Raw genomic sequence first — 72,089 nt, 5'->3', positions numbered from 1 at the left:
GCGTTATGGCGTTCCTATATTTTTCAATATTTTCTGATCAAAAATGAAATACCGAGACACGCAAATCTCGGCTACAATTTTAGCTGAGCATTGATGTCTCTTAACACAACATTTTTTCGAGTGGTCTCATCTTACATCCAAATATTCAAATTGATTTCAATGATTTCTTTACCTTGGCTAGAACAAGCTCAATACTTAACTAATAAGACGACAAAGACATGCCTTCAAATTGGCTCTTGAGCATTTGAGTATGCTGTAAACATAAAAATTACGAAACAAAGTACTGCAATGCTCCCCAGAAAGGCTACAGTTGAAATTCCAAAGACCGTGAAATTGTGAGAAAATCGGCGCAGATGAAACATTGGAATTCAATGTAAATTCAAAGCTCCTTAAAGCTAACGAGCTAGTAGATCACATTGATGTTTAGATCTTTTTAAGACGAGTAAGGCTGATGCTGCGAGTAAAATCTTTCACTTTGTTTTTGGGTTGAAGTAGCAGTTATACTTTTGACAATCAGTTTGGTAATTTTACATCCAAACTAAAATTAGACTTCGACTTATTTTTTCATCCTAAACGTTTTAACCTTGTCGTCTGCATGCTAAAACTTCTTTCGATTAGCAAGAGATTGATTTCAAATCTGCTACTTCAATTCTTTTGAAGTCACAGATAGTCGTTTATTTTTCGCCTTCGTTACCGATAACTGATGAACAGATGCGCGTACTGCTTGTAAACTCTTTTCAGCATACTTCAATGCAACAAAAAAATGGTGAAACGATGTGAGACTTAAATTCATGTCGAAATTAGAGACTCAAATCCATAGAAATTTTTAAATTTTAAATTTAGAGACTACATTAGGGCGTATCGTATTACAAATGTTAATTCGAACACTCAAGTACCTCGAAAGTTTTGAACAGTTTCGATATGGTCTACTCCCCTCAAATAGGGCCTGGAGCTTGTCAAAACTGCTTAAAAAATTTTTGAATTAGCATTTGTAAGCTTTGGTAATGAGAGAAATCTACACATGGCTAAATTGTTGCCTACAGTTCGGGGTAAAATTATTATTATATTGATGATAATTTTGGACTTACATTCTCAACATTTCACGAAAATTGTCACCTATTTTGAGTTTTCTCGAAGTTGGGTTACATCACCACAGACATTTAAATTTTTGCTGAAACTAACATGGTCGTACTTTTTCCAAAAAGGATGAGAGTCCCAAGTTATCATCAAAATAATAACAATTTTTCCCCCAAATGTAGGCAACAATTTAGCCATGTGTAGATTCCTCTTAAGTAATTTCAGTAAAAATCATTTTTGAAGAATGTGAAACCGCAATGAAGATCGCAAATGTGTCGGATTTTGGTTAAAAGCTAACACATTTTCGGTGGGTTATGCCGTCTCACATTTAAAAAAAAACTATTTTTGTAAAAAGATATCAGCGAAAATGTTTATTAAACGCCCTAATGTAGGCTTTCAACAAAGCATCCATTCCTCTTAATTTCGTAGTCTAGATTCCGATTGTATTATGAAATCAGCAATTATTGTTCTGAATTGAACTCGACCTGACAGCCGATCTTCGCTACTTCTAAACTGTCCAATACTGAACGGTTTTTGAGTCAGAGCAACCTTACTATTTTCGACTATCTTCAATTTTTATTAGTTGGTAAAGTTAATTGAAATAATTTTTTTTTTGTTTCATTGAAAAAGTCTTATAATCTTATCTTATCGAAACATTTTACCTACCGACCATATACTACGCTCGACTTTTTTTTCCGTTAATTGTTCCAATGTTTACACTTACAATTCTCAATCAATAGTTATCTCTGTTGAAAGTAAAACTTTTTTTTTGTTCCTTCAAAATTTTCGTTTATTTGCATTCGAAATGGGATTTTCAATTTAATTTCCATTACAATTCACCTCGTTATTAATGGGAATTGATATTGACGTAGCCATTGCACTTAGGCGAAACATTGAAATGAAAACAATTAAGCGCATTTTCAGTTTTCGGTTAGTCTGATTAAGTGTTTGGTTTGTTTGTTGTGTGTCGTTACACTTTGTTTTGAATGGATGGGTGTCGATTGTCAAAAATAATCTGTCGCGCATATTTCAAAGCAAACAAAATTGACTTGGTTTTCGATTATTTTTTTTTTAAAGTTCTTTTTTTCTGTTTGTTCTTTTCCACAGCTTAAGCACAAAACGTGTCGTACCGAATGTTGCATTGCGTCGCAAAGAGTTTGAACTGAAAGCCAACGAAAGCATTGAATGGCGAAGACTATCTTCAGGTTTGTTGATGTTTTTTGTTTCTCTTATTAAAATTATTTTCCACCAACACACACATTTCCTTATATTTTACATTTTGAAGTTGACACACAAACATTTTAGAAAAAAATTTCTTTTCAAATTTTTAATTTTAATTTTCTCATTTACAAAATAAAAACATTTTGTTGATTGGTTGGTAAATTTTGGTAAACTTTCTGTATTAGGTTTTCAACGAATACCGCTTCTTAATATTTTTACACGAGCAAAAGCTATAAAAAAAGGTTTGGAAATAGTAAAATTTGTTGTTGTAATAACACCTAGTGTATCATGTATAGTTTTCTAAAAAAAATCAATTATCTCATATTGAAACTGTCTTTGACCATCTAAAACTTAGTGGACAGTATTTTAGAGAAATTTAGTTTGCACATCTTTCATCTAATGTTTTAAGAGCGCTACCGAAGTTGATTGAACATACATCAAGAGATATAAGCAACGAATGTTACCGTTAGTTTTGTAATAAAACCATAATCGAAAACAATCATTGACTTTGTTGCAAAAGAAACATTTAGTTCTCGCTTGATCATTCTATTAAAAATTTCGACATTTTGATGTTACTAATCCATTCATCCAATCACCGATTCGTTAAAACAAAACTTATGTCCAGTAATTGTAAGACTGTAATATACCGGATGATTCTCATTTCATAAAAAAGAAGAAAGAAAATAAACTTAGGGACCAGAATTGATCATTTAGTGCGAAATGGTTGGGCCAAAAGGAAGGTAGAATGACTGATAATGATCATCAAAGGAAATAAAATCTTTCTGACGAAGCTAGTCATCTGCTATCGACAACGGCTACAAACGTAATTGATGAGCTCTGACTAGTGTTTGTTTTTGTAAGAGAACGTATGTTTGAACAATTGAAGTAATAGAGTTGTTGTGTCAAAAATCTATCTTTCCTGTTGATGAAGTAGCAGATTCAGTGATTATATGTCGATACAGTTGCCGTTTTCGAAAGATTTGCATTATGAGTCGAGTCATCATATAAAAATACGTCATAGTTGGAAGCTCCATGACACCGCATCAATTTGCTTATTTTCTGTAGGAAGAAAAGAGCGAATTTACGCTTCGAATATCGTTTTCCATTTCTTCAATTCTTTCAATTCCATTTGAACATAGCTTGCTGGTAACCTGGGAGTGACATCAACTTATTCATTCACGACAAGCCTTGAAGCCTGAATGAACACGGTTTTCCTTAACGAAAATAAAGTTTTTCTGAGGGGTACCCAATTGACTTCTGATTCGAGTAGTAGGACAAAAAACGAGTTCAAAATCGCTTTGCTTAGTCTTCAGCTAGATCCTTCCCCATAGTCGACTTGTAAAAAAGCCGTGCGATTTAGAGAGTTAAGTGACTCAATCTTTTGGGGTTAGTTGTTACAATTTAGATATTACAATTATGAAAAATTATGAATTATCACCTTTTTGTTTTATGTTTTTGTATTATTTTGTATTATTTTTGAGTCGAAATTTTTGTCGCACATGTATAACGACCAGTTTACTGGGATAAAAACCAAAAAACCATTCAATCTGTTGAAAACGAAAATGTGATAATTCGTTAATTTTGTTAAATGTAAAAAAGACGACAAAATATTCCGATGAGAATAATGTTCAACCGTAAACTTTTAAGACAACCGCTTTTGGCAATTAATTTAAGTACGACTTTCCTATTTTTTCACCGTTTTTCACATTATCGTAGTGAATGAGTTAGATTCTAGATTTTTCATTTCCGACCGTACTTTTTGCTTTGCTAATTTTCTATCATGCAATTAGCCGAGACCATCAAATTTTTCATATTTCATTAAATTCTATGTTCATAAAAATAAAATAATTCTTTCGAACGTTCACGATCCAACTTCAGAACTGTGCTTTAATCGCGTCAGCTGTTGTTTTTCCAACTGATTTAGACTTACATTCATTTGTTTCGCTTGCGTGCTTTTCTACAGGTACGGTACACGGTTAACTTGTTTTTAGCAGTAAGCCTAGTATAAGGGCGTATCAATGCATATGACGTTCTGAAAAAATTCCGTCGGTAAAAAGTTCGGCACAGTTTTGATGTCGGATAAGTGAATATTATACAAGTGAAGAGCTCCGATATTGCAAAAAAAAAAAACGTTAAATCACACCATCGACTACAAATGAACGTTTTCTTTTATAGCTTAACAAAGTCAATAACATTTAGTTGTTATGCATCACAATAATTCTGTTAGAATACGCTCCATTTTTGTCTGTACAGCGTACGATAAAATTTGTTGATCTTGTTGCTTTATTAATACGATCTTGGTATATGTATTGCAGATGAAAATGATCGATCCGAGAGTACAGACCGAGGTGAATTGTTTCTACAAGATCGTAGCGATCGTACACGATCACTATCAGCCGATTCGACGCGTAATGAATCCGACAAATTTAATATTTACTATGAGCCGCAGGATTTCCGTCGAAAGATGCGACCACAAACGAACTCAGTACAGCAAATTGGAGGTAAGGTTTTTTGTTGATGAATTTTGTGCTTTTTACACTTTGCTGAAAAAAGTCAAAAGTTTCACAAATTTGTTTTTATTCATTTTCTGGAATTTCGCTTCTTATTTTTGTTTTTCCGTTTTTTTTCTGACAATTTTAATTTTGCTGACACATGCGCCATCAAATTATACGAAAATAAAAAAAATAGCTTTATCATCCAATCAACACGACTATCACTCGATCGACGTAAATTTCAATCACACCCAACCACCGACATCAAACAAGCATTTGTCCGACGATTCCGATATGATGGCAATGAAAATAATTCATCGAAATCAGACTATTCTAACGGGCAGTGCGTCCGATTGCGACGACAATCCATTTGATTTTGGTGAATGTGATGTGGAAAGCGACGATTTGGATAAAAATGAAAACAAATGTGGTGATGATATTGAAATGAAAACGGTTGATTCGAAACAGCAACATCAGCGTTTCTCGATGGCTGTGCGACCGACCACATTGATTATACCAGGTCCGACATCTACTATAATTTAATTATCGGTCTAACTTTTGAAATATGTGGTTCATGACTTCTTCTGTTTGTTTAGTTTATTTTTGTTGTCTATGCTTTTTTGGTTGAAATTAGTTTTTTATAATCGATATTTTGTGTTCTGTGGAATGATGGTCAGGAATGGTATGACTTACTTACACAAAAAGAAAAAAAAATGAAAAAATTTCGGTTTATTGTGGTGGAATGTATTACGAGGTTTTCAATCTTCCTTTTCAATGTATGCCAGGCACGATCTTAATCATTCGTATGTACATCATGTGTATTTAAACTCAATACAGAGAAACATATGCCCTATTCATTTGCTAAAGTTATTACTCTAATTTTTATTGATAAGTCCAGAAAGCTTCCTTTTGGTTAAATACATTTTTTATTGAAGACAGGGTCCTATCTTTTAGATTTAAACTCTTAAAACATTCCTAAAATTTACAAAAATCTGTTTTAAAAAAATCTTAAAATTCACTAAAATCAAAAAGTTCTTAAAATTGCCAAAAATAGGCCTTGATTGAGGAAGTGAAAGTATAATGGATTATAGATGATGTCATAATGCCGCATAATGTCGTTATCGTTTTATTCAGGGCTGTTGTAACCTTGGCTTTAAGTGGGATGTGTGAAATATGGGATGTAAGAACAAAGGGACGACTAAATTCTGGTAGGCAAAATGAAAAGAGGATCCGACATTTTTTGAAAAAGACACAGCGACAGTTTACATCTTTTTCATTATCCTTTCAGAGTTTGAATAGCCACAAGTGCATTGACCTATTCAAAAAAGGCTATAAACTGAACACTTTCGAACGAAATTCGATTGTAAAAATCAGAACTTTATACTGGACACATAGGTTATGAGTTTGAATGAAAAAAAAAATCGAAATTTTGGACTAAATATTTCCCTTGCGTCGTCCATCGTATGTCTGTAAAAGCATGAACTAAAACCACAAAATATATTCTGTACCTGGCTCGCTACGGTTCTCTATACTTGTCTATCCTAAAAATAATGTTTGTACTATCGGTGTGTCCGGTGAATGTAACGATGAAATCAATACTAAACTAAAAGAAAATGACTGAAAAATGAACTGTTTCCACTAACGTAAACCATTTCATAAATAATAATTCACATTTAACCGCTCGATATTAATACTACTGAATGTTTCTTCCTTTTCCTTTGATTCCTCTGAACTAATTTTTGTTTTTGCTTTGACCAACAAGGAACGAAGAACGTAATGTTTGGTGTCCTTAACCCATATCGATACTAACCCCACTACCAAGCACTATAACACAACAAATGTTAAACTGTTTCACAGATCAAAATGTTATAATGCGTCGTCATAAATCGGTTGCAGAAGACGAAGATCGACCAGTGCGACGCGTATCCTATTTGCGTGCAACAGCCAATGAAAATGCGCTGACTATCGACAGTGATGTGGACAATAGTCCGATGTCTGCACCACCTGGTACACCCGACGATCTACAGATTACACAAATATTGCGAAGGTGAGTTTTATGTTGTTCCAGAAATTTTATCTTTTGTCTCTTAGAGTCATTCGGTCAACATGAACGAAAATTATCGCCACATTTTCGTTCGATCTACCAACATTTTCGATTATCTGACTCTCAAGAAATTTAAAAAAGTTTTTCGTGTGCATTATAATGGAAAGGGAATCAAATTTCAGGCTACATGAGTATTTATATGGATTTAACACTCCACGCATGGTATTAGTAGAACCGTACAAACATGTATTGCCAATTTTGTTTGTATGAAAGAATCAGCTGAAAATCAGCTGAAGCAAATTTCGGGTGAAATTAGATTGCCCTTTCATGTACTTACGAATTGAATTGAACACCAGGTCCTGATAAAGTCTAGTCAGATGATCGAAAATGATTTTTTTTTTACATTTGTAAAATGATAAACCTACCTACCTCAAAAGTGCTTATCGTCCATGGCGTCGACCAAAATTAACATCTGACATTCAACCATTGCGAAAAATATTCGAAGAAACACCCAAAGATATTAATTTACCACCGACACCGACCCAACTATTTCCGGATGTACCAGCCGTTTTGTTGCCAATGTTGAATAAGTCTGCAAGGTTGGCGAAAAAATTGTTGTTGTATTGTTTATCTTTGTAAAACTCATAGTTTAGTTGTTGTTATTCAAATGCATTAAACCGAACATTCGCATTTGGTCATTTGGTCACCTCTAAAAAAGCAGAGTGTTTTGCCTGAGTTCTGATAGCAAATATCACACTAATATTTAAACAAAAAGCCGCCTGTAAAAACGTTCGCATGAATCAATATAATATTTTGTACAGTGACGAAACGATTCATATTCCAGACTGGACATATTTGCTAAATTTATGTAAATCACTGGAGTTTTTGTGATCCTAAACTGATCTGAATTATCAGTAAAATTCTTAACACTTTCAAAATAATTGCGGCTTGTTAACTTTCGGCACACTGGGCTTTACTTAAATAGTCGTACAATGCCTCCAAATAAATTTCTAAAAATCTAAAATTCAGTTTTGGATTTTTAGAAATTTTTTTGGAGGCATTCCTCGACTATTTAAGTAAAGTCCAGGGTGCCGAAAGTTGGCAAGTCGCAATTAATTTCAATGTGTTAAGGTACTCGAACAATCACAAACGCTGTTTGATTCTAATAATAAATTGAATTAAGTTGTTTCGATATGATACTTATCAGGACCGGCGGTATTAAAGTCAAGTGATGCCAGTGATGCGTACATTACGTAGAGGCTAAAACTTTTAGCCGAAAAGCGAGAATAAGTGATCAATGCAATGAAAATACAGTACAGATACAATTACCACGACCCATTACGGTCACGATTATATTCAAGCAAAACGTTAGGCCTCTAATCATTTAATCATCTGGTGTCCATACAGCAAAAAAATATGTTTAACGAAATGAAGTAAAAGATTTACAATCAATTTTTTACACATACTTAGATCGAATGAAATAATTCAATAATGAAATTGCTGGTATGGTCCGGATACAAGGTTAAAACAAATGAGTTAGAAGATTTTGTATAAAATGCGAGAAACTACTTTCACTAATCGAAGTAAGAAATTTAATGATTATACCGTAATTCTCTTCCGGTCGTGATCATACTCGTCCTTGCATAATATTTTCCTATTTGATTAGAGTCTAGTCTAGATGAGACAAGGGTATTCAAACGTTTGAGTTGAATAACATTTCGTGAATTTTCGTGTGGAATGTTCGGAATGTGTAATATCTCCAAACATAAACGCTTAAAATGGGTTAAACTGAAAATTCTACGAAATAAATTTGTTTACACTTACAAATGGGGAACCGTTTGTGTTAAGTGCCTAAAGAATCGGCAAACGATTAAGAGAAAACCATATTTCGTATGTAGAGCGTTGCGTATGTTTTCATCAATTGAATATTTCTGATTCGATTCAAGCAAACTGATGTTATTTTTAGGAGATGGCTGTTATAAATAGTTAAAATAGAGGGCCAATAAAATTGAATAACAACTTGCTAGCGCTTAATTCAAACGGAATATTCCAACTCACTCCATTCAAATGTGCTGCATTATGATTCACATTACAAGACAAACATAAAATGAAAGAATTTTCTGCAATAATTTAAAATGTGAACGTTAAACGTTGGAGGCACTGGTACTCCTAAGACAGCTTACTAAATAATTAAATCGTTGAATCGTTACCCATATAAACGTGGACTGAGTGGTAAATTTAGCGTCTCATAAATCCGCCTGCACGAATTCAGCAAGTTTTTCTAAAATTCATTTTCAATTTGTGGAACGAATGTTTTCAATACATTTCAATATTTACAGTCCGCGACTTTGAAATAAGTGGCTCAATTCGTTTCAGTTGTTTCACTCATACAAACAAAAGAGATTTTATGTCCATAAACGGGTTTAGCACTACTACGCGCGCTTAACTATTTCACCCGAATAATAAACAAGAAAAAGCACGTTTGTTTGTATGAGTGGATCAGATGAAAAACAGTAACGCATTTCAAAGTCGCCGACTGTGGGCATTCTTTAGGAAACTATGTACGTTAACCTTTCACATCTGCTGGCGATCGGCTCTGCTACTTCCTTTAAACAAAGTTGATTCTAAAATAAATTAATCAAAGACTTTGCTAAATGAGCACAAGCACAAGCACAGTTTTTCGTAATTTTTGTTTGATTTGGAAGGTAATCCAAGGCCGAATAGAATGTTGTTGAAAAAAAATAATTAAATTTGGGTCCTTGGACTAAGGCCGCTACTATGGCCCTATGTGTATTTTACATATAACTCGAGTAAATTTCCTTCGTTTTTCGTAATTTTTGTTTCATTTGGAAGGTAATCAAGGGCCGAATAGAATGTTGTTGAAAAAAATTTGAATTTGGGTCCTCGGACTGAGGCCGATACTAGGCCCTGTGTGTATTTATAGTCAATAAATTAAAATCTTAGGGCTATTTGAGATTTTTGTTACATTTGAAAGGAACGTCGTAATTGGGCTATGCGCAATTTATATGAAGTACACATTTCGTAATAGTTTTACTTTAACTACATTAACGGGCGCAATAGGCTTACGGCCAAAGTAGGGTGACATATGCACTAGGGTCACGTACGCAATAGATATACGGGTTTGTACGGGGATCAGTCGCAGCAAATGCTCCGACTGTTCTGATGGCTCGTTTTGTCTGATAACGAGAAAATTTGACTTCAAAATTAAAATAGAAGACGATAGAAGAAGGGATCCTTAGCTCAAATGAAAAATGTTCCTGCGACGGCTTCGAACTGTGAGATACTGTGATAAGAACTCCTTAGTTCAATCTCTCTAAACATCGTTATTCGTTATAAAATAAGTGGCCTATAGCCAGAATGAATCATCTGTAAATGTAAAGTCGACCAAATACGGGTTACAAGTCATAAAGCACGGTCACTGTCATAAAATTTATAAATGACCGCTAACCTGCTAGGCAAAGTGATTCATCTGTAGATCAAATGTAGGCGAACAAAAAAAAATGTTGTTGGAGACACATACCCCTAGTTTCAATCGAATGATGATTCGGTTCAACGTTGTGTCATCATAGCTCAAATTGTTTAAGGCCCATTCTATAAAACGAATCTGATCTACGTATTTAACCATTCTGTTTAGCAATTGATTGAATTGATTCGTTTATGTGGCAGTTCGAAACTTGCATGCGTTGTGAGAAACCTATTTGTTTTTCATACAAATTTTGCTCGAAAACAATAATGCGCGCGTGTTTTCCTTTTCGCTTATTCAACACACATCAAAATAATTGAATAACAATTTTCCCGATTTTGTACCATACATACTTCAGTCATTTTAAATTTTTCATTTATCTTTTCATTGTTTACATGCAATCACCATTTACACACAAGCTAACATCAACAACATATTTATTATTACATTTTTCATCTCCTAAGTAAAAAAGCAGCATCATCTCATAACGCACATTTTACTACGTTCGTACGGCATTGTATTGTAATTACAAAACTTTTTTTTCATTTTTTTTTTTTTTTTGGTGTGTACATAAATGCACTCTTCATGTTTAGACAAAACACAGGAAAAGTCCATGAAAAACTGTTTATTTTTACGTTGAGAAAAAAAAGTGAATCTTCTTCTCTTGAAACGAAATCCGAAATTTATCTGAAATTAAACATTCAAAAGAAGAGCAATGGCTTTGAGAGAATAACAAGATTTTTCACTGTTATCGTAACTCTTTCTTTCATTTTCTATGCATTCAGTACTATCAGCAAAGCGAAAGCATTATCATATCTACGTGAAACGCCAGCCGATCCGATAATACATCCCGTGATTTTGGAAGGTGAACTACATCTGAAAATCACCTACATTGACAGCAAACGTTCGCCGGATCGATCGTGGCGCACAGTGACTGCAGAAATCCGGGGTACAAAACTTAAAATGACGATTCATCGGGAAGGAAAGTCGAATCAAGTGAGTAAATTATTTGTTTTTATTGACTGTTAACATTGTTAAGTGATGATGAATCAAAATTGAAATTGAAATTTGAATCAGTATTTGGTGGGCAGCCTTGTGTCAGATACAGTACTTAAAAAAATGAAAAATGTACGCTCGTCGAACACATTTTTATTTATTTGTATAAAATATTGTGAGGTCTTCATTTTATAATCATTTAAATTTAATATATTTGATTGTCTTTCGGTTGTTTGCTCATTAATAACAATTTGGTTGTGTTACTTAATTAATATTCTTGTCAGTGAAAAGTTTAATGAAAATTTATTTATCAATATTCTCTGGTCGGTTTGTGAATTGTTCAAGAAATATGCCTCTAGAAAAAAAACAATTGTATAATGCCACACATTACAAATAATTATAAAATAATAAATTGTTTCGCTTTATGGCGCATTATTTCAACCATTCATAAGACGTGTCGAAATCTTAGAAGAAATTTTTTTTCTGTCCAACTAACTGCGTCTGGAATTTAAACATATCAAAAATACATTTATTTAGTGCTAGATGAACTTGTTAGGTGATTAAATCTCGGCGTAGTTAGTACGTTTATTGATTGCTAGGAGTCTATGAATTATTATGGATAACTCAATCTGACTTTAGAAAGAAAAATTGTTGAACAGGGGACAAGTTGTACTAATAGTTAAATGCAGAACGATCACATTTAACATTAGCGAATTATAAGAAAACTCAAATTTCGCTCAGTTAGCTGTGAAACGTCAATTTCAAAAAGTAAATTTTAATTATTCAGCATCTGCCTAAAGTTGTGCAAACATTTAAGCAGCCAGCAGCAATTACCCTGACTACGAAATCATTTTCAATATTTTGTCCCGTTTTGATCTGACTCGTCCCACTCATTCTATGGGAAATTTAGCAGCGTAATACGGTAGCCCATTGATAAAGTCGATTATGAGGGAGTGGGATGAATGCATACTTCCATTTTCGCGACAGAAATATAAGGAGAAATCTGTAAGAACGAGCAGAAAACCTTAAAATTGTCAGTGACTTTCATTGATCTTTCACTTTTATTTTCATTGCGTTACAAAGTGCTGATATAATGAGGACATTAGGTAGACTCAATCGCTTATTGTTGACACAGCTAGACTAGCGTTGAAAGATGTAACAGCCGTGTGTTAAAAATCACTTAAAAATTCACCCCCACAATTATTTGGTACTGGTGGACCTGAAGTTTTTTTGTTGTTGTTTATATCGCCTGGCCACTGATTCACAAATAATAGGAATCCGATTGCTACTCTTTCCTTCGACTGGAAATTCATCAAGACAAAAATGTGGAAGCCCTGTGCAGTTAATCAAAAATAACATTGAAGTACTTGGAGAGATTGTCATGTTTGTGAACCTGATTAAATTAACGCCATTATGTACACAATGCTTAAGAAATCAGACAAACGGAAGCTTTGTGTGCGTTAAGAAAGTCTAATCTTGTTTGTGAACGCTCAAAATCTCGAATAGAAAACACATCGATTTTTTGACTATTTTTTTTTATCGAATCGAAAATCACCTAAATGGTTATTACGTCATTCGAATGTAAACTCGAAGGTATAAAAAAACGTTTCGTCTTCGTTTATCCATACGCTTTTCCTTCTCTGAACCGTAATCACAACCATTTTTTTTCCTCCATCATTATACATATATACACATCTCCCATACTGCACTCTTTCTCAGGTCATTTGCCCCTCATTTTTTTTTTAAATAAACATCAAATTAATATCTAAAAAAGAGATTATAATCTTTCATCGAATGCAGTAAATTATAGTGTATCTATAAACATTATAAGACGCTCGAAGCATAATCCATAATTTGTTAAAACTGATTAACAAAAACCCCGAGCCGGTTTATATGAGCGTATTTTATGCATGTGTCAGTTAAAAACGTATCATAATTTTGATTTGAGTTAAATCAAAATCATTGATTAGTAAATGAAATATAAAATTGAAAAAGAGCAACTTACGCTTTCTGATTTCTTCCAATTCAATTTTCGATTTTATTTATTCGTGCTGTTGTTACTTACATTTGTTTGTTTCTTTATTTGTTATTGTTAAGATGACAAATTTGTCAACGTAACCACCGTCTTGGATAAGTTTTATGATAAATTGAAGGTCATCAAAACGAATGTTTATTGACAACTAACTATAGTTCCAAGCGAATGATTTTTGCTAGCTTTCGCTATTTTTTTTGCATTTCAATTTTCAATCCATTGTTCAGTACAGTTGTTAGGAGGGAGGTAAAGAAAAACTGTTTTCCTCATTTTGTACTTCAATGCTACGAAGTGCAAAACGATCGAACAGTTTTTGTGAACTTATTACGTTCATCGAATTCAGTCCTATTCATTCTGTTAAATCCATATATGCGTGTTACAGGAACAAAAAAAAAACATGCTATCTGTCCGGAAGCACATCGCGAGCCATTGCTACGTACTCATATCATCTGATCCGATCCTCATGACGAATTATTCTTTTCTTTCCGGACTTAAGCTTTGGGTTTACACCGTCCACAGCGTATAGCTGGAAAATCTCTTTATTGCTTCTTTACTAATGAGTTTCAACTGAAAGAATATTCCGTTTGGAATTCTGTTATGATTCAATCATTTCACTGTTTTCATAAACTATACGGCAGATTTTTCGAAATTAAATTTCGGCAGCAGGGTTGATCGTTGAAAATCATTTATCGCCGACAACGTGCTAAATGTGCTAAAAAAATACGCCGTTTTGATGCGTGGTAGATGTATAATCATTAAATCTGTTACTTCTTCTGCTGAAAGCATCGACTTTTTTAAAAATCGAAAATCTTTTACTTCATTTTTTAAACCAATTATTTCACTTATAAAACCGTCTAAATTGTAGAATATTGCTTACTTTTGTGACTGCTGTCGATAACAGATGATGAACCGTTTTGTAAGACTTAAGTTATTCGAATCTTTCCTCAAGCGTATTCAAGGCGACTGACTTTGAGCGGCTCCATGCTCTGCTTAATAAGGAAAAAACTGAAACGTTGTGAATTCCTTCGACAATGGAAGTTAATTTCAAAGACTGGATTCTTTTATTAGATAAATCATTGACTAAGCGTTTATTGTTCTAACAAATGATATATTTAGACGCTGTCAATTAACGATTCAGTAACGCAACGCATCTTATTTCGACGTTTTGTCTAGCCCGTCAAAAAAAAACCAACCAACATAAACATTTTCTTGTTATTATTTTTGTTTACATTGAAATAATCCCAAATATGTTCGGTTTCAAAAGATATGATAAAACAACAAACGAACAAATATAATATTGTATATGTATATACACCTCGAGCACTCCATGTATAATACTCTGGTACCCAGAACCACACTTTGAATGTTGAATAAAAAACAACAAAACATTTTGAGTTGTAAGTTGATTTTTAATAGTTATAAAAAGTGGATATTTGTTTGTGTTACTCAATTAATAATTACCGCCAAGAATAATAATGATAATAATAAAAACAATATTGGTCGTAATTCGTAATTACAATCAATGTAATATGATTAAAACCATAATTTGTGAGTTAAACAATGAAAATTGTTTTGATTTTTTTTTGTAACATCTTTATATACTATACATGTACATTGATAGTAGTGCCTCTGCGTAAATTCATTTATATTTAAACAAAAAAAAATTGTTGCTAAATATCCGAATCACTAGGCGTAACATGAAAAAAATATTCTACAACAAATTACTCAAATAAAATTTAACTTAAAAATTTATAATAATTTTACGTTCGTTGAATTAATGTTGCAAATTAGAGCTAAAAATATGTGACTGTGCAGACCTGTGCGATTTTTAGCATTAGGTGAAATATCTCGAATATCTTGCTTATCCGGCTTTTAAGAAGGAGTGTTTGTGCACGGTTGCAAGTTCTATATCAACAATTTTTTTGAGAGTTTTAGTGAGTCCTGAGACCTAAGATTTATGATTACTCGGTTGTAGTAACTTCTTTTGAGCAACAAAATCTTTGGACATGTCAAGCTATTATAATGGCTTATTTTGTGGATCAACCAATATACGGTCAATGTTGTGTTGAATATTAAATCATCCAAGACTGTATTGTTAAATATACTTAAACTTTTGGATACAGTGAACGACATCTCAAATGTCTCACTGTCAAATTTTTCTGAGAATTTTATTGTGTCAATGCAAATTCACAATAACATTCTCTGAAAAAAAAATGACAGTGAGAAATTTGAGATGTCGTTCACTGTACAACAAAAAATCTTCTATATAAGAGATACCTTTTTAACACGTAAATCAAATTTTTGATTTTTAGAAATTTATTTGGAGGTGATCCTCGACTCCCTTAGAACTTTCCGGTGTGCCTAAAATTGACATGTCACAGTAACTGAACTGGCAACAGTTGCTGAAGATTTATTTTTAAATTTTCTCAGATCTGTTAAGTGGTCTGAAGTTCTGAACGCTGTCAAATAAACCGCGACTGTTTTGACAGAAATAAACGAACCAAATTTTTCTGACGGTTCCTGTAAATTCTGTGTAAGAGATAAGGACCTTTTTCATAGAAACGTTGTCATTAAAAAATTGTTAGACTCCCCTTCTAAAATTTCTTTTATTTAGATTCATTAAGCCCTGTGCCATTAAGACCAGACTAAAGAATGATTTTGGGAAGGCTACGAAGTGAAAAATACCAGTTTTGAAATATTTTAAATATTTTTTGGTTGTTACTCCTCTTCTTTTCGATACGCTTATATCATTACTGTTTTGCACACCAAAAAAATCCATCTTTCTTGTCTAAACGGTTCTTCTTGCTTTCTGTGATTTCTCCCATTTTAAAATAAAAGAAACGGATAGCAGTAACCAGAAGCAACAGCTTAAAAAAGTGGGATTTTGTACGTGGACAGAGCAGTTTGATCTATGGAACCATACGTAAAGCGCGAATCACCATTTTCAAGACTTGCTATCCCCGTCAAGCTTGCCTAGCTACCCCCGTCAAGCTTGACTTGCTATCCCCATCAAGCTTGCCTTAGACCCACTCCTCATGTGATACGTAATAATTTATAAACGGAACCAACGCACTTCAAGCATGAGTGATACTTCAAATAGAATACTGAAACGAGACAGTGTATCAAACAAATTTTGGTACTGTAAAAAAATCTGGAAACATTTTTCATACATAGTAATACTCTATTTGACATCTGTCACTCGAAGCACCTTTGCTTGAAGTGCGTTGACGGAACCAATTACAATCAAACAAATATAATCGTTGTCATGTCCAACATATGCAGTGAACTAAATTGTCATCAGCTACAAAACTGATTCTATAATTTCTTGTATGCCGACAGCACAGAAGAATTTTCATTGAGATATCAGAGGAAATGAGACCCCAAATTATTGTTCTAGAGCTTCAGGTCTATTTAAAATCTTATGTTTGGCCCAGTTTTCCGGAAAAGGTAAATCATCGCAGTTTGTTGATAACTTTAAAATTTGAAGCCTTCAATCATGAATCATCATTTTAAAAATTGAATACCAACTACAATTTTCGGTTACTATGGACTCCTTAGTCAAGAAGAAAAATTGGCCCACATTTTCTGCTTAGATAAAAAAAAACTTTCCGTCCTTCTGACATGACGTGTCCACCATGCTCTAATGTTTACTTCTTCTTCTTCTTTTTGTTCGAATAATGGGATACTGTTAGTGATAGTGATATAATATCACATTACACAAAAAAGCATGAAAAATGCATAAAAAATCGGTAACACTACACCATAACTCATTAATACAATAAAAAATAATATCGAGTCGACAATCTTCATTCATATAAACTATACGTAATCTTCATAATGTTTATTTATTTATAATAAATATTTTTTTTCGCTGGTTAAACTGAAGAAATTATATTGTTTTCAATGGTGGTGTACTTAGTATTCATCAAACCGTTGAACCATTTGCTTCGAACGTTTGTCCGTCGTGTGTTGTGCGCGCCTTGTTTTCATAGACATTAGACAAGAAGCAAAGCGAGATATAAGTGTAGATATTTGAGATATTTGTGTTGTGTCTTTGGATTGGTTGTGTTATGGATTTGTTGTTAAGTGCGTGTTTGTTGTGCAGGTATTTTTAAGAGAACAAAAAAAAAACGAATTTTATTGTCTGGCTCTGGTTTTATAACTTGGGTAGCGCAGACACCGATTCCTAAAACGTTCATGCCTATGCACATTATTTGACTAAAATTTGGATATTATATATGGATGTCGTAAAATAAAATATCGGAAAAACAAAATTAACGTTCGGTTCCGTGCAATATCGTCTAGATTTATTTCAACAATGAAAGATAAAAATATTTAGAAATTGTGTGCCTCAAAAATTTCATTTTTTTTTTCGTAATGTCCGTACGTCCTAGTTTCTTTTTTTATGGAAGAAAACTTTTACGGAGACCGGATATTTAAACACAGAGTGCGATTTATTGCATTGCATACGAAATATCATCGTCGCCAGTTGTGCTGACCTGAAATTTCGGTTGAGATTTTTGATTTGTTTACATCATTTTAACATAAATTTTAAATCACCCACTCACAATATCTCTTCCGAGTGCAAAGCTCTATGAGCTCTCTTAAGTAACATTCGGTGCATTGAATATTATATAGTTCATAGTTTACACACTGTCTCGAATCTCTACACAGACAATCGATATCCGAAGAATTTTATCAAACATTTCCTTGAAATATCTCAATGTTCTATTAAAAACGGAAATTCTATTTTTGGCACATTAATAAAATTGCAATGAATTAGGATGTGTTCGCATTGCAGTTTTTGTTGGATATTAAATCGGTTGTAAACCAGAAAATGCTATCGACAACCAATCGGCACGTCATAAAAATTTGTTCAATAAACTAAAAATGAAATACGGTCTTACGTTGCCGAGCACATTACCTCAAGAACATGAGGAATAATGGCATGCGTGTGTAGGCATACACATTACACATTTTTCAAAGCAAAACCTTTTAAAAAGCATTTTAAGTGCATAATTTTTCGAAATGCAGTGACTGTTTTTCGCTTTCGCCTGTTGGTTCGTATGCTTTGCGCGACGTGCAGAATTGTTGTCTGCAGTTAATTTTCGCATTTTCCTTTTTTTTTATTCATAATTAATATACAAATTGCCTCGATGTGTATAACTCTCTTCAATTTAATTATTAAATTATGTGAACACAAATTGTAATACGCTAGTGCTCTGCATAATTTTTTAAGTATAACATCTGTTGAACGGATCTCTTGTTTATTTTATAATATTTAAATTAATCAGCAAATTGAAAATCGAAAGTGATGAATGAAAATAAAACAGCACAATTGAAGAAAAGGATGATTCACCGTTCGGAATCAAATCACTGTATTGTTTTAGTGCTGTGAATGAATGAATGATATTATAACATTTATGCAAATAATTCAGTTTGGAGGGTTGGCCGTACATTACTCATTTTGGAAAATGTAACGAGAGTCTGTAGAACCCTACCCGGTTGTTTCTAAAACATAATTCGAGCAAGAGAAGTGTTACAAAACTTTAGCCATGAAAATGTGGTTTGAAGCCACTCATCATCATTTGGTTGAAAAAAGTGGTAAAAATCGAAAAAGTGACCCTAGTGCCAGTATCGGATGTATAACGAATTGGGGTGCTCATGGATTATTGAAACGAGGTTTGCGACGATGGGGATCGACCGGATCATGGGTATGTTGGATCTATTCTCGTTGCAGATTTAAAATAACGAATCCTTATTGTGGTCAAGTAAAATTTGAGCAAAAATAAATTTGATTGCGCTCACACAAATAGAGAAAGTCATCAATGCCGGCATAACTTACCCGGTTTTTTTTAACTTCTGCTGGTGCTTTAGTTTTATCAAATATCGAAGAAATCAAGGATGTCAGGTTGAACATTCTCGAAAAAATAATTCATGTACGACAGACATCGCAGACATTCATAGTGCGAATCTAGCACTTCCGTTGTTTTAAGTATTTTTAACAGACTGATACAAACTCTTTTACTTCATTAATTAGCTTAAACAAACACACATTTTTATATAAAAGGCTTCAGAGCCCATTTCTTGATATTGTCGTTGCTGAAATGGGAAATAGAAGATGTAATCCTTAAAACGTTATGTAAATGGAAAGAGATTTGTGTTAAGCACTACTACCTTAAGCAAAAGAAGTAACAGATTTAGTGATTATAACGCGATACACTTGCTGTTTCTTAAAAGTTAAACGCTGAAGCAGCTAAATTTTCATTAACATTTTTTTTTTACAATTTTTTACGACTAATTTACTCGAAATTTGATCGAGGCTGCGTAACAGAACAACACTGTTCGATTTTTCAAAAGTGAAACCAAAATGTGCAACAATTATTGTTATGAAAGTGAAAAAGAACAACAATAATAATGCAATTCTTCTGTGCATTTGAAAAATCAGTAAAAATATTATGGTTCGTGCGTGCTCTCTAATGATTGAAATAACCATATTATCTCGAGTAAAGCTATATTGCAGTTGATGGATTATATTTTTTCCTAACATAATGAATTAAGCAAACATTATAGCAGTCGTAATAAAGTTGATGGCTATGACGTTGTATCGTTACTGCATCTCTTTTTTATCACATTGAAAATAAAATGAAAAAAAAAACAAATTGAACACAACACTTACGCAATTATTACTTTTTTACGTTGAACTTTATAACAGCCTTACCTTTGTGAACGAATAATTTTCAAACAAAACAAATTGCAGGTATAATATGGTTGGGCAACGAACAGTTGACCGCTCGAAACCTTCGTAGCGTTTTTTTTTCTTTCTGTGTCGATGCATTAACCACAAAACCTATCTTCGTACTTACATAAATCTGTAGCCGTTGTTGTTGGCTATCAAAGGTTTAATGAGTTTATAACGAATCGGTTTTGGGTACATGTAAACGTATGACGAAACGACTGCAGAACCCAACAAGTTAGAACCGCTCTAATTAGAATCAGAAAGTGCTATTCACAACATCTCATTTCGTATTATAGTTAGGAGTTATACTCACGAAAATTTAACAATTCTTGACAGAAAGTTCAAGAGGCCCTGCTTCGTCTAGATAATATTGTGTTGATGGTGCATGGAAAATTGGGAAGGTCATTATTTAATAATTAAAACCGAAACGATTGACCGTGTTCACTGTAACCATAAATCAATGATTGTAAATGTACAGCTAAAGATTGATATCGCTAATGTTGTAAAAGAAACATTTTTTTTTTCTTTCATCTACTGAGGATGGCTCGGCTCAACAGTTTTTTGTTTCTTACACACATAAAAACAATTATTGATTCCACTTGTGCAATAAATGCATACAGTCTCGTTGTTTTGCGAAATGCAGTAACAAAGGTATCGGATTGGACTTAATTTGATTTTTATTTCTTTTTTTTTTTCACGTGAATCAAAATATAAATAAAATTCAGTTATTTGCCAGAAGCGGTTACAGTTTCGCAATTCTACAAGCGGATCGCTTAAAGTATATCTCTCAATTTGGAGTGGTTTTCATTAATATAAATATATCCCGATACCCGCAGGTTATTATATAGAAAAAAAGGTGCCTGTAATTGTGTATACGTACATGCTACAGGTAAATAATATAATCGAAAGCTAGCACCGGAAATATAAATATAATTCCAAATCAAACTTATAACTGAAAAATCTACCTCTAATTGTTTCACATTTTACTACATAAAACAACCAACAAAACAACTGCATCATTAAGTGCATTAATGAGCTGTTTGTGCACTTGACGCTAAGGAACCGTTCATAATTTCATCATTGCAAAAAAGGGTGGAGGGGGTTAGTGCTCGCGTGCGATGTATTACTTTTGTCTATAAATAGACGTAGGAGAATATGGAACAGCGTTGGTTAAAGAGGCCAGACATTGTGTGTAAAATAATAAATTATTTGGTGACAAACATAGGCAAGATAAGCAAGTTTATGAGGTACGTTGCACAATAACGCAATTGTATTACAGCTCATAAGTCCGCTGATTAAGTTGAAAATTAAAAATCTTTCTCCTGATTGGAGCGATGACTTAATAATTTCCCATTTACAGTTCACTTATCAGCAATAATGCATTTGCTGCGCAACATTTCTATTGTATTATATCAAGGAACACAATATTCCTTGACTACAGGCCAGCACATCCTCACGTGTTCCGAAAAAATGCAACTCATTTAACAAGGAAACACAATACGAATGATTGCAGAAACGTCTGTGGTCCTCTGGTTGTAATCTTACTATTTTTCCTCGAACCAATGTTATCACTAAAATAGCTAAATTGTTAAGAGAACCGTAGTTAAGCGAAACAAAAATCTTTTTAACAAAAATCAAGGTCATTATCTCATGCATTCAAATTATTTCTTTGCAGAGCCCCGAACCATCCGGCATCATCGACTTACGCTCATTCCATGTAACTGAAGGAAACTATACGAAACGGAAACATGTTTTCAAATTAACGTCGGCGCCCATACCATCATCACCATTGCAGTCACCATCATCAGCCATGGTCGCTGGAACTGAATTGCTCATACAGGCTGATAGTCATCAAGACATGAAATTGTGGATGGAATCGTTGCGCAAAGCATCTTGTGCGGATTCGTCCAAAAGTTTGGTAGGTTTTGACCGAATGCCCATCACCAAATTTCGATGGTATGCTTGACTGTTGTTTTGAATGAATGCAATTCTCGGAAAAGAATATGTTCTCACAAGAAATATGTATACAAAACGATAATGATGGACGATTCTCCTCGGTTATCATGTTTACATAGTGCATTTCGAGTGTTTCTCTTTCTTTAAAATTTCATTTTCGAAATTTGTTATCTAAATTTCGTTATCGCTATCTGCCGTGTGCTGTTAGAAAAGCGACAATTCTTTAGCATTGTTTAACGTCGGGTTAGATATCGCGATAACGTTTTCTGTGGAGAGGTATTTCCGATTTGAATAAGAGGTTTTGAAGATTTTGTTATTGTAAACACTGAATTTTATCGTAATGTTGCACAACGATGAATGAACCATAAATATTACCAAGTCAAGAGAAATACTCAAACATTGCACAATCTGCATTTAACAAAATTTACATAGATTGGTGATGGCAGAGCATTGAAATAAAGAATTTGTCGGCCGGTCGACGTATTCACTGGAAGTCAGTATCCTAATCGTTTCCGTTCATGGAATAGCATTTAAAGTAAAATCCAACCACCCCGATTTGTGAACCTTAGAATGTCGAACTAACATCACCAGTCTTTTTCAATGTGTGTCTGAACGAGAATCGAATTCTTTTTTTTTAGCTTCTCCAACTCATTCCCCTAAATCATTTCCTTCCACAGGAATATCTATCAGAACTGGGCTCACAGACAGCTGAACCTCAACGCATTGCTGCGACAACCACAATTCAAACTCAACCACCTGCCGAAGATCAACAACAATCAAATTCAACCGTTCGAAAATACCTTGGCTCCCGATCACCATCCGGCCAATCGCCAGTTACAAAAAGTCGCAAAACACCGCAAAATGTCAATGTGTCTGCATCGACAAAAGAATCGTCGGATCGTGAGATCGGCTCACCGAAATCGAGAACATGGAAAGGGTTGGTGGCTCGACAGTTCCGCAAAATTCAGGGACAACCAAGTTCACCGAATTCCAATTATGTTGTACTGCCTGAAGGTGCTTCGATTGGTGTTCCACTAGCACAGTGTCCAATGGTAAATTACTTTTTTGAAATGAGAAAAAATTTCTCGGATTCGTTACGAATGCTCCAATCGATTTCAGTCTGATGACAACGAATTTGTACCACTGTTGGTCGCCCGCTGCACACACATTGTAGAAACGAAAGGTCTGAGTATAGTGGGAATTTATAGAATACCTGGCAATACGGCTGCAATATCGGCGCTAACCGAACAGGTGAATCGTGGCTTCGACGATCAAACATTAAACGATCCAAAATGGGATGATGTTAATGTCGTTTCGAGTCTGTTGAAACTATTTATTCGAAGTTTACCCGACGCTCTCCTACCGAACGACATGTATGGTCATTTCATTGAAGTAGATAAAGAAACCGGACAAGAGCGGTAATGTCATTGTTAAGGTACCTTATGGTTTGATCGAATTAAATCTTTTTCTCCTTGCCCTACAGATTAATTGAACTAAAATCTCTATTGGAACGTTTACCGTCATACTCGTACGAGACCCTGAAGCATTTAATGAGACATTTAAGCCGAATTAGTCGGAATTGTCATCTGAATTTAATGGAACCGAAAAATCTAGCAATTATTTTCGGGCCATCCGTTGTGCGAACGTCGAATGAGACACTGGAAACGGTGGTCAAAGACATGAAGCATCAATGCCGCATCGTCGAGGCGCTAGTTTCTCACGTATGAATAAATCGATTTACACCTCTGCCTGAACTTACAATAATTTTTCCGCAGTACGATTTCTTCTTTGAAAGCGCACCAACTCCATCACTCGCTGAAGCACCAGAATATGCATCAGTTAGTCCACCAGAACTACAAACGAATATGTTGTTGGACAATGTTTCGAAAATTGAGAGTAAGTCTCGTGTGTGAATGAAGTTTGTACGGTGGCAGTTTTATGAGTGTCTATGAGTCACTAACTGATATCTTTTGCTGTTGCTTCTAGCTCTCAAAGATCGAGACAGCGCACGGTTTGTGACAAAATTCGTTCAAGCGGCTACAAATCGCAAGACGAGAAAACCGTCACATCGAAAATTTACATTATCGACGCCAGACACACTGTCGCTGGACAGTAGTACGGTATGTATACGGCCTGTCTCTTAAAAATTGTTCCCCAGTTATTGCAATGTAACTGTAATTTCAGTCAGCTGAATCGAAAGATCAAAAAACGACTTTTACATCCGAAAAATCATCACATCAAATTAGGCGATCGTCCGCTAATGACGATGCTATAAAAAGTCGACTCTCCGAGGATGAATCGAACGATAGTGCGTTTGCTGATAATGGTGAGTGGTTGCGCTGGATATTTTTTTCTTTTTTAATTTCAATTTCAAATCCATACGGAAATTGTCCTATTTGTCGGCACAACAATTAGACTTTTTATTATAAATATTACCCGTACACCATTCGACCTTCTTATAACGGATCTATTTTGACGCATTAGGTCGGTTGTGGTTTTCACAAAATAAAATTTACGGTGTTGGTCTGAATAGAGTTTCGTTGCAAAGCACACGTCCCAAGACTATTCATTGGGCTGAGGTACAATATGGGTTTTTATGTTTTGGTTTTTAATTTTTTAATTTTAGTTTGAATTCGTTTGTATCCGTCGTGTAAACAAAATTAACCAACCAAAATTGAATAATTTCTCTTTTTGGTTTTTTTTCCCTTAATTTTATTGACTAATTTTTGTTGTAGTTCTAACCACTGAAAATATCTTGCTATTTGTTGATTTTCGTGGTAGCTTCTTTTCTATCGTAAAAAAAACGAACTTGGCGAACTGTCTGCAGATATTTACCACCTATCAATTACCTGACTGTAGAGGATTTTAAAGGATATTAGTAACCTGCTTGCCATAAGTCATATCAGAACTTATTTCGTGGAATTGATTCTTGAAAATTCTCGAATTATGAACTTCGAGAATTTTCAAGAATTCGGGACATGACCCGATAGTAAGCCATGTTTGTCTAATGCATTTGACGTTGCTTTACAGATCAGTTTAATGTCAAATTAAACCGACTCTGAACTCAATTACCTCCGTTGCTGTTAACTGGCACATCTGTTAAATTTAACAGCGCTGATGGGAAGTCGGTCATCGATTATTACCGCTGTAAGAACTTACACGTTGTTCTTATAGATCTTTCAGAACCATCTCGTTCACAAGGACTATTCTCACAAACTAATTATCTGCTGTGAACTGCAACATACAGTAAATTTCATCGAGTTTACAATTTTCGATTTAAAAGTTTCAATTAATTCCGATGGTTGAACTCTCTGTCAAGTTTTGGTTCAAATTCTTCTTCGGTTAATTGTTAGCTGAAAACAATATTTTCCATCGATAAGTCAAATGAATTTGTGGTTTATTGGAAAAGTATTCCAATCCTTTGATTTGTCCTCTCGGTGTTGATGTGCGTTGACTCACCTAGACGTATCAATTACAAACACTACGCCCGCTTTGTGCGTCAAGTGAACTTAGATGTTCTTATATGTCTGCAGTGCTGGTTAATCAAATTGACTGGTTTTTGTTGCAAGATCCTTCAATTATTAATTACACTAAGCAACACAGGTCATGTACACGGATGGTGGCATAGTGCGTTGGATTGGTCTTGGTGCCCTGAATATGGAACACACCTCCGTTCGTCCCAGTGACGTCTGTGTGTAGACGTAACCCACTCGAATATTTGACAACGAAAGTGCACCGATCCGGTCGGTGTTTGGTGTGGTAAGGTATTCGGACCTCCTGAGTTCAAATAACAACTCCATTGGTCTCGATCACCTATATGTGGTTCAGACCGGAAAATGTTTTACCCACACAGCCAAAAAAATTTCTGGTCTGAACCACAGATAGGTGATCGAGACGAATGGAGTTGTTAATTGAACTCAGGAGGTCCGAATACCTCACCACACTAACGGCCGACCAGATCGGTGCACTTTCGTTGTCATATATTCGAGTGGGTTACGTCTACACACAGACGTCACTGGGACGAACGGAGGTGTGTTCCATATTCAGGGCACCAAGACCAATCCAACGCACTATGCCACCATCCGTGTACATGACCTGTGTTGCCTAGTGTTACTTTTAACACGTAAATTGTGACATTTAAGAGAACACTAGTCGGAACTCGTCACTTTAATTTTCTGACTATAGTGGCTACCCTAAAAAAATTTACAATTCAAGTTACTGGTCATTCTTTCAATTCTATAAACAATAGGTTGTGTCATTCGAACAATTCTCGAAATTGTGAACAAATTGTAGAAATTATAGACATCGGCAGCTTGAATTCTTTCTTAAGTCCTATGCAAATCTCTTCTCACAATTTCCTAAAATTCTTTAGGACGCGTTCGCGGTTGGAACTCTTTCAGTACAAAACTTCGGAATCCAGTCCACGACCAACAGCAAGCACCTCTGCAAGCTCATTAAATCTGTTACTTCTTTCGTTCGTTCAACAACGTCTACTGTTTGATTCAAGATCTTTTGCTTCATTAGTTGAAATTTACGTTTTGATATTATGTAAGCAGACACTACTCACTGAGTAATACTCAGAGGCCATTGATCGTCGTTGGCAATAACAGATGACTAGGTGATACTGAATCGACAATCTGAATCTACGTACGACGTAGCGGACAGCAAAAACTTTTAAATTTTGTTCAGATTCGTCTATGTTTGTTTTTTGATCATACCAATATGTGCGAACAGTACTCAGTGAAAAAACGTTGCCCAGTACAGTACTGGTAACAAATTTCTACCGAAAATTTTTACGTTTGGTCGATGTCATGCTGAACATTTGTATTGGAGAATTTAACTTAACTTAACTTAAAAGTGTAATATCGTCGCCCTTGCTAGTGTGTCGTTCTTTAACACTCGTTATAAAAGACTTAATCACTTTGCCGTGCAAAAAGCTGTTGATTGAATTTAAAATTTGTCGCACATATCTCATTCATAGCACTAAGCCAGTTTTTTTTTTGTCATCGCATGTTCATGTGTCGTCAAATATTTTTCATTGTAACTTCCTAGTTGTTTGGAGCAACAAACCGTTAAACATTCTCTTTCCATTTCCAGGATCAATGTCTCTGACAACGGTTACTTTAGCGCTCGACGATAAGTTGCGATCACTACGAAATTCATCATTTGATTCCGACAAAGATTTGGATCTTGATACCAGCATCGATAGCACAATTAATCATCAACCATTAACTTTAGGCGAAAATATTCCATTTGCCGACGAATCACCGGAACGTCCGCTGATCCAGTCGCGTTCCAAACCTGTACGCGTATCCACGTATAGCATACCTACATCCCGGTACACAACTCGTCTTTATTCACATGGCTCCACATCACCGAACTCACCGCAAGATGCATTATCATCGTCCCAAAGCCACAGTAGCGAAGAAAATGTGAAAGGTTGCACCACATCCGACGATACGGACGCGTCGACCACCAGCAATCCGATGGAAGCATTCCCATCGTCGGTGCGCATCGATCGGGATATGATACGCGAAATGAATCGCATTCTAACGACACTGGAACGGAAAGCAACCAAATTGAATCGTTCACTGTCGCTGAACTACAAGAATCACAAGGGCGAATGCTGCTGCAACATGAACAATCTGAATAACAGTTACCGATCGGGCAGCAATCGTCTGCCATTGACCAAGGACGAGAAGACCGACAAGAATATCAACAAAAAGCGTCAGATCCAAGATGGCAAAAGTCGCCGGTACACGAATCGATCGATCAAACGGCGGCATACGGTCGGCGGTACGCATGATTACGATGTGAACAAAAGCGGTCAGAATGTGCGATGTCGGCAGGGTCATCAAATGGGTGCCGATCACGGACAACGGACCAGTTCACCCGATTTGGTTAAAGACAATCACATTGATAAGGTTATTTGTGTGAATGAAAGTTAATATGAGAATCCGATGTGCGCATGTTGGACTTCACCTCCAAAATTCAGGCTGAGGTTCCGAAGTTTCGAAAAAAGAATTTCGTCTTTTTTTTCCTCTCAAGATTTTTTGTTCCGTAAATCATAAAACAAAAGTCGCTTTTTCATGTGATATTTGGTGGATAAATTTTCAGTTTCTCTTTCTGTGTAAAACGAAATTCCTTTTTTTAGTTGTAAATTCTCTCTGCACGGTGTTATACTCTTTTGAAATGTTTGCCGTCACGAAAGAGAAAATTTTCCTTTTTGTTTGTGTGTACATACAAATAGGTTCGAGTGTTGATGTTTCGTTTTATTTTTCTTCTCATACCGGAATTCTTCGATAAGAATTGAGCGTTAAAATTAACCGTATAAATAACCCAAGTGGAATTGTAAAATGTGTTGTTTTGACCATAGGAAAAGTATAAAAGTTTTGCGCTGCGATTCGGTTGGTTATCCGGAATTTGCAGTTTATAAAAAAAAATGAAGAAAAAAGAATTAATTCACAAATTACGCGTAAATGACAATGAAAATTAATTTTATTGGACTTTGTGGTAGTGTATAGCGTATGTTATATTTATAGGCATTCATTATGCAGAAATAATAAATTTAAATAGAAAGAAAATAAGAAAAAAAAGAAAAATTCTAAAATTCTTTTTTGTAAATATTTTATCCGAAATGATCCATCATACCACTATGCAAAAGAAGAAATTAATGGAAGAACAAAACGAGCAATAAAAGAGCACTGGTTTCGATCACAATGTTATTATGATTGACTTGAATGTTAGACAAATTGCAAAGATAAATTTTGATTAACTGAAAATGTCAACGGATCAATAGTTACTCTTACAACCGATTCAGTTTCCAACCGTCAACAGAAAATGTGACTTCTATCGATCACAGTTCACGACAGACGATCTATCCTTGCAATTTGTTTAGCGTCATTTCCATAAAAATTGGGATCGAATGGATTGGACCCACTGGCGACTAGCTGGATTTAGGCTTTGCGTAAAATTGACCAAAGTCGGGAAGAATTTCTATATTTTGAAATTTAAAATTGATTAGAATGTTAAGATTGATTTGTTTAAGACACACACACCACAATTGGTAGATTACGATTTTGACTTATGTTTGATGAGTTTGAAAAGAGTTGAAAATTTATAAGTCCAACGACTTTACGTTTACAAGTAAGACCAGCTCTGAGTCGTTCGTATCGCCCTATTATACGGGTGATAGATGAATAGAAAATTGTTTGAAACTAGAGACAGCTAAACTCACTACGTCTGCTAGGAATTATTGTTTTGAGGTGACCTATTCTACCGTATAATACATAAAAGTAAGGCCTTTCCTAGAGGCGAATTTATGAGATAATTTCATATGTTGTCTTTCACTATTTCGCCTCTCTAAAGTTTTTATGTGTTGTACGGTAGTATTGCTCATACAATGCACAATTTCGACATTGTCCAGCATACATTTGTTCCACAATCAATTTCTGTCGAATGAATTCGTAAGCTGATTTGTGGTAGAACCTGGTAATTGTTGAATTCGAATTCCAATTCTGGTTATAATTCATTAGGCCGGAGAAAGAACAACCAGTTTGAACAGCCAGTAAATCAGTGGTAAGTAATTCAAATACGTTGTTTTTACTTGGTAGTTTAAAAAAGTCCCAGCGTACATACTCGATCTCATGATCTTAGATGCTGGAAGACTTCTTCCTTACCGGAAAATTTTTACCTGATTTCCGTAGAAGAAACTTGCATAATTACGGTCAGAAAAGCAGGCCCGGACTGGCTGTACTGGGCGATAGGGCGATGCCCGATGCGTCTTTTGCTTTTTGACGCTCCTCAGACCAAAAAAGTTTATTTAGGCGCCTCTGACCTTTTTCAGCCAATTCGCCCGATGCGCCTTTTGGTAGCCAAGTCCGGCTCTGCAGAAAAGTGGAAAGTTCCGAGTGCCGCAATTAATCTGAGAAACCTTATATTAGAGCTAATACTCTTCACAAATAGTTCGAAAGTTTCAAGTTCCATATCTGATAAAAAATATTTTCTCCCGACTAATTCAACGTAAACCCACCACGACTTATAATTTGAAGATTTTTTTCTTTGTAATTCGACGCGCAATTCGTAGGTCAAAATCACAATCTGCTCCATATGATTAAACGAGACGTTGATTGTACATATTATTTATGGTTTATTTGTTTTAAATTCTAAGCAAAATGGTTTAAAATAAGTGTCGCTGCAAGAAATAAAGCAAAATTATTATTATTATTCGTATAAGAGAAAATGCTGTGTTTTTTATCCTAAAATTTGAAGTAAAAGAAGAACGAAAAAAATTTGAAATAAAAATGGAAAGAAAATTGATTAGTATAAAGTGACCCCCAATCCCATTTTTGTTTTGTGTAAATAAATGTTTGTCTGTCACAGAGCTCAGAGATTACCAGCTAATAATCTAATTATTTTTTAGAATTTTTAAGCGTTTTTTTTGTCTTTTTGTTTAAATTCAGTATTATAAACTGCTGAACGGACACATCACTTTCTTAAAAGTAAAGAAAAGCAACAAATTAGAACTGTACATCATTTGCAGTTCTTTTTTTAGAATTTTTTTTTTTTTTAATGTGGTCGTCATATTTGTCTTATTGAAAAACAACATCAACAAAAAAATGAACTTTGTAAACTAAAAATGATTTAAATTTGTAATATAATTTCGGATGATTTACGAATCGACAAGATATTCTTTAAAAAAATAAAACACAATTTCCATAAAAAGATATGTTTCCATGAATTTATTACCCACTAGACTCATTGCACAATAGGTAAGTACATTATTAATATTACCGCCGTCCGCAGCAATTGAAAAATCCTAGTGGTAGGTAATCGTATATTGTTAGCGCAAGAGGATTTTTTACGAGAAAATCCCAAAAGGATTTTCAAGGATTTTAAACAGCGAAGGTAATTACCGTCGATTTCGAAAGTAAACCTGGGAAGGGGAAAAGAGGTAAATAAGAATTTATCGTTCAATCAAAATATTTTATTAAATATTTTAAGTACGTTGTACGCTATACGATTTACGATCATTCAATTGAACTGTGATGAAATGGACAGTTTAACAGATTTCAAAATAATATCCATGCGAGAAAATGTATTTAACACGTAGGGGATAATGCTCGAGCAGGCACTTTAGGTACGCCGGAAAGTGCTAAGTAAAGTTTTTGATTTTTAGAAATTTATTTGGAGATATTCCTCGACTCCCTTATCACTTTCCGGCGCGCCTAAAGTTGATGAGTCGCAACAACCGGCAACGTGTTAAGAGGAAGTCGCTATGATGAATTCGTAGTTTACATTTCCTATGGTTTTTAATGTAGGAAGAGACTATTGGCACCCGGTGCCAATAGGATATTCGTTTAATCTATTTATTAACAAGTTTCTTTAACGCTAAAACGAACGCTAATTTGAATAAAAGGTAGTGAGGAATTTTTTGAAAGTGGACCAGGCTCTGTGCTCATCTGTTATCGACAACGACAGCAATAATAAAAGACAAGCTCTGACTGATGACGTCTTATATATCAAAAGACATGTTCAAAACAAATGAAGTAAAAGATTTCTGATAATCTTCGATCAAATGAAGTACAATTGTTAAAAGTTTCCTATGTGCAGAATGAGCACCAGCTGAATATCACCAGCTGGATCTACTAACACACACTTATTGTATAATCTTTAAAATGTGTTTACTTCATTCATACGTGTTATGTGAGATGACGTTAACGCCCTGTCAATAGAACAAACTGACAAATTAAAATGAAAAATCATATATTTGAATGTGTGACAGCTCCGTGTACAGTAGGGTGGGTCGATTTTAACAACTTGAAAATCCACAGCCAGTGGCATGTGTAGCTTGCTAAAACTAGTCAAACTGCATCATTAGTTTTTCTTTTCCGACTACTTTTGAGTACCGCACAATTGATTGAATGGGTTTGTCAGGCTACTCGTATTTCCTTTCAAAATTTCATAGACAATTTTCTTAAAAAAGCTTTTATAAGCCTTGCAGAGGCTGTAATAGACTGAAACAAACATAATACAACTTAATTTGGAAAAATCAGTGCATTCGACGTGAAAATATTTACATTTTCTATGTAATATTGGGGGTCTGTGAACTTTGAACCACTAAATGAGCGATAAACTTCCTCAAATTTGGTTAGTCCTTTCTGTTAGAGTTAGAATAGGTAAAAGCGACAAAGATGTCGAATTGTCGGAATTTCTCAGATTGATTATTACCATAGCACTGCAACTGCTACTAGCATTTTTTCCGAGCTCTCGCAAAACAAACAGTTTTCGTCGTCAGGGAATGAAATATGAATGAAAAGCTTGCTAATTGTGATCAGTGAAGTCTGATATTTTTGGAATTATTGGAGCCCCTGCTCGACTTAAAACTAAACCTTTGTCCACGTTCATTAAATTGCCGTTGTATAGTTGAATTGTCAAATCTTCTTTAATGCTTCGTAGGTGATAATTACTTTCTCTTATTATTATTTATAGGCTTTACTGATAAGAGCTACCGCTTAAGATTGTTTGAATTGTACGTTTTAACTCATAGTACGAAACAAGTCGTCCATTTTCACAAAAGTAACGCGATGCCTACTATGATTTCAACAGCCTACGAATATTTTCTATGTTCATGCTAGAAGCAGTGCTGTGTTATTACAGATGTATTAGTTTCAGAGGTCGAGCTACTCTATTAGAAAAAATAGTCCGTGTTAGAAACGTCATTTTTCGAAGTAGTTTCTGATGGAACGAAATACGTTCCTTCTACAGTAAAATTATGAATGTGCTACTACTTCATGACAATAGAATGGCAATTAACGTCTCGGGGAACGTTATCATCAACGTGTTTAAATGTAAAACATTCTACAGATTCGATTCCTGTAGAAATCTGGAAATCTTTTGTAAATCTGTAGAAATTTCCGTTTTTGGCTCAAATAGTTCGCCATTAGCGCATTTGCAACAATTTCTGGCACATTTCAGTTTTTCGCCATCGTCATAGAATACTTTAAAGCGGCGTCGATTCTTGTATATTTTATTTTTCTTGTAATCCTCAATCATATTTTTAATTTTTAATGTGACGCCTTTCTCCGGCAATATCGGAATTGTGTCTTTTTCCAAATTCCAAATTCTCATGTAACAACATCAAGAACAAGTAACTCCAACAGTACGCTTTTGTTTTCATCTGCAAGTTTGTCGTCGCAGACCAGACATACTCTCCTTATGATGTCAAGTTTTGTCGGCGGGCGTTCCTCACTTAAAACACTTGGCTAGATAAAGTCAAATCGGCCTTGGCAAATATCAAACTAAACTGAAATGTATTTATGTAGCATCTGAATAGTAGGAGATTCATAATTCTACGGTAGAAGGAACGTATTTCGTTCCATCAAAATCTACTACTTCGAAAAAATGACGTTTTTAACAACATCGGTAATAATCAATCTCAGATTGAATCTGAGAAATACCGAAAATTCGACATCTTTGTCGTTTTTACCTATTCTAACCCTAACAGAAAGGACTAACCAAATTTGAGGAAGTTTATCGCTCATTTGGTGGTTCAAAGTTCACAGACCCCCAATATTACATAGAAAATGTAAATATTTTCACGTCGAATGCACTGATTTTTCCAAATTAAGTTGTACTATGTTTGTTTCAGTCTATTACAGCCTCTGCAAGGCTTATAAAAGCTTTTTTAAGAAAATTGTCTATGAAATTTTGAAAGGAAATACGAGTAGCCTGACAACACCATTCAATCAATTGTGCGGTACTCAAAAGTATTCGGAAAAGAAAAACTAATGATGTAGTTTGACTAGTTTTGGCAGGCTACGCATGCCACTGGCTGTGGATTTTCAAGTTGTTAAAATCGACCCACCCTAGTGTACAGACAGTACTCGGGACTCCTAATGTCAAAAGTAAAGGGACTCATAATGTCAAAAGCAAAGCAAAGTTGACGTTTTAATGTTAGTGGTGTGTGTGATATAATTTTTCAATGAATTTTGGTCATAATTCCTCTAGGTAGTCTACAATGAAATGTGCGTAGGTTGTCTTTGAATTGTTTACAATAGAAAGTGTTTTTGTTTGTACACCAGCTGGTGATATTCAGCTGGTGCTCATTCTGCACATAAGAAACTTTTAGCAATTGTAATAGTTTAGATATGAAAGCTGTTAATATGCCTGCCGTCTGTGACAGGTTAATATTCTTCTATTGGCTAGCGACAACTTCCACCAAAAGTCGAAAAAGGGTGTCTTTCGTCCGTGATTTGCTGCAGCCACTGGCTATGGACACGTATGTGTGGGGTTTTATTGGATACGTATTGTACACCATTGTTCGAAAATAACAAAAACAATGTTATAGTCAACGGCTGGAAATTTTGATGAATTTCAAAAGATGATATCTCGCACCTAACGAATGTTTATGTTTAGAGTGAATGCCCCGATAGAGGCTTAGCCTAGCTTTACAATGATACCCCACTTGTCATAAGTAGTGACAGTTTCAGCATATTTTTTTGGGTACAAACTGAATAATGTTTCTCCACTCGGAAGCAAAATAATAATTTTAGAAAAATACACGAATTATGCTGTTTTTGATCTCTGTATCCAATGATCTAAATACTCGAGATATCATTTTTTTGAAGATCATCAAATTTCCGGCCTTTGACTGAATCATTATTTTTGTTATTTTCGAACAATGGTACAGGACATGTAAGATATCTGTGCTTGCCCCGTATCTACTAGATCATATCTATCCAATGAACCCCCACACATCTTTGTTAAAAGCCTGTAGATGCAGAATATCACTAATATCACTAACAAAAAAACACCCATTTTCGAATTTTGGTGGAAGTCGCTTTAGACTATTGGGGCCAAGGGCTATCTGGACATGTAAACAACAACATCGCTAAAAACTAACTCTGACGGAGCCTGACCACTTTCAAAAAAATCTTTCAGACTTAATTGTGTTAGTTTGACCAGGTCTGAGAAAAGTGAGGGTTCATTAAACTGAATAAAAGTAAAGAACTTACAAATCATACCCACAATGATCACATGATGACGATGGCTTTCGCTAAACTCAAAACGGTTTGCTGCGAAAAAGCTTTGACTTGTGAACAATTTGTAAATTGTTTAAAATGTTAATTTAGTGTATTGAGCTTACTACGAAGAAATGAAGAAGGTATTACGGGAAAACCGGTAAACGAAATAATAATTTCCTGGTTTACCGGTTTTCCCGTTTAACAGTTTTCCCTTCTACGCATTCCCGAAATTGAAAGGATTACACGGTGAGCTTGAAATTTTTTTTACTCGACCTCTCGTGGACATGAAATGTTTTTAGTGGTTTTTGTAGAAGGCGGCACCACGAGTAAGAATAACATAGGAAGAAAATATTTCGATTGGAAACCTATACAACGATACTGATTATGATATCCAAGACTGCCAACAAACATCTTTTATGAAGCGAAGTCATTCTACTAAGTCGCAGTGAATTTTACCGGCTGTATCATACGTGGATTATTTCTATTTTCTCTCAAAAATTATTTTTAGTTAATTTACATAATTTAAGGGGTTAATAAAGGTCGAAAGGAGATTTTTTGACTCGAAATATGTTTTTTATAAATCTAAGCTAATTCATTATAGTTGTTTCCACTAAAAAATGAGACATTATACGTAGAAAATTGGATGGTCGTTCAGGTCGAACAACAAAAATTATACCTTTTATTAACCCCTTACATTATGTAAATTAACTAAAAATACTTTTTGACAGAAAATAAAAGTAATCCTTGTATGATAAAGCCTTTAAAATTCACATCGACCTAGTTGAATGACTTTCCTGCATAAAAGATGTTTGTTGGTAGTCATGATTGGTATCGCTGTAAAGCTTAGACCTCAGGCTAAACAGTAACTATATATTTGTGATCAATTTGTGATCCAGCAGGGTCCAAACAGTATTCGAAGCTTCCCGCAGGTCCCAAAAAAACGAAAAATCGACCTAATTAAAAAATTTCCCATCGAAATATTTTCTTGTTATGTTATTCTTACTCGTGGTGCCGCCCTCTACAAAAACAACTTAAAACATTTCATGTCCACGAGAGGTCGAATAAAAAAAAATCAAGCTCACCGTGATTAGATAGGACTTTTTTTTGTCAATTTTAAAGTAGGAATTTCAAGTATTTTTACATGATTTATAAGTATTTTCCCTTGATTTTCAAGAAGAGTTTGAGGATTTACTTTTGAAACCAAAAGAATTTTCATGTGGAATTTCTTGATGGAAAACTGTTTTTTAGGGGTGTCCAAAAAACTAAAGTGCCAAAATGTTTGGGGCGTAGGGCAGAAAATCATTCTATATGGTCCCCTGATAAAAAGTGTCTATGGGACCGAATCGATTTAGGAGTCGCTCAGGGACGAAGTATATGAAAAACAGCCAAAATCGCTTGCAAACCAGGTTTTTAGAAAAATAATTATTTTGGACTGATGATGAAGAGTGATGTTAGGACATCTTAGTTTATATTAGTGAAAAATCATCACGAGAAAACACTTTTCAACTTTTCCCGTGTATCGACACCTACTGTGCCCAGGCAGTGCTGGTCAAAGATCAGATTCATAGCGTGTATTCTGAGAGCGAGTCCTTATCTGTGACGACCAGAACCCAAAAAATTATTATGTGGAAATGTTCGGAGTAACAAGGGCTTCAAGATAATGCAAAATTTTTTTTCGTTATTTCAGATTTGTTTGATACTTTTCAGATTAAACTTATTACTCGGTGTCCTCGGCGAACTTTGAAGAGTTGCACTGGACGTCCACGCAAAGGTTCCGATCTCTTTTTGTCATTTCTTGATAGCTTACCATGAAACCATTCAAAATAAACCAAATTTGTCAGAAGGTACAGACTAAGTCGACTTCGATGAGACCTAATGTGTGCCCATGTCGCATTTCTCGAAAATTTCAATATGAAAAAATTCGAAAGATGAAATTTATCATCTTACACACTTTTAAGGTGTATAATTTTGTTGTAATATTCTCATTTTGTGTCGTAAATAAGCTCTGCTCAGTCAAAGTTCTGAAAATCATGAAATTTGAAATTTTCGAATTTTTTCATATGGAAATTTTCGAGAAATGCGACATGGGCACACATTAGGTCTCATCGAAGTCGACTTAGTCTGTACCTTCTGACAAATTTGGTTACAATGGTTACATGGTAAGCTATCAAGAAATGACAAAAAGAGATCGGAACCTTTGCGTGGACGTCCAGTGCAACTCTTCAAAGTTCGCCGAGGACACCGAGTAATAAGTTTTATCTGAAAAGTATCAAACAAATCTGAAATAACGAAACTTTTTTTTGCATTATCTTGAAGCCCTTGTTACTCCGAACATTTCCACATAATAATTTTTTGGGTTCTGGTCGTCACAGATAAGGACTCGCTCTCAGAATATACGCTATGAATCTGATCTTTGACCAGCACTGCCTGGGCACAGTAGGTGTCGATACACGGGAAAAGTTGAAAAGTGTTTTCTCGTGATGATTTTACACTAATATAAACGAAGATGTCCTAACATCACTCTTCATCATCAGTCCAAAATAATTATTTTTCTAAAAACCTGGTTTGCAAGCGATTTTGGCTGTTTTTCATATACTTCGTCCCTGAGCGACCCCTAAATCGATTCGGATCGAGTCGGTCCATAGACACTTTTTATCAGGGGACCATATAGAATGATTTTCTGCCCTACGCCCCAAACATTTTGGCACTTTAATTTTTCCATACAATTTTGGACACCTCTACTGTTTTTGTGCTGGCACCAGACCCTATTTTATAAATATTTTTTAGTAATTCTGGAAAAGTTTGGAAATTTGTAGAGACTTTAGAATTAATTGATTTTTTTTAGAAATTTTTCTACAAAAATCTGTAATTTCTAAAAATTCTAAATTTGTAGAACATCTAGAAAATTGTAAAAATTTCTGGGCAATTTTATAAAAGTACACCCGAAAATTTTAGCTTAGAACCTTTTAATACCTTTATTTAAGGTTGGTTTACACATTTGGTAAAAATGCATGAAAAATGATGTTCGTTGTACGACAAGTTCAAAAATGAGTGAAAAGTTATTTTTCTGTTAGGGGCCGTTCATAAATTACGTAACGCAAAAATCAACATTTTTCAGACCCCCCCCCCGGGTCTGTAACGCTAAAAGGGTCAAGTTTGACCCAATTTTGTTAGAACCGTAACGCTTGCCTCATACCCCCCCCTCCCCCCTCTTGCGTTACGTAATTTATGAACGGCCCCTTATCTATAACAACGACAAAAATAATGACAAGCTCTGGGTAACGTGGTTCTTTATAAGTATAGTAAAACTCATGTTAAAAAATTGAAGTACAAGATTTGAAATCAACAGATTCAAAATACTTTGATCGATAGAAGTATTAGAACCGACAATAATGCTGGTCAAATGCTTGCCGTCTGTAACAGGTTAAACACATTTTTCACGCATTTTGCAACTTGTGGACCGAACATCATTTTTCATGGATTTTTCACGAACTGTGTACTCATCTTTAAGAAAGAAATTTGTTATTGTCGACATCTCCAAACCCATAAAATGTAAACAAAAATCTTGCCTATATTTCTGCGAGCGTGTTGTTCATATTCATATCTAGTCATCAGGAAAACTCAGACAAATAAAACAGCCACAAATCCAATTTTATGCACCTCCATAATTGTTTGATGACGGAAATCCAACTGATTTTTACATAATGATTGTGATTGTATTGTAACCAAATAATTAAAAGAGAAATTAATAGAAAATAGAACCAATCAACCAATTCAAATATTTAATCAGTTGCACTCTTTTTTCGATATAATAATTTCGATGGTCTGAATTTAACATCGCAGATCATTAGTTTCGGAATTCTGACAATTACTATCATTCAACCAACCACAGAGCTAAACGTAAAAATAATAAGAGAGCTTTACAGATGGAGTAGCGTTATCGCTTTTCACTGTTTAATAGATCTATTAACAATATCGATTGCATAACATGCGTATAGTGTAAATTTGTGCACCGCTCCGGCAGCAATTCTTTAGTACTCTAAAGCGATCGTTTCGTAACTGCGTCAGATATAAGATATCAGATATCTCTGTGACTCTACAAATTATAGCTGTATCACAAAAACGTCGGCCTCTGTAATCTCTAGACTGGAAAATTCAGTTAAACAAACGAGTTTTATCAGTTTTTTGTTCGATGTCGGGTTTTTTATTTACCGCAGTCATCGGCGCACAGATCTAATAATACTTCATCACTCGAGTGTTGAGCTTAACGATTTTCGATTTGCATAATAGCTTAGAGGGATCAAAAATGGAAAGTTGAAATTTAGTGTTCTCAATTAGCCGTGTTACCTTGCATTTTCATCCCGAATTTTTTTGGGGTGGGTGCACCAATGTCCCGACATTTGTTCTTTCATTAATAAACTTTTTCTGAATAGAAGAACAATATGTGTCCGACTGCTTGTGCAAGTCTAGTACTTGGTACGCTGGAAACACCTCATTCGCTGAAGAAACCCCTTTCAGCATGTGTTAGGAAAATAACTATTACGTAACTTCCTACTATAAGCTTGATGGTTGCTGCAACTTTGTGTTGATACCATACCATCGATGGTGCGTTTACGTTTCACTGTACTTTCTATAGACCGGAAGAAAATTTTCAGAAAGAATTTCGTCCTGCTAATTTCAACCGATCCGATCGTGTAAACTTATCAATGAATGAAGTATTGGCTTCAATAAAAATGTAAATTATTTGTTTTTTCTACATCCACCTGCAACTGCAACCGCCTTCCAAAACACATTTTTCAGCTGCTTTATTCTGTAAACTGTTCGAAAGTGTACAACGTCCACAACCATCGTAACTCGCCACACAGTAACAGTGAAATTAGATTCAACTAAACTGTAGCTTGTTTGATTTTATTGTAATTGTGAACGTCACTAAACATTTGCTGGGATATTACAGCGTAAACGTGAGTAAATATTGATTCTAACGAAGTAAAATTAATATTTTTTGAACCTAATAACAATTGTCTCCCACTCGTTTACATGGACAGGCATATTTTATATTTCTAGTAATGGTAATGGAATGTTGGAACGGCGAAGTAGACAATTTTTCCTCTATTTGTTATTTAATATGTACATAACAATATTGTATAGCGATGATACATTCATATTTTCTGTAAAATAAAAAATTTTCTTCATTGATGTGTTGATATTATATGCAATGGAACACACATGACAAACAAAAATTTTCATTGCATAAAATTGTTGTCAGTAGCGTCGTCGCATATATGGAAACAATTACCGGCACATTCACAATTTTATGAATCGATAATCGATTTACGAGGCTGCAGCCATGATAAAAGTTTAATCGCAATCTTTTATCACTCCATTTGTCAGTCCCAGGGCTGCTAGGAATTTCGCGCCACGTCATTCACAATAATTGACAAAATGACACATTTTGTATAAGGAAAATGTCACTTTGTGGGTTATTGTGAATGATGCGGCGAGAAATTCCTCAACACCGACTGAAGTCCGTATCGATTTTATTGGTTGTAACAATCACGCCACAAGTTTAAATTAAAACGAATCGCTCACGAAGCGAAAATAAAATGCTATTATTTGTGAATAGCATTTTATTTTCGCTAAGGATATTAACCTGTTACTGCCGGCTGTCATCTGTTGTCGACAACGACAGTAATAATAAACGACAAGCTCTGCCTAAAGAGGTCTTATATAGCAAAAAGCATGTTCAAAACAAATGAAGTAAAAGATTTCTGAAATCAATCTATGAAAATCTTCCCAAGAGATTGATTCGATTGTTTGATTTATTGCTTTTGCGCTTGATACTTCATTTGTTAAGACTTACTTTTTGTTATTTAACACTAGTCAGCAGGGCCTACTTTTTGGAAACTAATTTCTTGAATTTCTTGAAATTTCTCGAATTTTCTCGAATTTCTTAAAATTTCTCGAATTCGAGAAATTCGAGAAACTTCAAGAAACTCGAGAAATTAGTTTCTTGAAATTTCTTGAATTTCTCGAAGTTTCTCGAATTTCTTGAATTTTCTGGAATTTCTTGAAATTTCTCGAATTCGAGAAATTCAAGAAACTTTGAGAAATTCAAGAAATATTTCTCGAAATTTCTTGAATTTCTCGAAGTTTCTTGAATTTCTCAAAGTTTCTTGAATTTCTCGATTTTCTCTAAAAGTTTCTAAAAAGTAGGCCCTGCTAGTCAGAGCTCAGAATTCGTTGTCAACTGAACAAACAATATAGAAGCATTTGGTAGAAGCACCTTCCACCTTGTGCTTGAAAGCCTGATGTCTTGACCTGACCTTAAGCTTGAGTGAAAAATACCTGATATGACGTGAACAAACCTGACCTAAATTATAATTTTTTTTCTGTAAAACGAAAAACTTTTCCTAAGATGTAAGGTAACCTGACAGCTTGTCAGGTCAAGTCACGTCAAGTTATTCTATTTATTAGATCGAATTAGGAGGTTTTACATAAATTCAGGTAACATCAGATCAGATACCTTTACAGACGAGTGGAATGAGCTGATAACGGTTTAGACCTGACTGGCTTCAGCTTTAATTAGGAAAAATGAACACATATAATTCGAACGGCGTGGGATAGTAAACTTCTAATATTAGTAGCTTCTAACTAATAAAAAACGTGAAATGTAAGAAATTTTTGTCGTTTTGATCAATTTCACAATTACATCCAATTCATAATTTAGACATCTTAGACATTGAAGTACTAGATTTAATATTTACTTTTAACAACGACCCTACAGCGTATTTCATTACAAAGCTAAGTTTTTTCAAGTGTAATCTTCATACAGCGACTAATATCAAGTCTTTCTCAGTAACTAAACTACCAACAGGGATTTCTTACATCAATTGTAATCACCTATACCAATTCACATTTTCGAAAGCTTGTACGATGTTCCGTGACAATAAGTTTCACTATAAGCTTATTTTGCTTAACACAACACATCGACCATCATTATTTTCTAAACTTTGTGTTAGGGGCTGCTTTAAAAAATTATCATTTCTGGATTTGCTCATATTCTCTCTTGTAAGAAGCTATTCGGTGTTTACCTGATACCTATACCTCTGTATTTAACTTAAAACGCTGTCCGAGTCATTTACTTCTCGGGGACAGGAATATTGAATGTTTATTGAATTGGCCGTTTCATAAAAATTAGGTACAATGAGAATGTCTGAAAATTTGTGTTCGTAGATGAACTTAACAAACAGTCAATTAAGAGGGTCATCAAAAAGTAGTCAATTGAAAGTTAAAGTTTTTTGTGGAATCTAATGAAGGCCTCCAAGTTGACAAACAACAGGCACAAAGGCCACCTTCCACTTCATTCTTCCTTCTAGTTCTTGCTCTTGGGATTTGAACAATAAGCTCAACATTAAACGAATTGAAGGAATCAATATTATTGGTAGATGACCTCTCACCTGTACATTGTCTCGCGTCGCTTTTAAAAACTTTTGCCATTGTTAGCGTAATGCACAGACTGAAAAAAGAAACCAGCGGAAGCATTCTAAAGCATTTACAAACAAGAGACAGACAAATATATTTTGGTGGTAAGACAATATAACAGAAATCTCAAACCTCTCTTCGAGTTGCTAATGACTACTAGCAAACCTAGCTCACGTACATTTTCGTTCAATGTTTGTGTGAACGTAAACGTTGTTGAGTGTTGAATTTATTCAACCGAACATCTGTAGAAAATACCTGTTTTCCACATTTACCAACACAAGAGAATTTACCATTAAGCGAAAAACAGAAAAGAAAAAAACTTTTTTAACACTCACACAATGACGCTGTTTAAAAAATGACAACAACCTTCGATGGGCAATTTTTCTGTTGGATTGGCTTTATAGTTAAAGTGTTAGTCAGTCGAGATCAGATCGTTTAATTGAAAACGTTCGCGTCGGTATTATACATCCGATACGTAGTGAAACAGCCAAGTGTTGTGACTTGAAACAGAAATAATAAAAAAATTAAATTGTTTCGTATCAAAAGAAGTTTAGTTCTTCCATTAAGACGAAAAATAAAAATAGAAAGTCTTTGGTAAAAAATTATTTAATTTATTATTGTCAGTGAGATAACCTTAAAAAGTGAAATTAAAAAACGGAAGATAAATTGATATTGAAGCATCACACATCTCACTCTTTAAAGCGTATGCACCCTTTTTCTTCATCGCGCATTTTATTCGTCTTCATTTGTATTGATCGTGAACCGATCAAGAGAGTTATGTAAATAACGTGATATTATTGGACAGCATAAATTTGAATGGAGTTTTCTTTTCCGCAAAATCAGAATCCAATTGGAATGCATTTTCCATTCAGATTGCTCATGAGCTGAATATTGATAATTTGATTAGCTTTGGTTCAAACTAAATGTTACCAGAGATGAATAACGGGTTTTCTTGGAATAAAAGAAACAAAACAAAACAAAACGAAAGAAAAAAAAATCAAAAACTAAAGTAAAATCATCATCTTGCGTGCGTTACATTGTACACGAACACAGTACGTCTCAACGGCGAACAATTTTTTTTTGTACCAAAATATTTCACGAGGAATTTTCTTTGTGCGAATGGATATTATTGTTATTACCGACTCGATGTTTACAGCGCTCCCACGCTTTGAAAGCTCTCTTGTATACTGAGACTTTGAGAAGGATTTTCTCGGATTCGTTTCACGAGATTCTTTGGATTTTTTTGCGGTAATAGGAAACCTTCTTTAACCCTTTGAGGGGTCAGTACTTCATGCTGCTAAATATCCCTGAAATGCCACAGCAGTGAAGTTGGTTCACAAAACAATTTAAAACTGACATTAGAATTCTATATGACAAAATGTACTAGAAATGTAATAAAACCATAGTTTCCAAACAGCATTTCTGTATGCACTCAACGTCCTTCACATCATTATAATGTGGTTGTTCATTATTCCCAAGTCCTAATAGAAGAGATTTAGTTTTATTTACTCCCAGGAAAACTACGTTAGAAACGTGTCTCTATTTTAACAATTCCACAAGCTCAATTACATCAGCGCTTTATATGGTAGAACCTTTGAGAAAAATTTTGGAAAATCTAGCTATGTAAATTTCACCCGCATTACTCGTGTTTTTACATCATCCTGTATATGCAAAGCCCACAAAACTGGCTTAAAACCATTCATCTGTTTCGATTCTTTTTTCGTTCAATACTTGAAATGCATTGACCTCTACTAAAGTTAGTTAAGCTGTGCACAATGTTCGTGTAATATACCAAATCAGCCCTCTACTATACCCCGAAAAAGTAATAATTCAGATAAACCAGTAACTCTGACACAGGAACTGAGCAATTTTTAAGTTTTGTGAATGTTTCTTCCAACAAAAATAGTAAGAAAATTCGTTCGTTTGGAACGTGGTTTAATGTAATCTTTTATATAGTATCGGTAGCCTGGCAATAATAGCAGATTAGGTGTACTAGATTAGAGATTTTTATTTCGACGAGTTTGACGTTTGCAGTTCGAGTCGAAGGCGAGGAATGCAACCACACTAGCCAAAACAACAATCTCCGAACCATTACGAATCTTAAAATAGTATTGCTCCTAGCATTAACACTAAATTAACAAACGTTAAATTTAGAGGCCTTAGTGATAAGATTGCTTGTTTCGTAAGCCATACAACGAAAACAAGTCACCTATCATTAGAACAGAAACACAGCGTCTGCACTTATATCAGGAGCCTCCAAATATTTTCATTGCTAGGAGCTGTGCTATGACCACATATCGCATGTCGGAAAAAATGAAACTCGTAGACCGAAGTCAGGCACGGTCAAACCAGGTTATTTAAGAAGCTAACCTGCCACGTTCTGGTATTTTCGGAGCTTTAGGAAAATATCTAAAGATCTATCTTAGCAAAGTATGATATACTCAAAGAATTTAAGGACTTTATATAGAACTCGAGCTCGAACGTTGGAGTTTTCTGAGCATAGTGGGAGAGCTGATAGCATTACATCCATATCGTTAATATACCAATTACATAAAAAGATGAATATGTAAAAATTAAAAACATTTAAACGCATTGTGTTATCTACCACACGACCCAAATTGGTTTTGTTTAGTTTTTAAATTAATTTTTAAATTTAATTTCCATTTTCAATTTTCATTTTTGTTGTCGTTGTTTCATTTTGTTGTTTATAATTGTTGTGCATTATTTTAACAGCAAATTTATGCAATCGAGGTGTCAACATGCATAGTTTGAACGAAAGAAATTTACTTTTTTATTGTACATGGATCATATGCTTGGGACTGGTAGTAAATGTAAGTATTGTAAATCGACATAAACAAATTATTTACAAAAATTTCAGCTTCTCAGTTCTCATAATGTAATCGATGAGCTGGTAATTCATTTTTTTTCATTCGAACAAAATTATTCATGTTATGCAAATTCGGTGTATTTTTTCTAATAATTTTTTTTTACAATACAAACGTTTTCCGACGAAACTAATGACTTTTCTGTTCACAAATTGAATTCATTTTTATACACTCAACATACACGACACACAATCATATGCAAATTCTATGAATTCCGATGACTGATCTTTTCAAAAGATCGCAATCGAAGAAGACGCATAAAATTCCATCTAAATTTGGATATTATGAACGAAAGAAAATTGATGCTGAATGGGATTATAAGAAAAATAAAAAAAAGTAACTAATACGTGTGCAAATATCATCATATCCCAGAGACTATGGTTTGGTTACTTTTGAACATATAAATATTTTGCCATGACTGAACATTTTTTACCGTGTGCATATTGGTATACGTCACATATTATAACAATAATGATCAAAATATGGCCACGAATTTATTATATAAAAATGATCCACAGAAAATATGCAGTGTTGTTGAGACAAACTAATAGTATATGAGTATGGGTATCGACATAATATATAGGTATAGACACTCGGCGCGCATTGTTCATTGTATTTGTGTCATTTAAAAGAGGTGTAATAATTTAATTGAAAATGCATGTAGGATTTTACATTATATTTACAGTATGAATACGAGTGGGTAATCCATCCATACAGACAAAATAAAATTTATTTGAAATTCTAATAATTTTTATGATTTAAAATTACATTTTTCGTTTAGAATAGACCTTCACTGTCCAATGTCTTTTGCAACGTAAACTTTGAATATGGTCGGTGCATTTTAAGTTTTAGCAAAATTGTATTTGTTGCAGCTTTTAAAGCAAAATAATCATATTTTTGTGTATGAAACGACGATGAGGCTACGTATGTTTAAGTTGTCTACATATACGGTCACTTCTCAACAGTGATCATTATCAAGCAATTTATTGGCTTTGTTACCTTTGATTTATTCTTTACTCAGAGTGTGATATCAAGCGGTTTATAATAATTTGAGAGAGTGTTGCGAAATTGAAGTTTCCCAACTGTTCACAGACGTCAAGCATACCATTCGTATAATTACCTCGTTCTATACTTCATTTGATCAAATTATGATCAACATTTTGACACGAAATCTCTTACTTCACTTCTTCTACCATAGATTTTGCTATGTAAAATTGCATTAGCCCGAGATCATCGCTTATTTTTGCTGTCGCTTTCAGTAGAATCTGCGTCATTATAAAATATCCTGAATGTGGACGGTGACGGTAAAGTGTACCTTTGCGTTATCCCATTTCTATTTGGAATAAATTCAGACGGAATGTAAGTCCGCATCTGCGGGAAAAATGGTTTATCTTCAAGAAAAAAGTTTGTATCGCGAGCAAAGGTAATGGTTATAATTCTCATCGAAGATAATACTTAAATATATCAAACATAGCCAATCCATTTGGATTAAGTAAATCCAAAATATTGTTGTAATCTTAAAACTATTCAAATTTTCATCTTTCACCTGTTTTATTACAGTATGACTACCGAATACACACATGTAATGTTAAACAACAGAAATTTAACACTCAATTTCGTACAACTACTGACCTGATCACATTAAAATATGAAATTGTCTAAAAATGAAATCAAATTTTTTCTCTTTAGTCGTTCTGTTTCAGACGTTTTTTTTTTAAATTATTTTAAAATAGTCGATTGCATATGCGTGACTTTAGGAATTCAAAGAATTTGTATGCATCATTTGAGTTTGTTACAATCTTAAGGTAAACATTCATTATTGTCGAGTAAACGAATAGTTTGAGGCAGTTTATAAAGAATAATAAATGAATGGTGTGGTATATATTGAACTAACCAATGAAATTATTACTCATATCCGATTAATGTTATCAAGATTGGTCTTATTTGCACAGCAGATTCTTGTGAAAAGTAAATCATCAAATTTTCTCAAGACTCTTGGATTTTTCACAAAAGATTCTTGATTTTTTCTTGTAGGATTTAAGAAAGTTTTTGACAGTTATTTGTACACCGAGCGATTTTTTTTTGGAAATTGTATACTGAGGGTGTTGTTTCCGGGAAAATTTACATTTTATCAACTTTTTCCCGAGGTAAACATACCGATTTTTCCAACAAAAATTTCTGAATTCTCAGCGGAGGGGAGAAAATGACTATGAGCTTTGCATGTCCTTTATCAAACGAATTTTCAATTTGTTCCAAATGAAGCATTCGTTTCATTTATCTCTTTTTTCCAAGCCTAATACTAACTTCCGTTTTGGTCAAATAGTAAGATTGCATTGAAGTGTTCAGCCCAACTTCAGAAAAGTAGATACGTTTGATTTGTACTCCTTTTTGATTTGAAACTAAAAGAAATGCGCCGCACCTGAAACGTGTTTTTTAATTAGTTGTGCGTACTATTGTTTTTTTTTTGCAGCACTATGTTGTTCCGACGAATAGTTCAGGAAGTCGTTTGGTTGCAAAGATTTAATTAGATGATACCTAACAGTGATTCCGCTCAAATACTTTCTCCTTGCGGTTATGAAAGCAGGACAGTAGCACAAGTAGTGCTCAGCTGTGTCCTTAAGATCGCTGCATTGTTCGAAGCTAGCGTCCGCTCGTCTGCCGATAGTGGTTAGATGACTTTTAAAGCCAAAGTGTCCCATCATTACCCTTGTATAGTTTTTGAGTCTCGTCCTACTGATGTTTAGAAAAAACTTGGAGTTGTTTCTGCTGATCTTTATGCAATTTTTGGCTTGTCTACAGTTCGGATTATCTGCCCCAAAACTTGGTGAATTTGATGTTACGGAGTGATGTTATTTTTTGTCTATTACAATTGTATGGACCTATGAAATCTGTTTGTGCTCCATTTTTCGCTAAGATGTCCGCTTCCTCATTTCCTTTAATGTCGGAGTGCCGGAGTTGGTTCTCTCACAATCAAGCCCTACTTAATTATTCTAATAATTAGAATTCAAAAAATACAAAGACAACACGCAAGTCCATTAAGATTTGTTCGATAAATACAATTAGCAATAGTCGCTTTGATTTCTGAAATTAAAAAACTTCTTGACTTACCGATCAAAAAAAAATCTGAAATTCTAATTTACGTTATGGCGGGTACAAAAATCTGTGAGATTTTTCTGCGAATAAGTCCAATACGAGCGACAATATTCAAAGTGGGTTGTTTACTTAGCAATTAATTGAGACAAATGATGTGCGGAGCAAAAACTGACAAATAAATGAAATGTTACACGCAGCCATTCGGTTAAGCAGTCCAACCGCTTCTTATGCAAAATCAACGTATAAAATTGGTTGATCAAACAAATCGATAAGACATTCGACAATTGAAATTATTTAAATTATCTAACGAGATTTCTTTTCTGTTTTGTTTCATTTTTTTTTTGCGCGCGCGGATTATGTTGCGGAAACAAAGTATGGTTTTTTCCCGTCACATATTCGAGAGAGAGAAAAAAATTTAAAGCGCAAATTCAATCACGGCTTCCAACATTTTAATTCGCTTTTTTACGCATAATGTAAATTATAACAATTCGTAAATAAACATGTCATAATATGTGCTAAAGCATTTATATATGGGGAAAAAATGCTGTGTATTTTTAATCGCTGTGTTGCCCATTCATTTGTCATCAATTCCATCTGAAAAACATTGTTGTAGGCGACATTGTTCAAGGTTAAATGAAAACGAATTGTTTACAAAAAAAATTTAATAATTTTTTTATTTCTTACTTCGGAATAAAAATTCGTAATTTGCACATATAATACACACAGGCATCGGAATCTGAAGGTACCAAAAGATGAGAATGAACAAATTAAATATCTGAACTTTTTTTTTTCGTATTCACTTTTTAAAGTTTATTTTTTGGGCTGGTTTCGAATACGAATACGAAATCGTTACTAACATTTAAACAGAAAATAAATTCAATGAAGTGAAGAATGAATGTGATTTAAGGATCAGAAGCCATCTGTTGTTCTCGTTGCGAAACAAAAATTAATCTGCAAAATTTCAACACATTCAACCATATTAATGAAATGCAAAGGCTGTGTGTAGTCCCTTGCTTCAACGTCACACTGGTTGAAATAAAATATTAGTGACGAGATGCAAAGTGTTAGCATTGATTCCAATTGTCGTTGCACTCGATACACCTTTTACACCTTCGTCTTCGACTCAAACAAATTTTACGGAAGAAGGATTCCATCATTTGTTCCACTTTTAATTCAAACTGTGACAAAAGATCTCTTTCTACCAGTAGAATCTACTTACAAGGTAGGTCCTACACATCCTTAATTAGAAATAACTGGGCAGTTATTCGTGTCTGTTTGAACTTTAATATAGTAAGACGACAAACTGCCTACGATACCAACCCAAAATCTGTGTAATTAACCTGCAACTGACGGCAAGCATATTAACAGTTTTACTTTCAAACTATTACTCGTTTGATCGAAGATTTTTAGAGATTGATTTTATAAATCTTTTACTTCTTTTGTTTTGAACATGGTTTTTGCTATAAATATAAGACCGCATTAGTCAGAGGTTGTCGTTTATTATTGCTGTCGTTGTCGATAACAGATGACAGCCGTCTGCAACAGGTTAATCGAATCTTTTCCTCCATTTGAAATAAGTGTTTTGAATATGGTCGAAGCAAAATCTGTTACTTCATTAGTTCGAACTAACATTTTGCTATTTAAAGTCATGTTAAGCAGAGATTATGTTTAACATTGTCGTCGCTCTCGGTAACAGATGAGAACATTAGCAGTAGTTTTTTCTGCGTATTGACCAATGACATAATAGTGGGATATACAGGCCTTCTATGTAAATATTTTGTTCAGGCGGTGAAGCAAAAGTAAATACGAAATATTCAAGTATGTGTGTGAGTACCTTAAATTTATTTTTCGAAAAGTCTGCAGCAGTTTCACCGATTTGTCAAAATTTATTTGGAATGTTTAAGTGTGTGTGTCTCAAATGTATATTACACAGACAGAGTTTACTTTTGCTTCACGATTTCTTCTACGTAATTCCTGTCTATCCCACTATTATGTCATTGGTAGTGACTATTCGCAAGCGCCTGCCAATAGCCAAATTATTACTAAATATGCTATTGGCAGGCGCCTGTCAATAGCATCTCCCTTATACAAAATGCTATTGGCAGGCGAACTGGCCTGTGAATAGTGTTTTCCCTTTTACGGAGGCTATTGGCAGGCGCTTGTCCATAGCATTTTCTCTTTTACACAGGCTATTGGCAGTCGCCTGCCAATAGTATTTTTCCTTTTACAAAGACTATTTGCCGTTGAAATGGCCTCCAATGTGTGATCGAGTTATCCTTGGCGAGAAAATCAAGTTGTAGATGATCAAAGTAACAGAAGAAAAAAGGAGGAAAATAAATCAGTTTTGAACAAGAAGCTCAGGGGACAACATCCCCAAGTAAAGTCTTTCAATTGTAGTGAGTAGATTTTCTGATAGTTGCCGTTTACAACTGCTTTCCTTGGAGTGTCCTTCAGTGTTTCAGGCTCTTCAATGAACTAATAGACGTAAACCAAACGTTAAAGATTTTGTCAATATTGATCACTATGTGGATTACAGCTCTGTATCGGGATAAAAGTTTGATTTTTCTCTCTCTGTGTCTTACGTTTCTTGTGATTGGAATAGAAAAGACCAATTAACCTGGCGATACTTTCATCTATTTTGAACACTTTTTCTTAACGTTCGTACAATGTCTTTTTGCGAATGAGATTTCGTAATGATATTTTAACAAAAGTAACTTTCTAACGATCTATGATATGGAAATCAGATACAATTTAAACAGAAAACTATCAGTCAACACTCTGAAATCGATAATAATTGAATGAACTGTAAGGTTGAAGGATTTTACACACAAGAAATAGAAGACGTTGTCGTCAATCAATCAAAAGTAAATTCAACATTTTAAGCGTTCAGCCCAATTTAAATTGTGTAACCAAATAACAAAATGACTCTACTAAGTAATGGTGCAACTCAAATCATTTCTTTCGTCAATCAATTCAAATTACAAAGAAAAAATTTGATTATTGAAAACGATTTCAGACGATAGAAAAAGTCCATTTATCAAATGACTTCGTTAAATTATTTTTCCGGAATGACGGACAACCAACCATTTAAAATAGTAAAATGTTCACAGCATTTTCGGTTCGAAAATTGTAAGTTCCTTTCTTTGATCAGGTGAAAATTAAAACCTTTTTTTTTTAAATTTGTTGCGACCACGTAATTTTGAACATTTATACGTATCTGTGACTCGTATTATATAGATAGATACTCAGCTGGAAAACACCTTCAGCAAATATTGAACTGAGTTCTTAAAATACAATCAACTTATATGTGAAACTTATGTGTGTCGTTAAATTGGTTTTATCGGAAGAGTAACTGTGACGATTTCACAAATATTTGAAATTTGATCGTCTTTCCATAAAACCATACCGAGCCACTCAACTGGAAGAAATTTTTATTGGAATTTTTATTTTATTGTTTTCACATGACTTGGTCCGAAAATAATTGACTGAAGTCGGTCTACATTTTCTTTTGCTTAACATTCAACAAACAAACAAAATAACCCAACGATGACCAACGATTATATAAATTTCAATAAAGTGGATAACGAGATGATCTTACACGTCCATAAAAAAACGAACTATTAAAACCCCCTCAAGGATTATGTATGTCGATCACGAAAAATGTTAGATCTTTCTTCTGGACTGGTAATCGGTTCTAATGCATAGGTACATAATGCAATGCAAACAATATATTCAGCCATTGGATAAGGGTTCAATGTTCTACTGAACGCTGTTGGAACGATTGTTATAATGAAATTAATGAATGTAAATTCTTATAACCATTGGTTGGTTACATAAAAATGTATCTAACAAATAGAAAATAAAGCGATCATTAAATGCAACTAAAGTTACGGCTACGACAAAGGCAAAAATAAACAAACAGATAATTTTCCTGTATACACACACCATTTATACCATGCTCTGATTACTAAAATCGAGTCTCGTATGGTTCATAGTTTTAATTTAAAATTGAAATCTATTTATCTATTGCCCGTGCTTTTATTTTACAGCGGAATATTATTAGCATTGTAATTGCTACTTCAGTGTTTTTCGTGCACAACTACATAATACGCAATGTTGTAAGCACAATCATATCACGATTCCATGTTAATGAATGACAGTATTACGTTTTGTTACATATGGATTAATACTGTACACAGTACGGCGAACGTTGCGTAGATTGTATTTAATTGTTGGCTCTATTGTAACAATTAAATAAAATAATAAACTTAAAACAATAAATTAAAACAAAAAGAAGATTCATTGCGATTGAGGGTATTCGGATTTCTGAATCATATTCTGAAGCGTATCCATCGTTGCTAATCGTGTAACGGCTATTTAGGGTGTGGCTGTTTTAGTGTTATATTTTAATGAGGCCCTGGACCGAAACATCTTTGGAACAGAAGCAATTAGTGCTGAGAACATTGTTTACATGCTTATGCACTTTACATCACTGTTTGCGACAGGGAAAATGCACTTATACCGTCCACAAACATCTAAAATATGTTACGTCACTGCTTGTAAATGCTTGTTTAGGCAAGTGTGAGGTTTGCGGAACGAGCCGAAGGCGAGTGGAGTAATCACACTATTAAAGATAATATGAGCTTGGTTGGTACAACACATTTAAAGATGTCGGTGTTGATTTCCAAAAACAGCCAATTTTCCAATATTTTCCCCGCTTGGATAACGAACATTCTAACGTCTTCTTCTTTCGGTGTACGTTACGCACAGTAGAGCATTCTAAAGTCATAACCAGATTACATGTTCATTTCATTGTATATGTGGTACTTAGTGTAAGCTCAACGCCGATTCTCGATTTTGAAGGTCTTGCCAATATCAACAAATTATAATCGACACATTCTAACAAACATGAACGCATGAACCAGTACCGGCCTGTCCCGCAAAATCTACTACTTCCTTAATTTCAGCATAAGCTTATCAGAACTGAAAAGTAAATTTTGTTAAATTCAGTAAATCTTTGAAAAAATTCAGGCGTGGTTGACGATAACATACTGACTATCTTCAGACGTGTCACTAATCTGACATCAGATTTTAAGAACGACCCATTGTCTGCAAAATTTATCTCTAAGACGTTTCCCCACCAAATTCACGAACCAATTTTTTCTCCATTTCAGATAAATGGCCAAGAAGCTGAGACAACCGAATTCGCACCACACGTATCAGCAACATGTAAAGCAGGTGTTATGAATATAAAAGTGGCCTTCAATGGTTCATATACCGGAACTGTTCATGCCAGAGAATATAGAAACAGCAACTGTATGGTTGTGGGCGACGGCGGTTCATCCGTTTCTTTAAGTTTAAACATGTTGGCGAACAAGGGCCAAAATGACTTCTGTGGTATTCTCGTTAGCAATGTAAATGCTGAGGTGAGTTGAAACAATTTAACAAACAAAAACAAAAAAATCGAAACCAAAATGCAAATTTTTTCGACACAAAACGGTGTGAGTGGAGGGCACAGAAAAGTCTCAGTTATATTACGTGGTCGTCATCTATTCAAACACATCAAATGACATTCACACACCGACAAACAATTTTTAACTTGTAGATTTTGTATTCTTTTAAAATTTTAATAATTTGTTGACAAGATGTGCAACCTGAGTAAGGTGTTTAGTGATGTCAGACACCACATAAAAGCTTTGAAAAGTTCGTATATATAATCTGCAATTAATGCAAAGTTGAAGCGAAAGAGATCGTCACGTTAATTAACGTTTGTAATCATCTCACTTGTATTATCTGTAGCAAAATCTGTTACTCCATTCGTTTAAACTAACATTTTGCGCGATACCGATAGAGCACTGTTTGCCCAGCTAGCTTTTGTCACTTCTCCGTGTGCCATCATATTGTTCTGCATTGTATTGCATCCTCCTTGCATATTTTTACAAATTACGCAAGATTTAGTAGCTAGTCCAGTCAAATGATCGAACGACGGTGACGGCTGTTAGTTGTTCAACACAACGATACAATATGTACACAAAGTATCAACTTATCGAACAAGGAGAGCAAAGGGGGATCCAAGTGGGTCGCTCCACTGTTACTGACTCAACACTCAAGCTCTTCCAGAAAGACCACAGGATCCTATTCAAATGTGCAAGGACAAGGTCAATCGGGCTTTTGTGATTCACAAGCAGTAACATTCTATCTACTAGTCAGTTATTTCTAACGAAGTATCAGTTGAAAAAATGCTCTCCGAGCTGTTCTAACTTTGCTTGAAAATTTAAGGAATTGTGCTTGTGATTCCCTTAAATCGAGACATTGTAAATTCTCATTTACTCAGATTAGTCTCGTCGTTACCTCTATCCGTTGCCACGTGACGACTCAATTACGTTTCTATAATACTTGATATTCCAGCGGGTCCAACAATATCTATGAAATCGTTGTTGTTGTAGTTGATCATATACCATTTTTATCCCAATTAGAGAACGGAAGAACGATCCGTCCAATTAGCAGTTCGTGTACACAGAACTCTGGAATTAGCCGATGATAAATTCTACGTGATCACTTGCGGTAAATCTGGATTTACTAGGTTTGTTTTCCCCACATTACGTTTGCAGGCGGTAATGATTGAGGAATGATTTTTTTTTTTCAATTTTTTTCCTAGGGATAAAGACTCGTATGTCGCATTAAAGTTCATGGAAAATAATCGTCGTGTTCGAGAAACTGTCTACGGCCGTGAATATACAATTTCAGCTGAGCTCACACAACCGAATGGTACTTATGGGATAAAAGTGAAAAATTGTATCGCGTTCAACAAGAAAAACGTTAGCTATTCACTGATCAACGAGAAAGGGTTCGTAGAATGCAAATTTCTCAGTAAAATCTGAAAATTCTATTGAAAATTCTTTTCATTTTCTCTACACCTCCAGCTGCCCCATCGATCCGAATGTTATAACGAAATTCAAATCGAACGACGATGGCACCAAGGCAACAGCATTGTTGAAGTCAATGTTCAAATTTCCCGAAGGCTCTGAAGTTCACATTCAGTGCGACATTGTACAGTGTGTGGGAAAATGTCCCGATGATGAACTCTGCACGGTCAGCATTGCCGAACAGGTGAAAGGCGGTCGTTCATTAAGTGAAAAATCATCCGACGACAATATGCTACTCGCTTCGACCACTGTATTCGTTCTAGATCCTGCTGAAGCACCATGTAAATTGAACGAACCTTTTTTTTTCGACAATTTTGCTAAAATAATTTATTTGAACAAATTGTTCCTTTTCAGTAATTTCTCCGCTTTGCGAAGAGGGCGGAGTGAGACCTGCATGGTTGTTATGGTTAACGATTGCCCTAGGTGTTCTGTTCCTAATTATGTTACTGATGAACATTTTCTTATGCACTGCTATGAGCTGTAGTTGTGCCCGGACTGAGGTATGAGGGGATACTTCTAGTTTTGGTCAAAAAAAACTTTGTTTTTTTAACAAAAAATTCTTTTTTAAGATTATCGAAAAAGAGCCGTCAATAATTGAAGAGTACGATCCGTACAGAAGCTGGCACGGCAGTCAATATGGTTCACGGTATTCCTTACACGGACGTGATGGTCATAATAAGGGATACACAAGCGGCGGTTCGACCATACACTCAAATAGGTCTGATAGATACTAAACCGAAATTCTTCCATTTCTATTTTCTGTTTCTCTCTCTCGCTCTCTCTCACTATCTTTCCCCTTCCAACCTTTCATTTTTCTACTCTCCCATTCTTTGTGTGTGAACTTTAACAAAAAATGACATCAATGTTCTTGATAAAGGTCTCTACCGATTGATTCTGATCATTACGCTATTGTGCACTCGCGACCTCATTCAGGAGCCAATGGTCATCGTTCCAGAGGACCGCCTAGTAATTTGTAATAACTGTTCTTTTGTTCTTTAAATTTTTGTTTGTTTAATCGTCGTATTGTAAATAAATTGCTCACTTTTCCAACTACACACCATAACAGACATGACACCATATCCATTAAAATGAATAAGAAATATAGTAGAAGCAAAAACCGGTAAATCATTCGAATGCCAATCGAGATTTATAGTTGTGCTCAGTTTGACTAGATTGAAAATTGCCTGGAGAGAATTTGTTTCATTTGCGAGTAAAATATTGAAAGTTAGAGACCATATTTTAAGAACAATGTTTGATTCGTCACAAAGAGTAACCATTTATATACACATCCTTAACACATAATGCACTAAAAACAAAACTTGTTACATAACATCATTCATATACAAAAAAAACATAGAAAATATTTTATTTTAGAAGGAAACAGCTAAGTTTAAAACCTACTTTTATCGAGTAAACACGAGAAATGAGACACTAATATAATTACACTAATTTTAGCGCGCATTTTTAACCTTTTACCGATGTTGACAAAGTTGTCCCCCTCGTTGAAATGTGTACAATTTCAAAAAAGAGTCCCAAAAACACGAAAAAAAACAGTCGACAACAGTTTTGTCGTTGAGTTTTAAGGAATCGCCTGAGAAATGAAGTCTCGAGAGTCGATTTTTTTCGTATTTTGTTGGATTCTTCAAACATATTTTTCAGTTATCATAAAGTATTGGACATAATTGTTCTATAATTATCCCATCCCAGCATGACAAAAATTTGTGAAAATAACTCGACCTGAACTTCGACGAGTTTAAATCTGCTCGAAGCGTTCGCCAGCAAACTAATTTCCAAAATCGACGAACTTCTAGAACTTCTTCATTTTTTTTTCTGTTTCAATTGAATGATTGATTGAATGATATCGTTTCTACATCAAATTGTTTTGGAAGTGCAATGTCGTAAAATTTCCCTCCTACTGTAAGTTAAAGCTGAAAATGTTCGAATTTTTTTATTGGTACCAACATTTTCTTTTTCGTTAGACTCTGAGTTCAGGCTCGTCCTCCACATAAAAATTCCACAAAATGTTAGTCGATTTTTTTTAAACATTTAGGACGTGTAAAAACTTATGACGACGTAAAACGGTGATACGCTTGCCGTCTGTAAAAGGTTAACAAATTGACTGTCCACATTTAAGTGGAAGTTGTTGGGCTGATATTCTAAGCAAAGAATGGTTCTGCATAATATCGGAAAAATACTCCATTGAGATTGTGATTTATGCTGAATCTGTCACTGACGGCTGTCATCGGTTATCGACCACGACAGTAATAATAAACGACAAGCTCTGACTAAAGAGGGCTTATAGAGCAAAAAGCATGTTTAAAACAAACGGAGTAAAAGATTTCTGAAATCAATCTAAGAAAATCTTCGATCAAATGACGTAAAACTTTATGCTTGGCGTCTGTGACAGGTTAAAAGTTGATGTAAAAGTTGAAATTTTATATGTTGCCTCTCCATCTCCATATGAATATCTAAATGCGGAATAGAGACATTTAACATTGCGAATTATGAGAAAAATGAAATTTTAATATGTTGGTCACTTGAGACAGAAGTTGTGGTCTCAAGTCCTTGTGTTGCTCCTTTTGTCCTGGACAAAAAGAATAAAAACAACTTTTGTGTTTGTTGTGTATTAATATGTTTGTTTCTTTCGCGAAGTTACACGATATACTTCGGATTTTGATCAAGAAGAAAAAAGGATGAACCTGTGCCGAAATAAGTAGAAAAAACGCAAATTTCATTTTCCTTATAATTTGCTAATATGACATCCGCCTTTTTCGTATTTAACTATTCATATAATTTGTATGCAGACATTACCTATAACTTTCCAATTTTACGTCATATATTAAATGAACATCGCAATCTGTCAGCCTAATGACACATCGATAGCGAAAACGATACTTTTCCGACGAATGGTGTCCAACAATGTTTTGCTTAGAATATGAATCCAAATCGATTAAACCATACTCTTCCACATTATGTCGACGATCAATTGAAATCGTCTTCTTTCACTTAAATATAAATAAATTTGGGAAAAAAAACCTTGCGAATAGAAGAAAAAGATTCTTGTAGTGTGCAATAAAACGGATAAAATTTGTATAACAAATTTGCATTGAAAATGTAATGTTTTAGGTAATCGAAAATGTAAATAAATAATTATGAGCCATGTTCGAAAATAAGTCATTAACGTTTAAGGAAGCTTTAATTTTGTATTTTACAAAAATATTTTGATCTTTATGAAATAAAGTTTTTTAAAAATATGGAAAATCAATAAATTCATCTTTATAGAAGGGTAAGGAAGAAGGGTAGACTGTTGCAAGAAGAATCGCTTCAACCCAATTATGTTACTAGGGGGAAAGTCAAGTTTTCATATGATGTGTGAGTGATGTTGATCCCATAAATTGTAATCGCCCTCAACTTTTAGCTAGACAACTTTTACCATCATCTCAAAAAAGGGTGATCTGACTAGGTACTTTGTCATAATTGTTGTGATCAAAATCTCAGTAAATTCCTGCAACGATTACCCGCTCATGAAAGGGCCACTGAAACGAAGAAGACTCTAGTTGAAAACTTTAAAAGATCGCCCAATCTTACTATGATATACGGTAGCAGCGCTGTGCATCACATTCCATAGGGGCTGTGGGTCAGGATTCAGGGGTTGAGATGTAGGTACTAGGTAGTCTGTAATCGCGTTTCAGATAGGTATGATAGGGTAGGTATCAAATTTGGAATTAATTTTTATTACATCAAGCTTTGCAGACAATTTTTAACGTTTGGGAACTTATTATTTTATTTTTGGGAACTTACAAATCTTTGAAGTGCAGTTTGTTCACCTTTAGACAACACAATTTTAGATTTATCAGAGTTTTAAAAGTCATTTGATGTTCCCAGTCAGTTCAGTGCTTCCCAGTCTATGATTTATTTTGGAGTGAAATTTGAATTCGTTAAGAGATTTTCAGATTTCGTGCCAAAATATCATAGCATGGTACATCGATGACTTTTAAAACTCTTAAATATCTCAAATATGTTCGGAGGTAAAAAAAAACATTTGTATTGTTAATGGTTCGTTAACTTGTCTATATTTCGATATTTAGAGCCAAAGTTTCTTATGCCATTCAAGGGTAAAGTCGCTCCTTGTAACTCCAATAACATTTTTGCTAAGACGTCGACTTCGAAAAATTTTGTGTGACTCGGGAGTTCCCATTGAACTCGCGCTGACGCAGGACTTTTTATTTAATTCTGAAAATTTGGCAAAATTCCGGATAATTCTGAAAAAGTTACGAAAATTTCCTTAAAAAATAGAATTTTTAGTTGACAATGAAAATTCAGCCAAGAGCCCACATAGAATTTAATCAGCTTCTTAACTGTGGACCGTATGTTTACTGGCGTTGTTTCGTTTCGCGTATTAGTATATTACTTCCGAGGTTCCAAGTTGTGTATTTGATAAGTGGGGTGTTACAGCCCGACCTGAAGGGGAGGGCTGTATTCCCCACTTGTCAAATACACAACTTGGAACCTCGTAAGTGCAATGCTTTACGTGATTAGGCAATGTAAATGAAAATAAAACATGCCGTAACACGTAAAATATGTTACTTAATAAAGCAGACCATTACTCTCTCCAGCAAACAAACTACTTTTATTAAGGTGGTTAAAGAATCAAGTAGCCTTTGGAATTTACATGTAAATTACAGCGTAGTCAGTCAAAATATAAAATAGTTGTAGTTTGTAGAATAAGGTGAATTTGACAGAGAGAACTGAGAGTTTGGTTGCTAGAGAGAGTATTGAGTAGACCTCTTTACACATATTTTGTCATGAATAAATGAAATCATGTCAGTTAACTGCAAGGGCTCTCAATAGAACAAACTGACAAATTAAAATGAAAAATCAGGAAGTTCTATGGTTGACTGTTCGGTTTGAATTCAGGATATTCGTCCATGCTCAGACATCGTGATCGTATGTTGTTGCATCACTTCTATCAATTGAATATCTAGATTCGTTTCGTTTGAAATTAAATCATTTTGTTTGCTTAAGAATTTTTTGTTTTATTTATTTTGGATAAAATTTACAATTTGCAGTCTTCGAAAAATAATAAATTAAATTTAAAAAAAAAATCTTTTTCATTTTCAATAATTTGGCAAGCAAAAATGTAAAACAATTTTAATAAAATAAAGAAAATATCACACTTTTCGAGAAAGAAGCGGCCTTCCGGATCCCACCACTATGTTTAACAACAACAATAACAACAAAAAGTAAGTTTTGATGCTTACTAACAAAAGAAATGTATGGCCGAAAACGCGGTGAATTGGATTTTCAATGGAGAGGAGACACCCAGAAGAAAATTTTTGATTCGAGAAAAAAATCAAATTTCCTTTCCGCGTGGGTTTGGCTCAAAAAGCAGTATACTTGACCGGCAATTTCTTATTATTATTTTTTTTTTTGAAAATTCATCGGTTTGAAATTTCTTGCACGAAAGATTTGACCTGCCACTCAATTCATTTGATATGACGTTTGAATGGGACATTAAAAAAAACGATCGCCAATAAATGAGCTTGATGCGGGCAACGAATGTTAAACTTGGACTATGGAGTCATCTGATTAAAAAAAAAATTGTTTGATTGATGAAACTGAATTTCGGACTACGACTAGGCTGTTCCTTTCTAGGTAAAATTGTCATAGTCAATGATTCTTTGGCAAATGGTCGTTTTGAATAAGACCGAGCAATTTTTGAATATTTCCTCGGACTTGTCAAACGCTTCCGGCGAATCAGCCGTCGCCTCCAAATCGCCGCCAAACAAACAATAATATTTTTCGTACACCTGCCGTTCGAGTTTGCTGTTGTTGTTGTTGAAAAACAGAACATGGGCCAGCCCGAACAGATAATGATCCAAATCTTTCAGGAAAAATGCTTCCACCTCTTCCACCGAAAAGCTGTTATTGATGACATGCATGAACAGCTCGTAAATAAAGTATTTCAAGTCTTGACGATTTATCGGCACAACGTTTGCATCTTTCGTGAAATATTCGAACACCTCGGTCGAGTGACGAACATTTCGCGTTTCTGCCATGCAAATAGTGAATGCGTTCCTGATATGATAGTTGAGCATCAAAATGCGAATTTTAAATTCTTTCCGCTCGCATGCGTCCAATATAGTCCGTGAATCGTACAGGCCGTGGTACAGCGCCAAACAATAATGGATGAACTCGCTTTGATCGTTCTGCGCCGCCGATAGTCCCTTATATCGATCTTCGTCTTCCTTCATCACGTCACATTTTTCAACGTAGTGCGGTCGGTACATAGGCAAGCATTTAAGGTACCGCGTTGGCGTGAAGTCCATGGTGATTTTCGGCTTCGGTAGGCTAACATCAACGGGTGATTCGAAACATTGGCTTTGGTCGGGAATACGAACTACTCTCTTGGACACTCGAAGTCTCACCAATCGACCAGCGGCGGCAGGCTTGTCGGCAACGTTATCACGACCACACTACAGGAGAATAGTCAATTGGAATTTGAGTTGCTTGAGTCACAAATGAAAAAGTATTTTCCGTCACCTGTCCGTTGTTGTTGTTACCAAATGCTTTCACAGAGTAATCGGTCAACATGACTAAGGTAAAATCTGCACCACATTCAACATGAATCGCGGGTCCAACAGTATTCAGATGATTGGGAGATGTGAATTCGAATTGAGACTTTTCCACTCCCAATTGCTTTTCCAAATTTTTTCCCCACACATACAGAGACTGGCGGTCGGTTATGAAGGCGTGATGGTACAGGCCACTGGAAATCTGCAAGCCACAAATTTAGAATGAAAATGGGCCAACGCTTTCAAAACAACGGAAAACTTACATTCGTTACAACTCCCTCCACTGACTGTGTGTCCACTAACGTGGGATAGTAATGCTCGGAACTTTCCTCCTCAAGCGACGGCTGCTTATTCGCATTGTGTTCCGTCTTCTGTTGACTGCCAAATTCGCTGTCGTTTGCCGTTTTGTGAATTTCACTTTCACTTAAACTTCTGCGCTTTTCCGACATCTTTTGATTCTCCTCCGACTTGCAGTCCTTTTCGGAGCGAAGCTCTAACGTTTTCGAATCTGCAGTTGTTTGATCCAATTTGACGTCAGAATCGTCAAACACACTATCCTTTTGCTGCTGTCGAACGGGTGAAGCTGTTCGTCGTTCTTGGCATTCTTCTTGTTTCTGTAAGGTTCGGGCGCGTTTTCGTGCCTGATATTGCATTCGTAAAGCTTGCGGCGATTGTCCGAACGTCAACAATTCATTGCTTTCGGTGACTACAAACTGTAACAGCGAGAAAAATGAGTCCAATGGTACACCTCACACACACGCCATCATGTCGTTACACTTACGTTAGTAAAGAATTTGGTATGAATCAGTCTTATGTTGCGGTTGATAAAAACTTCAATAGGAACTAAGCTTCTAGAGAGCACTTCCGGTGAGATGTTGTCGAGCTCGTAATATTGTCCCACACCCAATTGTCCGTAGTGATTCGAACCGAACGAGTATAGGGTGGTCGGTGTGTTCACACTTGGCGATGGTGTGCATAAGACAAGTGAATGTGCGTGTCCTAGGGAGATACTGACAACATTCTGAAATCGAGAAAAACGAATCGTTGACACAGGTTGCTGTTACACTGTTTCTGACAGAAAGTACCTTGTCCTCGAAAAATGAAACGATTTGCGGCTTAAAGACATCTTCGACGTTACCGTGTCCGAGTTGCCCGTACACACCCCAACTGAAGAAAATAAAAAATATTTTGAGAGATTGGCCGACGATAGACAACGGTTTCGTTACCCCCAAGTGTACAAATTTCCTTCGGCTAAAACTGCATTGTGATATTGACCGGCCTCGATTAAGCTTATGTCTAGTTCATCTAAGTAATTCACAAGAAGAGGTTGGAGTGATTGGAGGATGCCCTTGCCAACGCCCAACTGTCCTTGTTGATTCGAGCCCATTGTATACAACTACAAGTTCGAGAATCAGCATCGTCTCATGATCCGGGATCCATTAGAGTTCATTAAAAGTTTTGTTCCACTTACCCCGTTATTGGTGAGTAAAAGCGTATGAACTCGGCCACATCTAACTGCATGTACTTCTAAATTCAAATTTGATAGGAACTGAAGAGGTTTCGGTGAGTTGTAAGACTCAGACGGTTCTGCGGAGTGAGAAGTTCAAGATTGGTTTGGGAATTCAATTTCCGTTTACGAAAGGTACCTTTGGAAGTATCATTCAGGATGCAATTCACCCCATTCGAACCCCAAATGTATGCTAAGCCATCAACAATGCAAACACAGTGCGAGAAGCCAGCCGACAGTGGCGAATTGTTCTTAATTGTGATCGCGAACTGGAAAAGGACAGAAAATTCTCAGTTATACGGAATGTATCGCAATGTACACCATGAAAACCGTACCGCCTTCGATTCGTGATGAACGTTGATGGACCTCAAGGATCGGTTGATATTGTCAGCCGAGTGTTGCATAGAGTAGAGTCTCAACGAAACTTTCAAGAATGTTTCGATAAATAGCCGACAGAATATCACGAACTCCTGATTCTCAATCGTTTCGGTCTGCTCCAAATTACTGACAAATCGGGCAACAATTGGCCGAAAAACGGGACCGAACGGATTGAGTTGAACTTTTATTTTCTGGAACAAAGAGAGAGAAAATGATTAGTTTCCACTCAATTCGTTGGTGGGATGATTTGACATTACCATCAGCACGGTCAGCCTAAGTTTCAAAATTTTAGCTTGAATCACATTGAAATAGTCCATGGAAATGTCTTTCAAATAAACGATGCATTCGGTAAACATTCCTTCCGCCAAATTGTTGAAAATATCGTTCAATTCAGTGAACCAACCTACAACGTCGATGAAGTTGAATCATTTCGCCGCTTTTGTTAATTCCATTTAAGTGCATCTTACCGAATTCCTGGTTCGACACTCCAACCAATCCACAGAATGCGTCCAGGTGCGCCCCTCTAGCCGATGCTAGCAAAACCGCCGACGAATATAGACCACTCTGGCAGAGAACAATGCTGGTCATGTTGGTGTGGTATCGTTTGTTTGTGACCAGAAAATTCCTGAAAATTAGGATCACGTTCCAGCGATCAAACGTACACATCAGCAAGGCCCTGAAACTTACCACAACGGCAAAAACTTCTTGTCTTTTATGGCTCGTTCCACCAATGTCAGCAGCAACAAATTAGATAGATGAAATTGCGATGAGTTAGACAGTTGCAGGTCCGATATGGGATCGTCACTTTTATAGGAAAAATCGCTACACCTTACACCGTCCGTTGATAAGTGTTTAGAGGAAGCCATCTGGAACTGGAGGAGACAAAGTGTGGAAAAAACGGTCTCAAAGTTCGGATGGTGGAGTCGGGACGTACCTTATTTTTAGTCAATTCATCATCGTCTAGCATTTCCATTCGACCCAAATAAGTGATCAAACTGCTAGCCGGATATGCACTCTTTACAATATAAACATTCTTCAATGCCATGGCACACAATTGCATCAGAGCAGCGTTTTCACTGTACATAGCTAACTTAAGTGCTGTTTTCACTGGGGGAATCTGTAAAAATGAATTTTTTCCAGTAATCGAATCGGTTCTATTTCAACGAGGATGTTACTCATACCCTTGCTTTATTGTATGCCAACAGCGCTTGAGTGGTCTTCTTCGACTTAAGGAATACATCACCGGCATATTCCACACAATTTTCGTAGTGGATGTTGAACGCTTTGCAGAATTCTTCGCACAAATGCCATTGACCGTCTCTAGCCATTTTAATAAATAATTTGTGCGGCGGCAGACTGAAACGCGGAAAACGTTTAGAACAACTATATTTCACAGATTCGGCCAATAAAACGAGGGAGACACAGAAACGGTGAATCATATGGCATCGAAAGATGGAATTCTCAAAGAGCATTGAACTTGCAAAATCACGTCCGTTTCTTCTGTCATTCCATCCACAGAATCCATCCAACTTAAATTTGTATTTGTCACTCACCGAAGTTCAACAAAATAAACATTTCTGTCGGTCACCACCAAGCACTGATCCAATTCGATCCGCGGAAACGAAAATTCCATCAAATTGTCGTCATCCAGAAGGGCATCGTCAACGTCGCTCATCTTCTTAATGTGCTTGCGATAGTTCTGCAAAAATTTTCCTTTTTTACTTTGACCCTGCGACCATACCGGACTGGGCATTTGTGTGGCGTTTTCCGGCACAGCTTCGTTAGACGTCGGCACGACACGATGAATGTCAACCACCAGTTCGTCCTTCAGGTGAAAGTATCCGATGTATGACGACTCGTCGAAATCCTACGAAAATTTTGAGAAGAAAAATTTGGATTCTGTGGTGCGATGATAGAATTGCCATGAAATTACCGCCTCTTCGCAAATATTCAAATTGGAAAAATTGCCGCTCACAACACCGATTGCGTGGCTGGTCTGTGTTTCGTTCACTCCGGTTGTGATATGTTGAACTGTGTACAAGAAATTTTGTGCTACCAGAACGTCGCTACAATGTTTCGGTATTTTATAAATATCCAACGGAACTAAACTGATGTTCATACTATGAACCTGAAACGATGGCAGACCGAATTAGAAACGCCGGCTGAAATTCCACAAATATTTTTCCTTGATTAACACCACGGGGGTACTTACCGATAGAGTATCACTGTAAGAATGAAGTGCACTTAACAAATACGAATCACGAATGTTTTGTACGATAAAAAAAGGCCCCGATGGCGTGGTTAGAATTTCTGGTAACATGGCTGGAACATTCATGATTGCGAACGAGGTCAGTTGTTCTTTGAATTTTTCTTTTTCTGTTTGTTTGATTCGACTTTCAGCAAGTTTCAATCTCAGCGCACCGATTTTCTTGGCACCGAAATCTTTTAGTGATACAAGCCGAGCCCGGGTGGCTGGTAAAATTCCACTAGATGACGAGGATGCGTCTAAACGAAGAGAAAACATTTGACGAATTCGATGGCATGGTAGCGAAAGTGCAACGAATATCCGTTAGTCGATCAACTCACCATAATTCTCATTGCCATCCGTTTCGCTAGCATTGTCGGTGTCCCTCATTTCTCTCTTGTCTCTATTATCGTCATTACCATCATTGACCGGAACAACAATCTGCCAATCGTCAGTATCAGCCGTAGAAATATCGTTCGGTTTACCGTCTTTTGTCGGTACTTCACACGGATACACGTAGCCGATACTCTTCTGTTCTAACAACAATTTCCATTGCTCCTTCAGCGACGAATTGATCTGAAAATCGATTTTGAATGATTTGCTCCGTCAACGATGTTGCGCTAACCGATTCACTTACCATCAGCGACACATTGTTCATTGTCGAGTCTTTGCAAATGACCATTTTCACAACCGCACCCCGACTAATGTTTGTGTTCGCAATCAGTGGACAATCCGGCTCCAATCGAACCATACAAATGGATCCGTCCGAATATCCAATGATTGCGGACTGTTTCTGATTCAATGTTTGCCACCAAACGACACTGGTCGGATACGGACACGGATTCGCATTCTTTTCACTTTCATGACTGCCAGCAGTCGGATGCGGTTCCGCTCGGTTCAAATTATTATTTTCAATCACATCGGCGGCGGAATAGAAGGCATTATACACGCTATTCGTCGAGGTCATCCGTGCTATGTCGCTGGTTGAAAATTTGCTCACCGCACTGTAAACGACTGGATCATGTTTGTCAAACGAATTGTTTGGGCATTTCCGCGAATTGGGACACTCATGTGGACCGGCAAACGGTATGATGAACGTGGAGATTTTGTTCTGAGAGAAATGAAATTCGTTCGAGGAAACTGTACCGTCCATAACCCAGTTTAGTGGAACAGTGTGCAAAGTGTTGTCGTAGCCTGAAAATAATTGGTTTTGATCATTGAATTGATCGTAACACCAAAACGCAAAATATTCTGACTTACATAGCGCCAGTAACACCGATCCCGATGGATCGAAGCATATGTCCTGTAAGGACTTCTTAGCATTTTTAAACCACAACACTGTCTTCAAGTCGACCAATTTCAGGAAATTTTCTTTATGACTTCGGCGTATGATCAGTTCATTGTCCTCACCGACAAGACACAATTTCAACTGGCTGTTTGAGTCTTCGATGAACGCCGACCTTTTAGTTTTAAAATTCTTTATCACCGACTTCAATTCGAATACATTTGAATCCTTCAGCGTAAGTTTTCGGTCAGACATTTTACTATCCTATGTCGATTTTATGTTTTTTTTTTGTTTGAAATATAAATGAATCGAAACGGATTCGTTTTACTGTTTGGAATAGTCAAAAGTCGTGATGTTTTATTTACGCGTCAATGCAACTGTTTTGGCATTGGCAATAGGTGTCGACGAACACATAATCAAATTTTGTTAATAAAAATACAAAATCAAAAAAGGGCAATAATCACAAATTTTTTCTTCAAACCAAATCAAGCAGAATTTATCACTTGTCATGTCACTTTACTGTCACAACAATAGGCCTTTTAAGTTCGAAAAAAGACTAGATGATCTGGATGTTGTTCCATAAACAAAACTGGAAAAGTGAACGCATACTTGTCATTCGTCATTCTACGGTGACTCAAACCAAGGTTCTGAAAGAACAGGTTAAGACAACCCTGAGTTGATCACGACGGCGGTGACACACAATAGCGTCAACGGCTGCGAAGTTTATATGTAAAATGGAACTTAACAAAAACAAAATTCTGAATTTTCTAGAAAAATATTTTCTTCAAGTTGATTTCTCCCAATAACTGTTTATAAAATTTGGTGTCAACCGCCTTCGTGGTTGTCTTAACCTGTTCTTTCAGAACTTTGACTCTATACACACTCTATACATATTCTTATTACTCGCAACGAAAAAATATAGCCTTCAAATGGCCCATAAGTAAATTGTTGAAAGATGAAAGACAAAACCGAGCACAATTTTCAGCAAAAGAGGACAAACCCTGTAGACATTAATTTGGACAAAATGGTCATAAAAACAAGTCGTCTGTAAGAAAACATAATTTTCTTCAGTCAATCCATCCTAATATCAGCAGCATTTTGTAATAACCATGTTTAAAACCATTTAAGGTAGAAACTTGGTTATTACAAAATGTAGACGTTGCTCGTCTTTATTCAGAATGACGCACCAGTTGAGTCTTCCAATTCAATGTGTCAAGCCAAGGAAATGCGAATTTGGCTCATTGGAACTGAGTATTTGTTAACTAAATAGTGTTTTTGGGTAATATACTAACTTTTTACTGAACCGTGTTTTACTAAAAATTATGTTTAAAAAACATGCTCAAATTTTTAAATACAACTTTGTGCGTTTATCTGTCAAAATTATCTCTATATAAGGCAAGGGCGCGTACAGTAATTCTTCGTTAAGATTAATTGGGGAATTTTGACAGCTCTACTAATATAATTTATAAAGTTATAATGAAAGAGAAATAAATATTTTGACAAGTACCACAAGGCAAGTTATAATAAACTGGTATTCGGTCCTCTCGCTCTCATCGTAAGGTGTTGAAAGGGAAGCAAATACTTTGATAAGTACCCCAAGACAATTTATAGAGGTATCCTTCTGAAAAACAGAAGACCGAAATAAGACCCATTTTCTATTGGAATTTTTTATATGTGCCCCCAGAATGTGTATTCGACCCCAGAAGCCAAAACCACTTTCAAAAAAATTCTTCGAAGATGCTTCCAAACCCAAATACGACTGAAAGTACATGCAATTACCTTTCCAATGACACCCCACACAACCATGTACGTTTCGTGTACCTCGAGAAATCTCTGTAAGAAAAGTGTAAGTTTTCAGTCTTTTTTCGGTTTGTGTGGATTAATTTTAAACCCAACAAGACCCTATTTACCCCCAAAGTACATGCAATTACCTTTCTAATAACACCCCACACGACCCTGTACGGCTCGTGTAACTGGAGCAATTTTTGTAAGAAAAGTGCATGTTTTCGATTTTTGATCACTAGCCACACAAGCTTCGAAGAATTTTTTTAAAAGTGGTTCTGGCTTCTGACTCAGGTTACCTTATTGGGCACATATACAAAATTTCAATGGAAAATGGGTCCGATTTCGGTCTTCTGTTTTTCAGAAGAATCCTCCATAATTAACTGGTATTCGGTCGTCTCGCTCCGATCAGAACACTCTATATGGGTGGACCAGAGAAATGATAAGTTGGTACGCCTGTGGCGAAACGGTATGGGAGAGAATGTGAGAGAGGTACACACAAATTCTCTCACATTCTTTCCCATAGAAGCCAACTGTCATTCCAATGTTCCTTTTATCTCGTCACAACTTATCATTTCTCTGGGTTAGACCTGTCAAAATTTTCAGCGTGAACTTTACCTGACATTACTGCACGCACTCCAAGTATACAACACCCTGGTGAAATGAAATTTTGACACAAAATTTTCAGCTCGTATGGAAAAATGTATGGGCGACGATTATTGTATTTTCGTAACTCAAACTATTCGTAACTTAACAGTTGAGTGTATAAAAACCCATAAGAACTGTCAAGTTACGAATTATTAAAGAATAGAGGCCCTGGTTGTCAGTGGTTGTATGCTTGACTGCACATATAACGGGCAAATTCATAAAATAAAAAAAAGACTAAGGTCAACTGTCAAGAATGACAATAGTTCCACCATGAGTAAACCAAATCAAACTCCTCGTTGTTTTGATGTAGTTAAAATAAATATTAAGTAAAACGTAAGGTTGTCCATTGCAAGCTTATTTCTTTTTTTTTTCTTATTAATTTTCTTGACTTTATTGTTTGTTTGATCCATACATTTATGGTCTCACTTTTAATTTGACATTTGTGCGGAAAAACATGTCAGGAGATTTACAACATTAATTGCGAAAGGCTGTTCAATTTTGCTTCATAAAAGCCATAAAAGCTGTAAAAGCTTCATAATTTCGATATAGTAATGACATGTACGACGTGTACGACATATACATACATTGTATAGTCTGTCATTATAGTTCTTCGATTCTTCGCTTCTTTCCGAACGAATATTTGGCGCGAACACTTTCAAATTTCTTGTGCTTTGATATCTATAATTGTTTGAGATTGGTTGTTGCACTTTTCGCATAACTCTCTATTCGTCATTTTGTCATAGTCCATGGTTCGTTTTGAGTCGGACCAATATTCGAATATCATTTCCATTGAGGTTCTTTAATTCTTCATTCTTTTATACCTGGTAATCTAAATTGCCTTTCATCTATGAACACTATGTGGTGTTAGTCGTCCATCTATTCTATAATGGTCGATTGTCTGATTTCGGTTTGTGCATATACGTGTTTTTCGGAGTGAATATTTCGTCTAGATAGCACCTTCGATTGACGCTGTCGTTTCCTTCTAGTCCAATGTGGCTCAGAATCCATTGTAAGCTACAACTCTCGCTGTAATTAGTCTGATTCATTCTGGCAACTTGTTGAGTTAGACCTGCCTCATGAATGATGAAGAGCGTTGAATGACGCAGTTTTCCGTCTCTGTTGCGAATTTTGAGTCTTGATTAGGTCTTTTCGGATCTCGGATTCATCTATTCCTTTCTTTCTCGCAGGAACATAAAATCGAGATATTGTGATGTTCAGTGGTAGGTTGGTCGTTTCGGCTGCTATACCGTTGATTACGTCAAATCCCAGTAGTTCGATATTTTTATAAGTGCATGTGGTGATGGCCGCTCCTGTGTTTCCATCTTCTCTTCGCTGGTCACGTATGTGTAGTTTTTCGTAACAAAATCATCTTGTGTTTGTAGCCACGTTCTCGAAACTAAATAAACGTTTCACCGAACAGAGCATCGATAAGAATCAATTCCTTAGTCAAATTGTCATCTTTGGATTGATCCGGATCGAAATTAGCTCTTGGTTAAAGTTTCCCAGCTCTTTGACGAATTATATAGCTTGGCTGTGATTCAATTGGCCTTCATCGTTTTTTTTCTCGTTATCTTTTTCTTCGCGCTAGATTTGGTAACATTGCTGTACGACTGTGCAACTGTGCTCTTCCATCGTCGCTTGAGGTCACTTCCTTGATGTAGAAGCAGGTTCTGTGTCGCTAGCCAACTGACTTCAAGCATCAGTGGTACTCTAGTACTACTATCTACTAGTATCTAGTGGTACTGAAACTGGATCGAAGTGTATCGAACAAATTTTGGCACTGAAAAAAAATTCGGACAGCTCTATTTGGCAGCTGTCAATAATATCACTTTTGCTTGAAGCGCGTTGCGCTAGGCCTTTGGCATTTTTTTTGTACGTAATTTAGTTCATTTCTTTCTTCTCTATTTTTGTGTTTCTTATGTAGATTGGGCAGCTCCGGAAATTCGTTCAGCTATTCGGTAAAATGACTGTCTTTGGAAATTCATTTAATCAAAATGTCATGTTTTTGAACACATTATGCTGTTTACATAGAAACATTTTGTTGCTCTTTCGCATGAATTTTTTAATACGTCAAGATCGTTTGCAGCATGACATTCGGAAAGAATTGTGTGGCTTTGCGTTTCAAAATAAGCCAGGCAGTAGCGATTAATTTTTGAAACGTCAAATAAGGGACCTATAATACACTGTATGAAAATGAACTCAAATGAACACTGACAT

The 72,089-nt window shown here is 35.4% G+C and overlaps 3 protein-coding genes across 12 annotated transcripts in view; 2 read left to right on the top strand and 1 right to left on the bottom strand.

The window, feature by feature from the left end:
* Positions 1–30,550, top strand: part of LOC119067372 (rho GTPase-activating protein 21) — a 162,525-nt gene extending 131,975 nt beyond the window's left edge. For 2 of the 9 annotated variants that reach the window (XM_037170285.1, XM_037170286.1), the window contains 15 exons: positions 2,185–2,282; positions 2,484–2,540; positions 4,614–4,799; positions 4,987–5,310; positions 6,648–6,837; positions 7,272–7,433; positions 11,104–11,314; positions 21,761–22,003; positions 22,719–23,093; positions 23,161–23,459; positions 23,525–23,762; positions 23,817–23,937; positions 24,028–24,161; positions 24,226–24,367; positions 27,139–28,761. In XM_037170285.1, coding sequence (XP_037026180.1) covers positions 2,185–2,282; positions 2,484–2,540; positions 4,614–4,799; positions 4,987–5,310; positions 6,648–6,837; positions 7,272–7,433; positions 11,104–11,314; positions 21,761–22,003; positions 22,719–23,093; positions 23,161–23,459; positions 23,525–23,762; positions 23,817–23,937; positions 24,028–24,161; positions 24,226–24,367; positions 27,139–27,989 — 3,631 coding nt within the window. In that variant the 3' untranslated portion in view covers positions 27,990–28,761. Of the gene's footprint in view, positions 1–2,184; positions 2,283–2,483; positions 2,541–4,613; positions 4,800–4,986; positions 5,311–6,647; positions 6,838–7,271; positions 7,434–11,103; positions 11,315–21,760; positions 22,004–22,718; positions 23,094–23,160; positions 23,460–23,524; positions 23,763–23,816; positions 23,938–24,027; positions 24,162–24,225; positions 24,368–24,525; positions 24,621–27,138 lie in introns of all 9 variants that reach the window. The other 7 variants (XM_037170293.1, XM_037170284.1, XM_037170287.1 and 4 more) reach the window with 7 other exon arrangements.
* A 12,345-nt stretch (positions 30,551–42,895) lies between these two features.
* On the top strand, positions 42,896–58,478 carry LOC119067373. Of its 2 annotated transcripts, XR_005085929.1 has the most exons (10): positions 42,896–43,142; positions 45,282–45,379; positions 53,701–53,952; positions 55,003–55,109; positions 55,185–55,373; positions 55,450–55,733; positions 55,807–55,952; positions 56,022–56,170; positions 56,330–57,677; positions 57,860–58,478. XR_005085929.1 is itself a non-coding variant. In XM_037170294.1 (9 exons), the coding sequence occupies exons 2-9, from the start codon at positions 45,308–45,310 to the stop codon at positions 56,427–56,429; spliced, it is 1,299 nt and encodes a 432-aa protein (XP_037026189.1). In that variant the 5' UTR covers positions 42,896–43,142; positions 45,282–45,307; the 3' UTR covers positions 56,430–58,478. The 2 variants fall into 2 exon arrangements, 1 of the variants encoding a protein (XP_037026189.1); XM_037170294.1 differs by having other exon boundaries at positions 56,330–58,478.
* A 2,235-nt stretch (positions 58,479–60,713) lies between these two features.
* Positions 60,714–67,955, bottom strand: LOC119067371. Its single transcript, XM_037170283.1, has 21 exons — positions 67,418–67,955; positions 66,795–67,351; positions 66,499–66,733; positions 66,125–66,417; positions 65,846–66,040; positions 65,466–65,779; positions 65,094–65,268; positions 64,847–65,029; positions 64,600–64,784; positions 64,380–64,537; positions 64,170–64,315; positions 63,870–64,103; positions 63,674–63,803; positions 63,499–63,614; positions 63,254–63,423; positions 63,113–63,194; positions 62,809–63,048; positions 62,291–62,740; positions 61,996–62,229; positions 61,071–61,928; positions 60,714–61,025 (listed from the first exon to the last, which is right to left on the bottom strand). The coding sequence occupies exons 1-20, from the start codon at positions 67,695–67,697 to the stop codon at positions 61,104–61,106; spliced, it is 5,202 nt and encodes a 1,733-aa protein (XP_037026178.1). The 5' UTR covers positions 67,698–67,955; the 3' UTR covers positions 60,714–61,025; positions 61,071–61,103.
* Positions 67,956–72,089: the final 4,134 nt, after the last annotated feature.

Source organism: Bradysia coprophila (genome assembly GCF_014529535.1).
Source record: "Bradysia coprophila strain Holo2 chromosome X unlocalized genomic scaffold, BU_Bcop_v1 contig_12, whole genome shotgun sequence".
Lineage (NCBI taxonomy): Eukaryota > Metazoa > Arthropoda > Insecta > Diptera > Sciaridae > Bradysia > Bradysia coprophila.
The sequence above is the reverse complement of the archived record's forward strand: the minus strand, read 5'-3'. Positions and strand labels throughout refer to the sequence as shown.

What these genes read in the sequence shown, in the direction of transcription:
- LOC119067373 (XM_037170294.1), top strand. Translation starts at nt 45,308, where the DNA reads ATGCATAGTTTGAACGAAAGAAATTTACTTTTTTATTGTACATGGATC. An exon ending in AGATCCTGCTGAAGCACCAT is followed by an intron (nt 55,734 to 55,806) that starts GTAAATTGAACG and finishes GTTCCTTTTCAG; the next exon opens with TAATTTCTCCGCTTTGCGAA. An exon ending in TCGACCATACACTCAAATAG is followed by an intron (nt 56,171 to 56,329) that starts GTCTGATAGATA and finishes TTCTTGATAAAG; the next exon opens with GTCTCTACCGATTGATTCTG.
- LOC119067371 (XM_037170283.1), bottom strand. Translation starts at nt 67,697, where the DNA reads ATGTCTGACCGAAAACTTACGCTGAAGGATTCAAATGTATTCGAATTG. An exon ending in TTTTACTCACCAATAACGGG is followed by an intron (nt 63,424 to 63,498) that starts GTAAGTGGAACA and finishes TCGAACTTGTAG; the next exon opens with TTGTATACAATGGGCTCGAA. An exon ending in GTAACAACAACAACGGACAG is followed by an intron (nt 61,929 to 61,995) that starts GTGACGGAAAAT and finishes ATTCTCCTGTAG; the next exon opens with TGTGGTCGTGATAACGTTGC.